General features: G+C 36.2%; 6 protein-coding genes across 6 annotated transcripts; 4 read left to right on the top strand and 2 right to left on the bottom strand.

Moving 5' to 3' along the window:
• Positions 1-12,767: 12,767 nt before the first annotated feature.
• Positions 12,768-14,155, bottom strand: LOC133785944 (uncharacterized). Its single transcript, XM_062225158.1, has 3 exons — positions 14,041-14,155; positions 13,351-13,859; positions 12,768-13,235 (listed from the first exon to the last, which is right to left on the bottom strand). Exons 1-3 carry the CDS (start codon positions 14,153-14,155, stop codon positions 12,768-12,770), a joined length of 1,092 nt encoding a protein of 363 aa, XP_062081142.1.
• Positions 14,156-23,564: 9,409 nt separating this feature from the next.
• LOC133783113 (peptidyl-prolyl cis-trans isomerase FKBP17-1, chloroplastic) lies at positions 23,565-26,236 on the top strand. The gene is made up of 5 exons (XM_062222651.1): positions 23,565-23,951; positions 24,272-24,394; positions 24,780-24,896; positions 25,600-25,771; positions 26,019-26,236. The coding sequence occupies exons 1-4, from the start codon at positions 23,625-23,627 to the stop codon at positions 25,720-25,722; spliced, it is 690 nt and encodes a 229-aa protein (XP_062078635.1). The 5' UTR covers positions 23,565-23,624; the 3' UTR covers positions 25,723-25,771; positions 26,019-26,236.
• A 130-nt stretch (positions 26,237-26,366) lies between these two features.
• LOC133783112 (uncharacterized) lies at positions 26,367-28,564 on the top strand. The gene has a single exon (XM_062222649.1). It carries the CDS (start codon positions 27,466-27,468, stop codon positions 28,474-28,476), a length of 1,011 nt encoding a protein of 336 aa, XP_062078633.1. The 5' UTR covers positions 26,367-27,465; the 3' UTR covers positions 28,477-28,564.
• Positions 28,565-33,517: 4,953 nt separating this feature from the next.
• On the bottom strand, positions 33,518-34,333 carry LOC133785943 (uncharacterized). The gene has a single exon (XM_062225157.1). The coding sequence runs from the start codon at positions 34,331-34,333 to the stop codon at positions 33,518-33,520; it is 816 nt and encodes a 271-aa protein (XP_062081141.1).
• An 8,205-nt stretch (positions 34,334-42,538) lies between these two features.
• Positions 42,539-46,935, top strand: LOC133783111 (mitochondrial outer membrane protein porin 4). The gene is made up of 7 exons (XM_062222648.1): positions 42,539-42,795; positions 43,296-43,374; positions 43,912-43,979; positions 44,693-44,803; positions 45,142-45,228; positions 45,662-45,870; positions 46,269-46,935. Exons 2-7 carry the CDS (start codon positions 43,326-43,328, stop codon positions 46,573-46,575), a joined length of 831 nt encoding a protein of 276 aa, XP_062078632.1. The 5' UTR covers positions 42,539-42,795; positions 43,296-43,325; the 3' UTR covers positions 46,576-46,935.
• A 553-nt stretch (positions 46,936-47,488) lies between these two features.
• Positions 47,489-51,474, top strand: LOC133783110 (protein YIP4b-like). The gene is made up of 3 exons (XM_062222647.1): positions 47,489-48,169; positions 50,680-50,754; positions 51,013-51,474. Exons 1-3 carry the CDS (start codon positions 47,666-47,668, stop codon positions 51,271-51,273), a joined length of 840 nt encoding a protein of 279 aa, XP_062078631.1. The 5' UTR covers positions 47,489-47,665; the 3' UTR covers positions 51,274-51,474.
• The last annotated feature ends 20,615 nt before the right edge of the window (positions 51,475-72,089 follow it).

The following is a 72,089-nucleotide window of genomic DNA, read 5'->3' as shown; positions in this document are numbered from 1 at the left end:
CTGATGTCCGGGAGCAGATTGCCCTGAAGCTGTCCAAGGTGATCTGCCAGGCGGCCCAGGACGAGAATAATTTATCCCTCAGTTGGGCGGAGAGGTTCCCCGACCCCCAGTCGGAGGAAGAAGAAATCGAGGCTCGCCACGCCGCAGCTTACCCCAATGAAAGGACTCCGGGAGCTGGTACCTCTGGGAAAGGTAAGACTAGCTTTCGATTGATCCACACCCCCAGCCTGTCTGAGGTTTCCCGGACTTCTCAGGTGGGGTTCGATCCCTGCTTCCTTAGGCTAGATCCGCGTAGGGTACCCTTTGAAAGATATTGCGATAGGGTAGATGAGCTCCTCGAGTGTTTGAGTGACGGTAGTCTGCCAGAAGGTGTCACCATGGTTGACCCTTCTTCCCTCAGCATGTCATTCCCGGACTTCAAGGAGTACGGGAGCTTCCTGGAGCAGGAAGCGGTGTCTTGTTTTGCTCGGGGAAGGCCATCCACGTTTCTCGTGCATGGTCGTCCCTTTCAAACTTTTCTCTTTACTTCTTATTCCCTGCTGGTGGATTTGTTTGTGCTTTTATGTTGTTACTTGTTTTATCCTCTGCTTATCTTTTTCCACATCGCTTGCTGGTTGGTTAACCTTGCTTCGTACATTTCTTGCAGAACATCCCGAAGCAAAGATTTTGGGGAGAGTTACCTCACTTATCAAGAAAGCCGCCACCAGTCAGGACCCGTCCAAGGGAAAAGGACGAAAGACCGGAGCTGGCAGGGGAGGTAAAGCTGCCACACCCAAGAAGACAAATGGCGAGGCGCAAGGGTCTTCGGTGGTGGAGAGGGCAATCGTGCCCGTGGTTGAGAAGCCTCCTGTCAAGGGGCCTTCCGAGAACACGGTGGTCTCGAGTAGTAGCAGTGATGGGGAAGGTCTTGTGTTCCCCGTGAAGACGACCAGGGTGAGCAAGCGTCCCGGAGGAGATGCTGAGGGCGACAAAAAGAAACGCCTTAGACATTCTTCTCCCGGTCGAAAGCAACAACAACAACAACAAAGACAATCACCACCGCCACAGCAGCAGCAGAAACAACAGCCACATCAGCAGCAACAACAAAGACAATCACCACCGCCTCAGCAGCAAAAACAACAGCAAGATCAGCAGCAACAACAAAGGCAATCACCACCGCCTCAGTAGCAAAAACAACAGCAACACCAGCAGCAACAACAAACCGGGGCGGTAGTGTCTTCTCTACCGTCCCTAATACCCCGTTTACCTCCTCCTCCAGTCCAAAGGGAGTCCACCCTTCCGGAGTCTCCTTCTTCTCCTTCTCTTCCACTTTCTCAACAAACAAGCCTTCCTCAGCCTGGCCTAAAGTTCCAATTCCCTCTGAAACCAACCCGTTTCCCCGCTGCCCTCCTGGAGGGTGTAAGACGGGCTGATAATTTTTTGAAGAGGCGGTTGGAGGCTGAGAAGGCTGTTACTCAGGGAAGGGCAGACAACCTGTCTGCCGTGAAGAGAGCTGAGCTGGAAGAAGGGGTGAGATCCCTTCACCCGGCTGGAGCGGTTCTGGATGGCCCAGCCTTGGAGAAGAGGCTGGTGCCTAGGCTCGGGCGTGCTTTGGCGCCGTTCGGGGCGGAGATGATGGAGGACATGGCCTTGAGTTTGTGCGAGCTCAATTATGAGAAATGGACCATCAGTAGCAGTAAGGACCCGCTGTTGCTGACACATGCCGTAAAGCAGCAACTTACTGGGGTGAGCTATCAGTTGCTGTGTTCTGGGGTCATTGGTCTTAGTACATTTGGTTCTGCTTAACTTATTCTGCTGTTTTTCCTTGCAGGCCTCTCTTATCGCGGAACGCTCGTTCCGAGAGGTGGGTGTGTTCTGGTTCAACTGGAGGAGAGCCAGGCGGGTCGCCAGGCCTTGGAGGCGGAGAAGCAGAAACTGACCCAACAGGTCGAGGGCATGAAGGGGGAGGCTATGGAGAAGAATAACCAGGCCCAGCGCACGGCCGAGGAAGAGGCGGACAAGAAATATCTTGCCAAATATAAAGAGTACCGGGCCAGCGCGGAGAATGAGTTCAAGCTGCGGTCGGACGACTTGAGGGCCAGAAACTCCAAGCTCCAGGAAGAGCTATCCCTGGTTAGGAAGGAGAAGGATACCTTGGATGCCCGCCTGCAATCGAAAAATGATCTTCTCCTTAAGCGGAACGAGGAATATGCCACTCTTCAAACAAGGCTGCACGAGGTGGAGCAATATCACATGAGGAGCAAGGATCTCGTGTCTATGCTGGAGTTGGGGCTCGCTGAGAAGGATAAACAGATTGGAGCCTTGCAATTCACTGTCAGGGGGCATGTGACCGAGAAGCAATCCGTGCTGAACCAAAATAAGATGCAGCGCAAGGAGATTGATTCTCTTAAGGGAGAGCGGGATGCATCCAAGGCCGAGCTGGAAAAACTGAGGGCTCAATTGGCTGTCGCGGAGGCAAAGCTGGCGGCCTCCGAGGCGGAGCGTTTGAAGGAGAAGGAGGATGCCGAGGTGGTGCTGAACAGGACGATTAATTTATCGCATGTGGTCCTTATGCATCAACTCTGGAAAATAAACCTGGAGGTAGTAGGCTATCTGGGAGAGGATGCCGACGCCATGAGGGAGAAGCTACTGGTGTGGGATCAAGGCCCAGAGGTGTACGTCCAAACTTACAACATTGACGAGCCTGCTGGCGCCCCTGAGGCAGAAGGCCTCGAAGGGGCGGGGACCTCTGATCCAGCCAATGATGCCGTTCCTCCTTCCAACGAGCCGACTCCGCCGTCCCCAGTTGAAACCGCTGTCCCCGAGGCCTCGGTCGTGGAAGCTGCAGCCACCCCCAATGCTTGAAGGGGTCTTATCTTTTGTATAAAATATTATTTACTGATTATTATTTTTCATTTGTATTTTCCTTTGGGGCGAAGCTCCCTGTACTCTTTTCTCATTGCAGACATATTTTCCATAATTATAGCATTTTTCTTTCCTTTTCTGCTGAGTTCTTTGTTTAACTTTGCGTTTATGGTAGGCTTTTATACGGTAGAAACTGCAGTAGGGGCGCCTGAGGTTTTGGTTCCAACGGCCAGGACCTATGCATTTCCAACTTGAAGCTCCAAAAGCTTATGTCTTTTCCCACGTAGTTTCTAGGTTACGGAGGTTTCTTGGTTCCAACGGCCAGACTCCTTTCACCGTATTTCAGCTTTCCTAAGGCAAATAGCCAATCTCGGGACTTGTAGTTATACTGTTCGCTGGGATTGCTAAGGTGACTCGTTCCATGGTGCCGGAACGGGCGTTCTTTTGGTGAGCGTCGCTAGACTTCGGGCTAGATCTTTGTGAAGCAAAACTAACTGTCGTTGCAGACCTTACGGTGGTTGACTTCAGGGACCTGGCATGAAGCCCTGCGAGGCAAGGTTCGTTGCGGTCGGGGAAATCGCCACGCCTACTATGCGCGATCCCAGAGCAAGGGCTTTGCGAAGCAAGGCCTGCTGTAATTGGGGGATCGATCATATCTGCTCCTGGAACTGAAGCTTGCGAAGCGAAGCTTGCAGTGGTCGAGGAGCTCGCCATGTATTATTTGTGAGACCCGGAGCTGAAGCCTGCGAGGCAAAGCTAACAACAGTCGCGAATCTTACCATCTTTCGCCTTGCGGGACCCGGAGCTTGCAAAGCAAAGCTTTCAGCGGTCGCGGGCCTTGCCATGCATTGCTTTATGAAACCTAGAGCTGAAGCTTGCGAAGCAAAGCTTTACAGCGGTCGCGGAGTATTCTGCGAAGGACTTGTCAGGGAGTTGGGGGTGTTTCGGCGTAGCTCTCTGAATGTGCCTCAACCCCCAGTCATGTTCATCGCTGGGCTACACAGGAGATAATTTTCATGATGCATAATGGCAGACATTTTCATGGCAATTTTCACATAACCACATAATGCACCTATGACACGTAATGCAAATATGTTCATGGCAACAAATCAACCTAAGCTTAACAATTTAAAATTTTCAAACACAATGCTAACACATAAGTGGTATTCTCTGTATGTTTTGTTCAAGGGGCGTATGGCTATGCCTTAGCCATGTATACCCCCCCAAGTGAGCGTGGGGTCCGGACGTCTCCGGACCGCGTGGTCAGTTGTTAAAACGCAGCTTGGAACAAAGGGATAAAAAATGCAGTAGAAGCGGAGTGAATCTCTCCATGTTTTATTAAATTAGCCTGTTAGGCATGCGTTTTACAGCTGGGAGGATTATCTCCATATTTTACATTTTGGCTACGTCCACCAAGGACTTTCGACTAGATAGTCCGGGGCCTACTGATAGTAACGGCGGAGGTGCTCCGCGTTCCAGGCGCGCGGGACTTTAGATCCGTCGAGTCTCTTTAAGTGATACGTCCCACGGCCCACTTTTTCTTGGACTTCATAGGGGCCTTCCCAGTTGGGTCCGAGGACTCCCACTCCCGGATCCTGCGTAGCAGGAAATACTCTCCGTAGGACAAGGTCTCCAACTTCGAATGTACGGCTCTTGACTCTTGTGTTGAAGTGTCGGGCTATCTTGCCTTGGTACATTTTGAGTTGGACCTGTGACTGCTCCCGGAGCTCTTCGATCATGTCCAGGGACTCCTAGAGAAGGGCGTGGTTCCGGGTAGGGTCGTAGGTGTCCTGCCTGTGAGAGGGGATCATAGTTTCTACTGGGATGACGGCCTCGCAACCGAAGGTCATGGAATAAGGTGTGTGCCCCGTCGAAGTTCTCTCTGTGGTGCGATAGGCCCAAAGTACTCGCGGAAGCTCTTCCGGCCAGTGAGCCTTGCATGCTTGGAGTTTTTTCTTCAACGTGGTCTTTAAGATTTTGTTCACTGCTTCCACTTGCCCATTGGCTTGAGGTCTGGCGACTGCGGAAAAGCTTTTGATGATTCCATGCGAAGCACAGAAGTCCGTGAAATGCTCACTGTCGAATTGCTTTCCGTTGTCGGACACAATTTTTCGTGGAAGCCCGAAACGACACACTATATTCTTGATGACAAAGTCCAGTGCTTTCTTAGACGTGACCGTGTTCATAGGTTCAGCTTCAGCCCATTTGGTGAAGTAGTCTACCGCGACTATGGCATACTTCACTCCACCCCTTCCAGTTGGAAGGGAACCTATTAGGTCAATGCTCCAAACGGCGAACGGCCAGGGGCTGGTCATTAAGGTAATTTCTGTAGGCGGCGCTCGCGGAACCTTGGCGTACCTCTGGCACTGCTCACATTTTCTGACATAATCCACACAATCCTTCTTCATGGTGGGCCAGAAGTATCCTTGACGAAGGATCTTTTTGGAGAGGCTCAGTCCGGAGGTATGGTCGCCACAGAAGCCTCCGTGAATCTCATGGATGATGGTGCTGATTTCGGTTACGGCAACACACCTAAGGAAGGGTATGGACAACCCCCTGCGGTAAAGCTTTCCATCCATAACCACGTATCGGGGAGCTTGATATTGGAGCTTTCTTGCGTCAGCTTTATCAGTGGGGAGCTCTCCGGTGGTGAGAAATCTGAGGATGGGTCCTATCCAGGAATGGGAATGGTCGATGATGGCATTTACCCTCTGTGTCTCAGTACTAGGTGCTTCTAAGTGCCCGATGGGCACTAGGCCATATTGTTCAATCTCCGGGTCTGTTGCAAGCTTGGCCAGTGTGTCCGCGAGTGAATTCTGGTCCCGGGGGACCTGGCGGATTCGGTAGCCTTTGAAATGCTGCAGGAGGCCGCGGGAGAGAGACACGTAGGCAGCCATTTTTTCGCCTTTCGTTTGGTATTCTCCGGATATTTGGTTTACCACGAGTAGGGAGTCGCTGTATACTTCGATTTTTTGGGCTCCGACTTCTCTGGCCAGTTGTAATCCAGCTAGCATGGCTTCGTGTTCTGCCTCGTTGTTGGATGCTGGGAACGCGAAATGGATGGCCCTCTGGAGCTGATGTCCTTGGGGAGAAATTAGGATAACCCCTGCTCCAGCTCCTTTTTCATTTGAGGCTCCGTCTACATAGACCTTCCATGTGGGAAGTTCCGGGACAGGATCTTCCTAGAGGTCATTCATTCCTGAACATTCCACAATAAAGTCCGCGAGAGCTTGGCCTTTTATGGAAACACGTGGCTGGTAGTGGATGTCAAACTGGCTCAGTTCCATGGCCCATTTAAGTAATCTGCCAGAAGACTCGGGCTTCTGCAAGACTTGCCGGAGAGGGTGGTTGGTGAGTACTCTGATGGTGTGCGCCTGGAAATAGGGCCTTAGCTTCCGCGAAGCGATTAGCAAGCAGAGGGAGAGTTTCTCGATCATTGTATATCTGGACTCGGCGTCCAGTAGCCTCTTGCTCACGTAATACACAGGGAGTTGGAAACGGCCGTCTTCCCGGACGAGAGCGGCACTTACGGCATGCTTTGTCACAGCTAAGTACAAGAACAACGCCTCTCCTTCGACAGGTTTGGACAGAATGGGAGCTCGAGTTAGATGTTCCTTGAGGTGTTGGAAGGCTGCTTCGCATTTGGGGGTCCACTCGAACTTCTTGTTACCTCGTAATACATTGAAGAAGGGGACACATTTGTCAGTGGCCTTAGATACGAAGCGGCTGAGAGCAGCTATCCTTCCCGTAACGCTTTGGACATCCTTATGCTTTTGGGGAGAAGGCATATCTATGAACGCCTTAATTTTCTCAGGGTTGGCCTCCACTCCGCGGGAGCTGACAATGAAACCGAGGAACTTCCCAGACGAGACCCCGAAAGTACATTTCTTAGGATTCAGTTTCATTCCGTACTTTCGGATCACGGCGAAAGCTTCCTCAAGGTCGTCACTGTGGTCCTCGGAGGTCTTGGATTTTACCAACATGTCATCTACATACACCTCCATGTTCCTCCCCAGCTGGTCCTTGAACATCCTGTTTACTAGGCGCTGGTATGTCGCCCCAGCATTCTTCAAACCGAAAGGAATGACCACGTAACAGTAGACACCCTTGTCCGTGAGGAAGCTGGTGTGTTCCTGGTCCGCGACATGCATCTTGATCTGGTTATACCCGGAGTATGCATCCATGAAGGACAAGAGTTCATACCCGGAAGTAGCGTCTACCATTTGATCGATTCGCGGAAGAGGGAAGCAGTCTTTTGGGCAGGCTTTGTTTAGGTCCGTGAAGTCAATACACATTCTCCAGGACCCATTGGGTTTCGGGACCAGAACCGGGTTGGCCAACCACACGGGATAGTGTGACTCCTGGAGAAAGCCTATGGACATCAGCTTGTCCACTTCAGCTTTGACTGCTTCGGCCCTCACTGGGTCTAACGGCCTCCTCTTTTGGCGAACTGGAGTTGCAGATGGGTCTATGTTGAGTGCGTGGCACGCAACATTAGGATTAATCCCCGTCATATCAGCGTGGCACCATGCCAGGATATCCTGATTATTCTTCACAGTGGCCACGATCTTTTCTTGAATGGCCGATGGAAGGTTTTTCCCCACCTGAATGACTTTGGTGGGATCTCCCGGGTTGAGGATCACCTCTTTGACTTCCTCCATCGGCTCTATCGCCCTCTCGACCCCCAATCTAGGGTCGAGTTCGTCAACATATGCCCCTTGGGCACCCCCAGTTTCTGGTAGATTCTCCGCCAAAGGAGCAGCAACAGTCGCCTCCTGGACCGTGTAGACGGATCGGACGGAGACGTTATAACAGCTTCGTGCACTTCGTTGGTCCCCTCTAAGGGTGCCGATACGCCCGTTGTCGCATGGAAACTTCAAGCATAAGTGGCGTATCGAGGTTACGGCCCCAAAATCGATTAGGACCAGTCGGCCTAGGATGGCGTTATACGCCGTGGGGCAGTCGACCACCACGAACGTGCAGTGCCTGAAGGCACAAGCATCACTGTCTCCTCTGAGGGTGACTGGAAGTTGAATTTTGCCTAAGGGCATGAGTGCATCCCCATTGAACCCCTGAAGCTGGATGGGGCATGGGGTCAGATCTGTCTCGGTTAATCCGATCGCGTGGAAGGCAGCTTTGAAGAGGATGTTTACGGAGCTTCCATTATCGACTAGGATTCGTGACACCTTCTTATTGGCGATCTGGGCTTCCACGACGAGGGGATCGTTGTGGGGGAAGTGCACATGTCGGGCGTCATCTTCCGTGAAGGTGATGGGAAGATCCATCATTCGGGGACGCTGAGCAGGTGACTGAACCAAGGCGCACATCTCCCCTGTGTGTTCTAACTCCCTCAAGTACCTTTTCTGGGAGTTGCGGGTGCTTCTGGCAAGGTGTGGTCCTCCGGAAATGGTGGCTACGTGTCCGTCAATGGATGGCGGAGCAAGGCCAGGCGGATATGGGTTTCCGGGTCCTGGAGCCAACATGGCAATGGGTGCCGGAGAGGTCGGAGCAGGAAGCGCTGGGAACTGAGATCCAGGAGCTTGGGGGTGACCGGCTCCAGGAGCGCTAGCGGTCCCCCTCTGTCCCGGAGAGAACGCAGCTCCGTGAACTACTCCCTGTCCGGGATAGATTATGGGTATCCTCACCCATTGACCGAGGTGTCCCGCTCTTGCCAGGGACTCGATCTCATCCTTCAGTTGAAGGTACTCGTTTGTGGTGTGCCCCACGTCTCCGTGGAACTCACACCTCTTATTGGAGTCTCGCGGACACCTTCCTCCGTGAGACACTTTTGGGGGCTTCCTGTAGTTGACCATATTACAGGTCGCTCGATAGACATTCTCTCGTGAGTCTATCAAACTGGTGTACTCCGTGAACTTGGGCTCATAGTCCTTCCGGGGTTTCTTTGAATGGTCCCCCCGGTTGGAGTTTCTTCCGCCTCGTTTATTCCGCGATTGGCTCAGATTTTGTTTTGGGCCTTCCGCTTGCGGTTGCGACGGGCCGGGAGAGATACTACATCCGGTTTGTACAGCTCCGTACCCAGAGAGATGGGTTTGACTCGGCGTCTGAGCAGACGCGGAAGGCCCATACACGCTTGGAGTGAACTGGGCTCCTAAAAATGTGAGGGCTGGTGCGGGAGCTTGCGAAGCAAAGCTCGGCGCAGTCACGGAGGGCGTCGGAGCTGGGGGAACTCCAAAGGCCTGTTGGTAGGCATCTTCAAGGTTGATGATTCCCTGAGCTTTCGACATGAATTCGGACAGAGTTTCTGCCCGTCTCCTTTGCATTTCCCCCCATAGCAGGGAACCGACGATAAGCCCCGATTGAAGGGCGATCAGCTTCATATCATCGCTGACCTTGGTCTTAGCAGCAGCTTCCATCATTCTTTGAATGAAAGCTTTCATTGGGCAGCTGCTTGATGTTGGTTAAGGAACCAACCTCCATGTCGTGGTCCCGGGCAGCAATGAACTGCCTCCTGAACGCGGACTGTAGCTCCTTCCAACTGTGGATGGATCCGGGAGCTAATCTTTTCCACCAGTCCTCCGCGGACTTGGTAAGGGTGAGTGAGAAGCACATGCATTTGGCATCCTCACTGACGCGCGCCACTTGCATCATCTTGTTGTATTTAGCTAGATGGGTGCACGGGTCTGTCCTCCCCTCATATAATTCTATATGAGGCATTTTGAAGTTCTCCGGGAGGGGCGTTTCCGCGATCCTCCGAATACATGGTTCCGGGTCTTCCTCCTCAGAGTCTGACAGGGCCCCACTTTGCTTCCGGACCAGCTTGGTCAAGGCAGTTATCTGTTCCTCGAGCCTCTTTGTATCACTCTCCGGGAGGTCACGTCCCCGGAGCTTGTCGTTGAGATGATTTCGCAGGTCATCTCCGCGAGGCCGGGCCTTTTCTCCTTTGGCCTTTTCATACTTAGCCTCCAACCTTCTTCTTAGGTCCACCGTGGACCAGCTATCCTCGGAGTGCGTGTCTGCAGCTCGACCGTCCTGGTTGACGGAATCACTGGGGCGGTTGTTCCTTCCCCTAGGCCTGGGTGCCTTAGCACCGGGTCCTTTAGGCACAGAGTGCCCCCTTGGGGCTGAAGGACGTCTGGGCTTAGGAGCGCCAGAGACCTTCTGCGCGCGGGGGGGGCAATTGGCCTGGTGATTCACGCCTTTAGGAGGTGCAGGGGCGTTAGTGCGCACAGGCTCCCCAACTTTTTCTTTGCCCTTGTTAGGGGCGGCTTTGGATGGTCCAGCAACGGCTGGATCCGGCATGGTGGCATCAGCACCACCTAAAACAGAGGCGTCCTCGTCCGAGTCGCCTAGATCTCCGAGCTTGCCTCGGAGGCGCTCCATCATGCGCTGCATTTTTTCGGAGACGCGCTTCTGCTCAGCAAGCTTGGCCTTAGTTGCCACCAGTTCCTCGGCTACTTGGACCAGCTCTGGATCCTTCTCGTAGTAGTAGCCGTCTTTGTAGTAACCGTCTCGGACATACTCTCCTTCGTTTTCTAAGTATGTCGTATCTTCAGTGCTGACTCGATCCTGGCGGGATGTCGGGTCTTCACCCTGGTAGTCCGAGTCTTGGGTACTTTCTCCTTCGGTCTGGGCTATCGAGGGTTCGTTTTGTACCGCGGATTTTCTCGTAGTCACCATCTGTTTAGTATGGAGTGAATACAAAAAATGTACACAGAAACAGAGCTGACTAACAACTCTCTACAGCTCTCAATGAAAGCACCAAAATGTTTACCGAGTTTTTCGGAAACGAATACAAACAAAATAATAAAAAGATAAGAACTGTAGAAGTGCATAAATATAAATAGACAAACAGGTTTTTTACGTGGCTCAGGCGTTAACAAGCCCTAGTCCACGAGTCGATGTTATTATACTTGTAGAGAATTACAGTGAAATGGCTGGTGTATAAGACCCTCACAATGTTTCTCTCGGGTTCTCTTGAAGAAGATGAAGCTAGAGAGATTTTTGGCAGAGTTCTTGCTCTCTAATCCCTTGACCCCCCTCCTATCGTAAAATGAGGAGGTCTTTATAGCTAGGGTTTTGGATTAGGGTTTTTCTCTGCCCCCCTAAGTCTTGATTACACCAGCCGTAAATAGGGAATACAATTACCGTAGTAGCATGGCTACAAGGCTCTACGTGGGTATAATTACATGAAAATATGGGGAATGCCAAAAGGCAGCTGTCTTTTCCAGGCTGTCAGCGGAACAGTAGGCGAAAAGGCACTTTTAGGCGTGCTGGGATGTGTGCGGCCTCGACCTGTCAGGCGGGATCTAGTGTCACGTGAATATCATTTCAACTATGCTTCTCCCGTGACTTGACCGCTTGGTCTTCTTCCGTGCGAGGCACGGAACTGTATCCGCGAAGGTAACCTGAAGTGCTTCTCCTGGAAGGACCTTCCCCGAAGGATGTACTTTCGAAAGTCCGGGAGAATTGACGAGCTTCAGGGTCGCGGTTGCTTGAAAGATTATGCTAGACACTACGCGGGAGAGGCGAAGCTTTTCTGTTCATCCGCGACCCCTGGTCACCCTTCGTGAAAGATAGTGATAATTATGCTTCCCCGAAGCTATCCATCTAAACGCTATCCGGGAATCTGGATAACACAATTGATTTTAACTTTGCCAAAGACTTGCCGTTTCAAGAGGATAAGTAAGTAACTGGTTTTTGTATATTGTTGTTTATTTTTCTATTTTGTTTGTTTTTAAATAATTTCATATGCTGTTTTTTATGTTTTTTTTTTGCAGTGATTGTGGAGTATTTGTTATCAAGTATGCTGATTTGTTTATCCATGGGAAGATTGATGACATCCCGAAGAACATGGCTGCCAAAATTGCTACCTATCGTGATTATCTTGCCATTAACTTGTATAGTCATGCAAAAAAGAAGCAGATTGGTGGGTATAAGACAGAAGATGATGCTTCATCAAAGAAATCAAAGAGGAGGAGGAATTATAAGTAGAGATGTTGGAGTTTTTTTTTTTAAGCTGTATTAACGACCATGTCTTTTTGTTTTTTCTTTGTTTAATAGTGAAGTTGTGATTTGTAACTGGATACTGTTTTAGTACTGGACTTATGTATGGTTTTTCATTTTTTTTTGGTCAATGTAAAGAATTGGTTTCAACTTTTGGCTTAATATAAAGTTTTTTTTAATGTATTTTATTTTAATGTGTATGTTTTTTTTTTTCAATAGAGTTGGTGTTTTTTTTTTTTAAAGTGTGAAGATATTGTTATGTACATGTTTTTTTTTCATATAGGTTTCGATTATTATTGTATGAAGATGGTGTAACCGGTTACTTCTGTATTAGATTGTAAAAGCTATATGTTTCAGGTAACTGGTTACTGTTTCTTTAGTTTTTAATTCTATTTTTTTAATTATTTTTTGATTTATTTATGTTTGTTGTGTTTTTTTTTTGTGTGTGAACGATTTTTGATTATATAACTAGGTTTTTTAGGTAGTTTGTTTTATTAATATATAGTTGTTTGTTAAATTTTCTTATAGTAACTGCTTTTTTTTTCTATTTTTATGTGTTGTAACCAGGTATTTGAATCTTCAGATTTTGAATATCTTGTGTTGGAACCTAGAAGTTGAGTATCAAGTTTATAATATTTATGTTTTTTTGTTTTTGTGAAAGATTTGTGGTTATATAATTAGGTTTTTAAATCGTTGGTTACATGTATATGTAGTTGTTTGTTAAATTTATTTATAGTATCTGTTTTTTTTTTCTTTCTATAATATGTGTTATAACCAGGTACTTGAGTCTTCAGATTTTGAATATCTTTGTGTTTGGAACCATGAAGTTGAGTATCAAGTTTATAAAATGTAAAATGTTTAAAAAGTTTGTACTTTTATTGAAGTAGAAAACATTAGGATACAATTTTATTACATCAAATTAAAATATTGAAATTGTAGTATATCTATTCTTTAGAAAATTATTTGTCTATTTTCTTTGACTTTGTTGAGTTTCGCAGCTTTGGGATTGGTTCATTCCTGCATGTTTTTCTATTATGCCCTTGCTGCGCGCATCTTCCACATTTTATTTGCACATTTGGTTCTCCTCTAGATCTGATTCTTTTCCTTCTAGGGCAGCCTGGTGGTTTTCTTGATTTTGGTGGTAGGACAATTATGTTTAAAGTCTTTGGCAGTGTCCATTCGCTTTCATTTGGCAATGGATGAACAGTTGAGTCATATGTTGCTTTCATAGTTGTAGTTTTGTAGTAATCAGCAACATAATCATATGTTTTCAGCCGTGTTTTGGCGAATACTGCTATTGCATGTGCACACGGTATTTCGTCTTGTTGGAATCTTTTGCATTCACATGTTTTCTCCATTAGGCTAACCAAAAAATTTCCTTTCTGCTCAACCACAACTTGGTACAGTATAGTGTTTACTGGGAAGACCTGTTTATTTTAGTAGAGGAATACATGTTAGAAACTGGATACTGTGATATTTTTGAGTAATTGATTACTAAAAGTTTTGGTAAATAATATTCAGTGCTCAATATATGTCAGGTACCTGAAATTTAATGGCACGAATAAAGTTTTCTCTAAGCACAGTTTCAGTATCTGTTGTTACTTGTGTGAATGTTCCGTTTGCTTCGTTACCATTTTTCCATACCCATTTTTGAACTAAACTTCGAAGGCCCTCCATCATTGTAGTGATTGGCAACGTTCTTGCAGCTTTCAATGCAGCATTTATTGATTCAGCTATATTTGATGTCATCATTGTATATCTTCTTGTTGGAGCATGGCATCTAAACCAAGTTGAATATCCATTTTTTTGTAAATACGGTCTTATGCGTGTGTCAATCTTGTCTATTTCATGCATGTAGTGCTCAAATGATTGTACCCTGTATGCCTTTGCTGCTTTGACAAAGTTTAGGTTTAGGTCCTCCCCATGGACACCAAAATTGACTTTGATGTTGTTTAACAGGTGGACTATGCATGCTCCATGGAAAACTTTTGGGTATACATCGTCTATAGCATTTTCTATGCTTTTATGCCTGTCTGAAATGATTGCCATACCTGTTTGCAAAATCACAATGGAGTAACTGGTTATTCTGTCTTATCTGAGTAACTAGTTTCATTAATTTATATTACTGTTATCTTTTTTTTACACTGTTTTCACTATTTTATTGCTAGATTATTATTAAACTGATAATTTTATGAGTTTAGTTTGTTTCAATAATAATATAAAGAAGAAAACAGTACCTTCTCTTTCTCCATGTCTCTTTTAGCTTTGTGAAAAACCATAACCACGATGAATCATTTTCAGAGTCTCCTATTCCAAAGGCTAATGGGAATATGTTGTTAGCTTCCATTGTTGAAGCAGTGAATAAAGTTCCCCCAAATGATGTCTTCAAGTAAGTTCCATCTATCACAATGACTGGCCTACAGTGTTTCCATCATTTGATGGAATTTGCAAATGCTAGGAACATATATTTGAAGTGATATGTATTGTCTGTAACCAAGTGTGTAATTGTACCTGGGTTCGAGACTTTTAGCATGTGAAGGTAGATGGGAAGTTTTTGGTATGAATCATCTTGGTTTCCCCTTCTCTTGCTCTCCAGGCTTTTTGGTACCCCATTGAAACACCAAAATCATCTAGCATGTCGTTGATTATGTCATGTGGTGTGTGTACTCTCTTTATTGACATGCATTTTGATTTTATTAGTTCCCCAATGACATTGCAATTAGCCTGCATGTGGTCTTCCATAATGATATCCAAGGAGCAGGTGTGAGTTTTTACATACTTTCTGATTTTAAATGTTTCTGTTTTCCTGAACTTTGAAGCTCTAAGTAACCAGTTACAATTGTCATCCACACAGGTTACCAGGTACTCTCTTGGTTAAGATCTTTTTGTCTTGAATTGGAAGTTGTGGATCATAGCATAATAACATAAAGCAGATTTCAAGAGCTTTTTGTCCTTATAAATCTGGCCTTCTTCAACTTTGAAAATTTTATGATCAGTTATAATTTTTGTTTCTTCTTTTCTTTTTCTTTTGTTTTCTTCTGTTCTCTCTATGATAAATTCTGCTACATCATCAACTATGTCTGTAATATTTGGGAAGGTTTGTACCTGGTTATTTCTCGTGTAGGTTGCTTCGTTATATTGTAATTCTGTAGCTGATTGCTCGTTGTTTAGTTGAAGAACTAGCTTTTCTAAATTTGTGTTATGTTTTTGTGTTTCTTCTTCATATGTAGTGCGTTGAACAGTTTCAGCTATTGTTTGATCAACAGTGGTGATGCATAGTGGTAGCTCAGTTACTTCACTTTGCTTCTTTTTCAGCTCAATGTAGAATAGAACTAAATTGTCAGTGAGTAATTTCATTGGTGGCATACCTAGTGATAACTGGTAACTCAGCTCAATATTTTGAATATTGCATTTTATCTCAGTTTTCACTAAATGAACCAAATTGTTTAGAGAACAATTTGTTGGTATTATCAGTCCAGTCATGGTGTAGTCATCGTACTGATATCTATCTGTCCATACACCTCCAAAACGAATCAATGTCATTATTGTCTCCATATCTGCAATATAGCACAACATAATTTTTAGTGATGTTTAAAATGTATTTGGTTATGTTAGTGAATGAATACTATTAATGTTGAAATTATTTTAGTAACTGGTTTCTTTTACTGAATCGAGAACTATTTCCAGGTTCCATAATTATTTATGCTGCATTAAATTATGTTTTTGTGTGTGTAACTGGTTACTTTAGTGAATGTGTTGTCTTTTTTTTTTTTTTTTTTTCAAATATGCAAAGTAAAAATTATATTGTGTAACTGGTTTCATAAACGTAAATCAGTTTCTATTTTTACATTTTTCATGATAATTTATTATGCAGAATGTTATTATTATTATTTTTCGTATGTAACTGGTTACTGTATTTATTTTGTTGTTATTTTTATATTATTTTGTAATATTTGAATTATGTAATGTTGAACTTTTTTTGCGATGTAACTGGTTTCATGTGTGTAATTAAAAAAGTTTTGAAACAAGTAGTTTGAGTCAAGAATTTTATGAGGAAGTAATTTGCAGATTCTTTGTGTAAATATTTTGCATGTCGTATATTTGAAAAAAGATTTGCTTACCTATTTGAGAAATCAGAGAAATTGATGGTTTTCTGCTTTTGCTGATGTGAACGAACGTAAAAACAGGGGATGTAATCGGAGAAGAAGATTTGTTTATTGGAGAAGAAGAAGAAGAAGTTCTGCCGGAGAAGAAGAAGAAGAAGATCTGAAATTGAATTGAATGTTGATGACTAGAGAAATATGATGTTAGTATCACGATATTTACGAAGAAGAGACGATGATGAGAGTAGCAGCCACCAATACTTGATCGGATTTTGATCGGAAAAAATGGTCGATGAATTGCTGTACGCGGACAAAAAATTTATTGATTGGGAGTGGGCGAAATCTTTTTCTTGATCGAAAATTATGGGAATCGGGTTTGTTAGTTTATGGGAATTCCATATTTATTTTTTTGTATTAACCGTGTATTACCATATTTGGCTTAATTATTTTTTTGTCCATATATATTTAAAGTTTATTTAAGATTCCCATATTTATGTTAACTTCTCTTACATAAAAGTGAATGCATGAATTTGACATTTATTTGGTTGTCTTGGTGTCTTTATTAGTGAAAACTAAAAAATGTCGATATAATTGTGTGTTTCCCCTAATTTACAATATGCCTCTTTTTCCCTCAATTTCTAAAGTGCTTCATTCCATTAATTTATATTGGATTATATTACTTGTATAATGTGTTTAATTTGATATATGATTAGAGAAAATAATACAAATATATTAGTCTAATATTCTAGTTAGCATACAATAATTTAGTCTCTTTAAGAAATTTAAGATAAATTTTATCATAGCATCTATCTTTATTGTTGGTGAAAGAAATTTTACAATTTTTCCATCCTTAATTTTTTTTTTCCAATCAATAATATATATATTGAGATATGCTTTTTTTTTTTGCCAAATATATTGAGATATGTTTAATTAGTAAAAATAATTCATATATGAGATAGCAACAAAAGATAGATTTGACACTTCAATATTTATTTTATGCTTTGTGTAGATAATTGAGCTATCTCACGGGAAACTCTTACTTTTGTTTGTATTTTGCAAGAGGTATGTCGTTTACCTTTGTTTTAATAGTATGCAAATGTTAGAGGAGTTTGAATATTTTAAATATTCATCCATAGTGAAGCAGGTTATGAGATCATTATTGTCTGCTGCGGTGATAACAGAATGTTGAGAACTTGTATGTCTTAGTGAAGTAGGATCTGAGAAATTTGTGTGCTGCGGCGAGATAAGGAAGAATAACATAGTGTTGTTTTATTTAGTTGAATTGATATTGGCAGATGGTTATTTGTAGACTTAATAAAAATAATAATAAAATGGTGTCTATAATTGTGCCAAAACAATTATATATTATGAGTATTTCAAATAGTAACATGTAGTATTTCAATCATGTATATATGTAATTTGTTTAAATATGAATGTATTGGTTATTATGTTACTTAAAACAAATCAAATAGTTGATATTGAATGGTTATAGTTGTTGTATAGTGCAGATGGATAAAACTTGGGTCCATCTTAACAGGTTAGTAAAAAAATATCTATAGTTTAGGATTTAAGTTTAAGTTTGAGTTTGAGGACTTCATTATTGAAATATGTTCTGACTATTGTATAGCTACAAAGGAATATGAGAATGGAGCTAGGGAGTTTGTAAAGACTGCAATAATTAATGTTGGTTTTCCGAAAAAGATTATTTGTCCTTGCAACAAATGCCAGAATTTAAGACATCAGCTTTCAGATGAAGTTGTTGAACACTTGGTAGTGTATGGTGATATCGCCCAATAAACTCCTAAGCGGTCGCAGTAGTAATCGGGCTATGTCGTATCCACAGAGAGGTAAAATACAAAATTAAAAGAAAGATTAGTAAATTAAAAATCATAAGCTTTGGAAAAATGTGAATTTGAAAAAGAATATAAACATTAAATGAATAAAATCGAGGAATTAGAATCAGAAAGAAAATATGGAAGGCATAAGTTTCATTTATGCAAACATATATATATTTTAATAAAATTGATTCCTTATACTCAACTATAATTCTACACCATTAATTATAGTTGGAAAATATATATATTAAAGCTCACCTTAAAATATGTTCTTTAATTAAATTATACTAACTTCTAATTTTAAAAACCTATCATATTATATACTTTAGAGCGACAAAATACCATTGGCAGAATGCAGTAAAAAGCATATAATATAACAAATATTCTAAATTAAATTAAAAACCTAAATTACATAAGAAGAGCATGACTAGACTTATGTAAAAGATAATAATAAATTTAGAACAAAAATTAGAAGAAAATAAATTTAATTGTAACAAATATATAGAAATGAAGAACAAAATAAAGAATCAATATATTAAGAATATAATGTAACACATGAACTCCACTCTAGCCTTTCCACAAGAAAATTTAGCCAAAAATAGGCATTGTTTTCACTCACAAAAAATGTAAAAGAAAAATAGGAAAAGTAAATGTTTTTCTCTCCAATACTCTCTACACTCTCCTTACACAATCTGATGAGATTTTACACCATTTGGTACTCTATTTATAGTGTAAATAGGACTCAAAATCGTGTAAAACCGTGTATAAAATAGTGGGAAAGTGGCTTAAAAAGCTGATGAAAATGGGAGACACGAACTGGTCGTGGTCGGGTGCTGGGGAGCATGGGCTGACGAGTGGGATGCGTGGCGGGCTATGGTTCGCTGCTGGGCTGGAGGCGTCAGTCACGGTCGGGCCGTGGGAGACAAAGCAGGCGCGTCAGGCTGGCGTGTCAGGTGCAGCTCGGCTCGCCTGGCGTCAGGCTGCTGTGTGGGACGCGTGTCACATGCTGGAGGAACGGCTTGGCTTAGGCGCGGCTGGGCTGGGCGAATGAGGATCTGCCACGTGGCAGCGTGAGAACAGCCATAGGCTGGGTTTGGGCTCCATTTTGGGCCTATTTCTCCTTCAAAAATGCCATTTTCTTCATAATTTATTCAATTTTAATTATTTCTTTTTCCTTTCTTTTTCTTTGTGTCAAAAATATATTTTATTTCCTGAAAATTAAACACAAATTAAATTAAAATTAATATTTTCAAATATAAAATATATGACAATAAATCCGTGAAAATATTAATTAAAACTTAATTAATTTTACACTTTAAGATTAATAAAATGATATTTTTGAGTACTAATCATATGGCATGGACAAATCTTATAAAACATGGTTCCATCATGGAGAAGATCTACATCAAAATAGCACGACAAATATTAGGTCTTCAAGATGTATTTCAAACTGCTAAAGTATATTCGACTAATGATGTTGAAGCATATTCGACTAATGTTGATGAAGATTTTAATAGGCTATTATTGGATGCAGAATCACCATTGTCTGAAGGTTGCTCAAAGTATACTAAACTTTCATCTATTGTTGACCTATATAATCTGAAAACAAAGCATTGATTCTCAGATGTTGGATTCACTGAGATGTTGGAGATGATCAAAGCTATGTTGCCAAAAGATAATCTACTTCTAACATTGTTGACGCCGTTTTTTGTCAACAGTGAAATAAGAGCACGAAAACAATAACTGGTTATGGCCAAAAGAAATATGATAACACAAATGAGATTTTTTACGTGGTTCAGCAGTTAACTCTGCCTAGTCCACGAGTCTTTGTTATTAACTTAAGATGATCTCTGAAAATTCTTCAAGAATGAATTCTCCAGAGTTTTCTCTCAAGATTATCAAAATTCGGTCATTTACAATGGTGCATAACCTCTCTATTTATAGAGGAGGTTTCAGAATACTATCCCACATATTTTGGGAAGTTATTCTTTAAATGCAAATAAATTTAATGGCATTAAAAGCCTGTAATCCTATATACAAGGAAGCGTCCCATGAAGATCAGGGGGCGTATAACTGCATAATAAATATCCCTTTATTATAGGGGATTTACAACAATCAATGCAGACCACGTCTCTCTAAAATGACTCACTGGAATATCCCAAGTTATCAATCTACATTGTCAGTGTTGTTCCCACCTGGGTCTCTTACTGACTTTCGAGCTGTGACATCTCCCGGAGATCACGCTACTTCGAGCTCATACTTATGTCAGGCTCGGAGCCCCTGATCCGAGGCCATATGAGAACAGACGTGCTTTGATATCTGTTTTTCGAGCTTATAATGGTTTCGAGGCTACCATCTTCGAAGTTGTCTTTGCTTTGCAGGCTCGGTGCCTAGGTTGCGGACACGTTCCAGATATTACGAGTCCATTCCTTACGAATCCAGCTTTCGAGATCACAATTCTTAAGGCTCAAAATCTGGATGTAACAAACATCTATGTATGCAGTTAACAAGTTTATGAAGAAGTATAATCTTAACTATAAGCATGTCCATGCTTATGTTAATGATTGTTGTTTGTTTACGAAAGAAAATATTGATGCCCAAGAATGTCCCAAGTGTAATTCTTCAAGAAGGAAACAAAATGAGCACACAAATGAGATTTTACTAGGCCAACCTACAAAGTTGTTGAGATATTTTCCCATTACACCAAGGCTTCAAAGGATGTTTAGATCCAAGGAGACATCTACATGTCTAAAGTGGCATTTTACTAATAAAAGCATAGATGGGAAGATGCGCCACCTAGTAGATTCAAAGGCTTGGGATGTAATTAAAGAGAGATTGCCAGATTTTTCACTTGAACCTAACAACCTTCGATTAGGACTTGTTGCTGATGGCATTAACCCTTATAAAAGTATGAGTTCTGTATACAGTTGTTGCCCAGTAATGCTCGTTGTATACAATTTACCTTTCTATCTATGCTGATTCCTGGACCAAAGCAAACTGGAAATGATATAGATGTTTATTTGGAGCCCTTAATAGATGAATTACTTGAACTATGGAACGACGTTTAAGCGTATAATGCTTCTACGAAGAAAATTTTCAATTTAAGGGCAATGTTGCTATGGACCATAAATGATTTTCCTGCTTATGGAAATCTGGTTGGATGTGTGACTAAAGGAAAATATACTTGTCCTATTTGTGGTGAGTATATAGATGTTGTTTGGTTGAAGCATAGTAAGAAGATGTCTTATTGCAATCATACCAGATTTCTACCAAAACAACATTGTTATCAAAGGAAGAAGTATACATCCAAGTTAAGTGAAAAAGCTTCAGAATGTCCAACTATATTGACTGGTATTGAAGTGGTCGAGCAAGTGAACAAATTGACTAATAGTTTTGGAAATGGTAGAAAGATGGGTCGCGATGAGGGAGAAAAAATGACCTATGACCTATAGTTATGGTCTATGACTTATGACTTATGATCTATGACTTATGACTTAGAGTATGATTGATGATTTATGACTTAGATTATGACTTAAGTTATGATATGATCTAGAGGTTTGTGTTTGTATGACTTTTGTGAATTTATGTTATGTTTGATTATATGACTAACTTTTGTATGTATTTTCCTTACTGGGCTTAGAAGCTCACTCCTTATGATGTTGTTATTTCAGGCAATTAAGGATAGAAATGTCGGTGGCGAGTGGGGACCTAAGAGCTTCGTGATGTATTCGTGTGGACCATATAGTCGAGGAAGATCAATCGGGCCTAATTTTATTAAAGAATAATTATTTTAAATTTTTATTTAAATGTTGCTCATATTTTTATGTTAAAGACAATTATTCTGTTTTTGTAAAACTATGGATCCATGTATTTATTTATTCTCAAGTTTTTATTTAATAAAAGAGCAATATTTACGATTATGATCCAACGCTGTGTTCTCGATAATCTATGAGAAATTAGTGCGTTGCACATACCTTCACCCTAGAATCAAGATATCATGATCTAAATATCCCGAGCCTCCAAGAACAATGACTATCTTCAAAACAACTAAAGTTTGAACTTTAATAAGCTTATGGTATTTTTCGGCTATATAAATGGTTATTTGGGCTTGGTATATTTATGCTAAGTGGAGGATTTATGATGGTGATGGCAATGAGATTAGGTTTCAAACTTAAAAGAAAAAGAAGAAGATTTCGAACACTACTAGTGTTCTTTGGATATTTTGGCTTTATGGAGATTATTGAACACAAATGATAGAACTTTTGAGAGTAATTTTTGAAAATGAAAGAGTGTTTGAAGCTTTGAGTGTGTGAAAAATGAAGAGCACAAATGTCTATTTATAGAGTTAGAGTCCCAACTTCTCTCCTAATTTTACTCCAACTACTCTCAAATTTGAAATTCAAATAAAATAGAATCCTAATCTCTAGAGAGAATATCTCTACATTATCTTATTAATATTTTGATTAAATAATTGAGGAATAATCTAACTATAAAACTATCTAGGAAAGAATCTCTCAACCTCTAACTACATTCTAGACACATTTATAGTAAAATCAACATAACTAGAGTTGTACGAGTCCGATTTAGACAATATTTGTATTGTTGGAAAGCTAATTCAAATACATACAACTTTATAGAAATACTAGTTTTCCAAAATCATAATATAACTGGGTCAAAACCAGGTTCAAAGTTACATCACCCTAAAGTTACGAAAATTTCATTTAATTATCTAATTCACAATAAAATTACAACCTAATCCACAACTATCTTAACCAACCATAAAATAAAATCATAATCTACAACCAACCATAACTAATAACCATAGAGATATAATAACAACTTAATCCACAAATATCTTAACCAACCATATCTAATAATTATAGAGATAAAATAACAACTTAATTTGCAAATATCTTAACCAACAATAACTAATAACAAATTCTACTTCTTTAGGATGATTTCTCTCAAATGACCATTTCAAATGATTTTTTTTTTAATTTTTGTATTTTTCGAGATCTACAAGATTAGACCATGTAAAATCTTAAAATTTGTATGTAGAACACACAATTTTGATGAGTCCTTCAATGGGTACTTCAATGGTGGTGTTAATGGGGGTATGTGCTTCAATCCAAATGAAGGTCATGGATAGAGATCCGAAATAAAAATGATAGAGAGAAACAAATTTTGAGTAAGAAAAAGAGCTTCAATGGTGAGGTAGTGGTGGTGATGTCGTCGTAGTAGAGAGAGGAATGGAGAGTGTGAGAGATATATAGATTGAGAGAGAAAGAGAAGAGTTAATGAGAGGGGCATTATAGTAAAAAAAAAAATTTAAATGCAAATTTTTAGGATGCCACCTAATTTTTTCATATTTTTGAATTAGTGTGTATTATCATGCATAAAGTATGAAATTTCCTATAAATAATGAGATAAGAAAGTAATGAAAAATTGAGGATAAAAAAAATGATGAAAGAATAAGTGATAAATGGAAAATAATGAGAGAATGTCATATAAAAGAAAAAAATATTTTTGAAAAATGAGAATAACATTTTATTGTTCTCAAAATTTTCTAACTTTTAGCTTTTTTTTTTAATAAAAAAAATTATTCATTCAAAATAATGTCAAAAACCCCTACTTTTAAAAAATATATTAAAATAACAAAGTAAAAAAATACTCACTTAAGCTCTCTCTTTTTTTTTTTTTTTTTTTTTTTTTGAAAAATACTCACTTAAGCTCTTAATAAACATTTTTCCTTAAATTCACTTTTATGCTAAAGAAAATAAAAAATTTCTATTATTTATAAATAAAAAAAGAAACCCCAAGAATTATTAATGTGGCCAGAAATGAGATAAGGAAAACTACTCAAATTCTCAAAAGAAAGATGATTCTCCAGTGCATCGCACCCCACCAATGCTTCCGTGTTCCACAAAGTCTCACCAATCGTTTCGTGACACGTATGTCGTCTTCCTCTGAGACCATTTCTGCAACTCCTCCTCCCCGTCCTCCATTATCATCCCCATCCACAACCAGAAGAGAAGCTTTATCTCTTTCCTTCATCTCTGCCACTTGTTCTTCCCTACTCTCTTTACTCACTCCAGCTTCTGCCTCGTCCGCCATATCGGACTTCTTCGAGCTCCCTAATTCAGGTGGCGTTAAGGCTTTGGATCTCCGTCTTGGCTCCGGAGAAGTTCCCTCCAATGGCGACCAGGTAATCTTTCGTCTCGTATTACTTATTACTCATTTTATAATCTGAGGCACTGCCATTAAAAACGGGTTTAACTTTAAGTATGATTGGAAGCTCGATTTCTAAATTTTCCATTTTTCTTTATAAATTTGGGTGAATGAGAAAAGCGTGTCTGCCTATGGAAATTTGACAGCTGATTATATCTTTCTATCTTTCTGTGTATATGCTTTCTTTCCATCTGAATTTTCGGCTTGGTATTTCGTCGAACAGTTTTGAATTTTGTCTTTGGTTATCATATAAAAGCTTCCCATCTGAAATTAGGAATGTGGACTTTGATTTTGAAGGTTGCAATTCATTACTATGGAAGATTGGCAGCTAAACAAGGATGGCGTTTTGATTCAACATATGAGCATAAAGATCAAAATGGTGAACCAAGTCCTTTTGTATTCGTCCTTGGATCTGGAAAAGTAAGTTCTTGAATCACTCAGTATCAATGTACATAACCACCGAATGGTGTATGCTGTTTCTTGTATAAGGAATGTGGAGGTTTCTGTATCTAGTAGCTATGTAGGAATTATCATCAATAGACTTTGTTGTGTCATTCTTGTGTTTTTTTGATAGTTTATTTTTTCAGTTCTGATAGAAGCAAAGTGGTTTCTCTAAACACACACACAATAGGGTTGATTGTTAACTTGAGAAAAAAGATTGAATAAGGCAAATAAGATAACAAATATAGTCATGGTTGTGCGTCTGATAACTACTTTTTTCCTTTAGATGTTGAATTGATTTTACTGTGTTGTTTGATCTTTGAAAGCAAATCTTTAATCTTCTATATCTCAAAATCATTTGTAGGTTATTTCAGGGATTGAAGAAGCTGTGAAATCAATGAAAGTAGGTGGCATTCGTAGGGTCATCATTCCACCATCTCAAGGATATCAAAGCACATCACAAGAACCTCTACCACCTAATGTACTTGTTTTTATATCCTTTTATTCCTTATATTATTAATCCTCAAATTTTAGCTAGTAGTATCTTTGAAACTATATCGTCTATCAGCAAAGTGGAAACTGAAAAATCACTTTCGGAAGTGGGGTTATCTCTCCCACTACTGGTTCTGGCCAGAAATGCTTTATTGTTTGGGTGGCTAGTAAGCTAAGATTCAATCTTATGTCCCATTTACCACAAGAAAAGTTGGCCAGATGGTCTCTTTGTGCTATTCTCTCTTCTCTTACCATGTTGAAAACAGCTTTAAAGATGTCAAGTCATGCTAGATTGCTACCTTATCATATACATGATAATATTGGAAAGCTAAGTGAGCATACGTGATAAACATGAACATAATTGTAGTACAATTTAAGAAGGGTGAAAGGCTGCAAGGAATACAACTGACATTGAAAAATCATTGTACTTTTCTAGTTCTTGTAGAAAAATTACTATATATAACATGAGGGGATTGTATATACACTTGTTTATACTGATCAGTGATCAACCCCCAATGTTTTCTGGTTAGCTTTCCTTCCTAAACTGTCTTTCCTAACAATTTTCCATCCAATGGAAAGTTATTAGATTGATTATCTCTGTGAATTGTCATTATGTGGACTCTAGAAAGATTATTTTCCATCATAATTTTCCTCCCACATCACCACTAATTAGCACAAAATTATTTTTCCAGTTTTTTGACAGGCAGAGATTGTTCACGACCATCTTCAATCCAACTCGTCTAGCCAATGGAGAAGGCTCTACTCTTGGGACTCTCTTATTCGACATTGAGTTGGTTAGCCTGAGGCATCAGTGAAAGATTTAATGAAACCGAGAACTATACCTTCCGTGTTGGATACGAACATGTAAGCTATGTAGCCATTGATACTCATTCGGAACCATTATTATCTACCAGGTGCAAAGTGAAGACTGATTTTTTCAAGAACTTTGAGACACTAAGATGATCTTGATATGAATATTTCTGAAATCACATGTAATAAAGATAGTGTGGTATGGGGGCAATGGCATATGCACAGTTCTAGCTTACTTAATAATCTGCGTATACTCATTCTATTTTGTTAGATTTTATTCATTGTTTTCTCTTTCTGACAGAACAAGAAGCTGTTTGCTTTCCCTGTTCCAAGAATCTGAAAGTAACAAAGAATGCAAAAATCATTGTTTCAGAATGAAGTTTCCTTGTATATATTGGTGTTCTCTGCTTTCATGTGAAGGTAATTATTCTGGATTTCATATTTGCTTTTTGTTACTTTCTCTTTAATTATGTATAGTACTATTATTATTTAATAAAGATTCTTTTTGTTGGGCTAAAATGAGATATAAAACTAGATCTCAAGGCAATTTTGAGCTAGAATTATGCCTGCTAAACCGGTGTTCCTTACACCATTGTCCTGTTACGCTAAGCAAATTCAACAATGACACCTGTTTTTCTTGGAAATCACCGATTTAAGAAATTTAAAGGGAAATTTCAGACTAGATCACCAAAACTTTTTTCTTTATTTATTTTAAGGATTTTGGACTATAAATGAAATGAGGGTCTTCTTCTTGGAAATACTATATGGTTATGATATCGCTGCACATGTTATTTGAGTGTGTTTCAAATGGCATTTGACAAATTAACAAGTAATGAGTTCATATTTACTAGTCTAAACTTTCCAAAAATGTAATAAGTCCAAGTTGGTGGGCTACCAAATTATAAAGATCACGATTAATTATTCTAAAGCCTTCTCAAGGTTATTATAGGACTAGGACATTTTGATCCCTGATAATAAAAATGTCTTATTTTACATTATTAAACTCTTATATGATTCTACTTTGCTATTAGCTATGGTATTGGACAATACAATTTACATGTTCCCTTTTAACAATTTTCATCGGTTTGTATTTACATGAATTGTTTTAAAAAAATTTCAAAGTTAAATTACAATCAATTATTACTCATCTTTTATTCACAATTATTAGACTAATGATCATTCTCTTTCAAAGTTGTTTTAGTACCAAATTTCTTTTCAAGTCATTAAAAGCACAATTAAAGAAAGCATATTTGAGGGTGTCAATGACATTGCTTTATAGTCAAGCACGGTGAACTATCAATTAAGTTATTACGAGTGCACCATGTTCATGCAAAATACCTAATTACGAAAAGTTGACCAATACCCACTTTAGCTAATGCTTAAGCAATATATATATATATACATATAATATTCAATAAAGTGATCAGCCTAAACTTTAGGCTCAAATCCACCCTCCCCCACTTCACAAACTTTTATACACGCTTCTTCATCTATATTGGTCCAATTTGCATAATACTAGCCTTATTTTGAGGGAAAATACTACACTAAACACTACCCAAAAAACCCCATTTGAGCAAGCTAGAAACTTGAGTGATCTTTTTCATTATAACTTTTCTTACAGAAAGAAAAGTCAAAATCTTAGTCCCAACTTCAAGTGCGTTGTATATAAGAAAGAAAGAATTTTTTTTCTCTATCTCAAACGCCAAAATCTCTCAAAGAAAGCATTTCTAATTTCTAAGCCTCTAAGAATGCAAAATCAAATGATACTAAAAACCAGCAAAACCACCGACCGGCGAGGCTTCATACTCTACTCCTTATTCTTCATTTGTTGTCTTTGTGCTTTGGCTTCCATCAATGAAGTTCGTTTCGATAAGTACCTCTTAAAACTTGGTCGTTGCCCTCAACAAAACGACACCAACCAATCTGTGTCGTTTAGTAACAACATCTCTTCTTCTTCTTCTTCTTCAACAACAACAACAAACGACAATGAAGACAACAACAACGACATCCGCATACTCATCGGCGTATTGACCCTACCGGACCAATACCAACGCCGCCACTTCCTCCGCCTAATCTACGGCACTCAGTCACAGCCCGCCGGGGCCAAAATCGACGTCAAGTTCGTGTTTTGCAACCTAACAAAAGAAGACCAAAAAGTCCTCGTAGCTCTGGAGATAATGAGATACGACGACATCATAATCCTGGACTGTAAAGAGAACATGAACAAAGGTAAGACCTACACTTACTTCTCTAGCTTACCAGAGATGTTAAACGACACAGACAAGCCTTACCCTCCTTATCACTACGCCATGAAAGCCGACGACGACACTTATTTTCGGCTGGAAAACTTAGTGGAGTCTGTGAGAGGTGCACCAAGAGAAGACTTGTACTATGGGTATGTGATCCCTTGTCCGAGTATGGACCCCTTTAGGCATTACATGTCTGGAATGGGATACATGGTTTCGTGGGACATAGTGGAATGGATTAGAGAATCCGAGATTCCAAGGAATCACTTGGAAGGACCTGAAGATAAGACGTTTGGAGATTGGATTAAAGAAGGTCATAGAGGTAAGAATAGAGTGAATGCTAAGTGGTCAATGTACAATTATCCAGAGCCAAGAACTGGGTGTACTCATGAGCTCTGGCCTAATACTATTGCTGTTCATTTGTTGAAGAACCAAGAAAAGTGGATTAGGACTCTTAATTATTTTAATGTCACTCGTCATTTAAAGCCTTCTAAGCTATATCATATACCTTAATTACATACATTATTTTGATTATTATTTTTTTCATTGTTATTACTGATGGGAACCATATTTATACAAAATTAATTGATTTTGGCCATTATTCATTGTTTTGCCAATTTGATCTCTCTCTCTCTCACTCATTCATAAGAAAAAAAATATGTTTTATATTCTTTTTTTGTTTAGGTCTATATCTTCAATTGTGTCATATTTTGTCAATAAATGAACCATTTGCAATCCATCTGTTTATTTGTGCGTTTTTTTTATCCGTTTTCTTCAAATTCATTATTATCTTTTTGGATCTGATTTTAGGAGGAGAAACAAATGAATTCCCCAAAAAAAAAAAATCTTAAGTTTGGATTCAAACAATTTTTTTCTATAAAAAATTGAAACTTATAGTACAATTTAGAACAATTATAAATATATCTTTTTTAAAAAAAAAAAAAAAAACTCTTACAAAATTTTGAGAAAATATTTTCTTCATTAAATTTTTTCTTAGTAAAATTTAAAATCCAAATATAGCCTTGTTTGGAGGGCTTTTTAATAAGCTAAACTGTTTTTTTTTTTTAAATATTAATATAGAGATACATATTAATATGGAGTTGACATAGTCTCCTTTGTGAGGAAGTATTAACAGAATTACTGTTTTTGTAATTATTCCCACTAAAAAAACTAGATATATGACTACAACAAAATGTAAACATTAGTTATTTACGTGGCCAATTACTTTATTTTTTTTTTAAATAAACACTAAGTGATTAAGTTATTTTTAGGCAGTTCAAATATTATTTTAGTTATTATTTAAAATTGTGTTTCTAAAAACTATCATTGTACATTCCAATAATTTTGGTGGAATTAAGAGGTTAAAAATACTTTAATACAATAACAAAAATGTATATGACAATCAAACCAATCATCGATTCTTCCCTGATTACCAACGACTACAAAGAATAAATATTTACTATGGCCACAAAAGATTCATTAAGTAGAACACGATTAAACATAATTATATAATAAATTATTAAGCTATAAGAAAAACACAACACATATATATGGTTCAAGTGTTCAACAATAATATTTGGTAGAAAGAGAATAATTATTTTAGAGTTTATTTCAAAATTTAATTTAGAATAGGATAAAAGTAACTGATTATGAATTGGTTAAGTGGGTTAACCCAAAAATAATTCATTTCTTTTATATACTAAGGCCGGTATATAAATATATTTCTATGCTACTAACGTGAGTAAAGTTAAAACAACGGTAGTATTAATATCATTTGTAGGTGCGGCTAACTAACCATGAGTTAATTGTATAATTTTTCAAAATAAAAAGAGTCCCTAACCAATTCAAAACAAAAATAAATAAAAATAGAATCATGTTCTTCTACAATCTAAGTTTTGCAAAACATATTCAAAAAAATTCTGACTTTATATATATTTTATATGTTATACATATTCTTTTTACTCATATTTTAGTATTCTTAAAAAAAGGTACATCTCAAATACGATAATTCAACATGGAAAATGACACAAAACTTAAATGTATGATCCAAATCTATCTATTTTGTATTGTTAGTCATGCTAATAAATAAATCTTATAATTTAAAATTAAATTATTTCGTGGAGACTCTACATTTTTAGAATTTTTCTTCAGATTAACATTGTTATCGATACTATCAATTATTAAAGTAGATCTTGATGACATTATTAATAACAGCATAGACATTAATTTTCAACTTATTATGTTTACAATTTAAATTTAAGGATATGACATGATTAATTATGTACACACACACCACTTTGATTTAATCACACTGTTCAAAAGACAAAAGCATAGAAGAAATTAATTAAGTAGAGAAATGCACGTGATCAAGATCTTTGAATTTTTATTATTAGGGAGGGAGCGTCGGTCGTCGGTCATTGAGTGTAAAATTGTACCTGTTTACATTTATCTTATTACTAACTTCCGAATAAATATTATTTATTTTTTACACTTAAGTAAACAAATCAAAAATAATTAAAAGCTACTCCTTACCTTAATTATTCTAGCTTATTTACTCTTTATTTCTTTACAATATTAATTTATAAGTTGTTTTATAATAAATTACTTTAACTATATTTTGAATTAACTCTATTTCAATTATTTAGTTGAGTTATTTTGTAATATTAGTAAAAATATTTATTTCATATAAAGAATTTATATCTAAAACCAAGTTAAGTGAGTATTATAACTATACATTTATTAAAGAGAATTTTTTTAAGTACACTTTTTTTGTTTTTTTACTTTTGTACAGTTTGTATTTTTTTCCTAAAAAATATAGTCAGATTTTCAAAAATAAAATTTTCAAAGTTTCATAATTACGAAAATATAGTTTTTAGAAAAAAAAAAAAAACTTAAAAACAATTCACTGTACCAACTAAACATCAACGTGAGTTTTTACCATAAAATTGAAATTGAAATGTTTGACCATAAAAACTTAATTTTTTTTAGCAAAAATTAGTATTTTATGTAATTTTCCCAATATTAAAACCGAGTTAGTAAATATAAAGAAGTAGAGTTATTTCAATATTGGTTTATATTTATGCGACTAAAGCGTTTTACACTATGTGAAAAGAAAACAACACAAGAAAGAGGTTAAATGGCAACTAAATTGGATATGAGGAAGGCTTATAATCGCATTGGTGACTTTAAGAGCAATTTTAAGAATGATGGAGTGGTGTGTGGAGGAAAGGAATTGGGTCCAATTGCGCCATCTCGGAGAATTATGGGTAAGGGTTGGATGCATGGTGCAAGTTTGCTAGGGGTGGATGGGGGATTCAACAGGCAAAAGAGGGTAGTAAATAAATATTTGGGACTAGTTCCAAGCACCATGGGAAGGAATAAGATAGCTCTTCATGGTTTTCTAAAGGAGATAGAGAGAGTTCGTAATAGAATTCAAAGCTAGGATGGTAAGAGATTTCAATTTGGCTTTATTGGGGAAAATATCAAAGGGTGGAGGTTGTTTGAGAGAGGAGATGGTTTAGTGAGAAAGATTTTCAAAGCAAATTAAATATATATTATTATCCTAAAGGCTCTTAATTATTTGAGTGCATTTTTAGGTAATAATCCAAATTTTATTAGGAGGGCTTAACAATTGGTGAAGGGTGTGACTAAGAGGACACTTGGCTTAAGAACAAGAATGGACAATTGACTTTGAGTTGGTATTGGCCGGCACAATGGGCTGTTGTTACACAGTTTGTTTGAAGTGCTTACTATCTTATTCAGGGACAAAAAGTCAACTGGAATTTGGATGACAATTCTGGCCTGAAACCACTACAAACTCTGTCTACTCTACACTCTAGTACTACTCTAACTTAACTCTAAACATGTTGTTGTTGGGTTGCCTTTTATTTTATGGACTGTTATCTCACACAATTTTACTTCTCACATTTTGCCCACTGGCTTAAAAATATATCTCTTCTATATAAAAAAATAAAAAATAAAAAATGTGTAGAGAACGAAATACTTACTTTTAACGGATTTTTATTTTTTTAAGGTTAACTTTTTAACGGAATATTCTTATAGTTAACAGAATATTCTTATATTTAATTTGTAAACAATACTTAAGCTTAAATAAAATAAAATAAATAATTAAAAAAAATGAAAACTTGATATTTTTTAGATATTTTATAATTATAATTATTTAAAAATAATAAATAATTAAACAAATTAAAATATGATATTTTTGAGATATTTTACCATGATAATTATTTTAAAATAATAAATAATTAAACAAATTAAAATAGCATATTTTTTTAGATATTTTACAATGATAATTATTTAAAAATAATAAAATCATATATTTTATAACTTAAATTTAATTTAATTAAATTTAAACTTAAACTAACTTATTAGAATAATATCATATTAAACATATAATATAATATAGTGTTAATTAATAACAAATTGTTTTTTTTTTAAATTAGCAAGAAACTTAAATTTAAAATCCACGTATAATATTTAATATTACATTAAACATATAATATATAATCTCTTGTTATCACTCCAAAAAAAAACTAAACAAATATAAACCTAAACTTAAACAAAAATAAATAAATTATTTAATTAAAACATGATGCTTATTTGAAATTTATATGACATTAATATAAATTTAATAAAAATAATTAATAAATTCTATAAATAAAACTAAAGAACGTGCTAGTATATGTATATATATAGAGGTAGCGATATAAAAAAAATAAGCACGCGTGCAACAAACTATTTGAACTGATATTTCAACATCAGTGTAGCCAATTTGTGTTTTCTACACCTCGATATTTTTTTTCCAATTTTTTTATATAATAATGTACATTGTAATCATTTAACATACCCTGCAAATTTTCAAAAAGGTTCAAACAGTTGATTTTTAAACGCGTATACAAAAAAAAAAGCTATTTGAACCGATAGTTACAATATACAACATCATATAAAAAAAATTTAGATTATATCTTTTCAAAAAGGTTCAAACAGTTTACAAAAAAAAAAACTATTTGAACCGTCATATAAAAAAAATTTAGATTATATCTATTAAGGTGCCGAAAATAAAATAAAAAATGCACCGTAATTGTCAAAAAAAAAAAAAAAATGTGTAATAGTCGCACCTATATATATTAATTATGAACTTGATCAATATTTGAAGTTAATACGATTCATGGCTCTATTCCTTCCATGACATTATTTATAGTCCTTTCTGAGAGAATTTTATACGAGACTCTATTATATACCGATTGATTATTCGACTGTTGTTTCTAATTGCTTCTTAGGGTACACTACTGTAGAGGCCTCCTAATCAATATTTTGAGATTTAATCACACTAAATTTAATTTAGTATACCACATCATTTAAAATATCATTTATTTATTTATAAGAAGGTTTTCATGACCCGACTACTAAAACATACTAAATTACTACTAAAGAAGAAACCACCAAATTAACAATATAAAACAAACTCATATCAGATCTCAGTTCAGACTAAGTAATACTAATAGTACTCGGTCCTATTCTCATTCTCAATTAACTAACGTGAATGAGGATCAAAAAGCTTTTTGGGAACGAGTTGGTTACACAAACCCAGATAAGTAAGATAGAGAACTCGATCTTTAGCCCCGGTGCGATGATTTCCGGTTTGTTTGCAGAAGTACTTGAGCTGGTCCAAGGTGCAACACCCAAGAAGCTGACCCAGAAGCAAGAAGAGCCAGTTGATCGCTATCTTCTTGGGCGCGATGACAGGTCTGACCGCATTCTCCTCCCGGCAGAAGCCGCACCTCGGCAGAACCGGGGAGACCCAACACCGCGGGGCCCGGTCTTTCAACTCACTCTTATTCTCGGCGATGAACGACTCCAGCTTCTCGTACTCCGATCTCAGGTTGAACCTCATCTCGAACTTACGGTCGCACCTCTTGCACTGGACGTCTCCCCATATCTCAACTATTCTATTCCATTCCAAGTACTCCATGCTGTGGACGGTGGCACGCTGCGTTGTGAACCATGGATATAGCTTTGGGACCGTCTTCTCCTTCTCCGTCCTCAGAGCCAAGTTGCGCCGCCCCCTCGACTGCCGGACATTATGTAATGGAGATGGGAGGGGTGATGATGCGGGAGGAAGAGCGTGGTGTGCCGCCGCGCGCTGATCATGGTGAAACTCCACCAACAAATCAGTCATCGGCGGCGGCGGCGGCGGCGGCGGCGGCGGCGTGAAGTTGGCAATGAGTGCAGTAGGGAGAGTTGTTCGGAACACATTCTGCGGTGGTGGGACGGTGGGAGAACGGAGTGAGAGAATGGTTAAATCGTCCCTCTCCCCAAAAATGTCGTCGGATTCGATCTGTATCTTCATCGAAACAAAGAAGGAAGAAATGTTTGTGTTTTCTTCTTATGTTTTCTTCAATGTGTGAACGATTGAAATTTTCCTAAGAGGTTATAAACCATCACTACTTAATCGGAGAGTTTGTTAAACCTTTTTTAAGTGGTGATTGTTTAAAAAAATTATAATATCAAGAACGATTAAGATAATGCTGATATATTTTTTTCAAAAAAACATTAGTCTCTTTTTGTAAATATTATGTACGTATGAATGATTTTATTTATAGAATTTATTAATTAATTTTATTAAATTTATTTTAATATTATATAAATTTTGAAATAAATATCTTATTTTAATTAAATAATTTATTAATTTTTATTTAAATTTATGTTTGTTCTAGTTTTTGAATTTGTAAGTGACAAAAAGAGATTATATATTATACATTTAATATAATATTAAATATTATACGTAGATTTTAAATTTAAGTTTATTGCTAGATTTAAAAAAAAAATTTGTTGCTAATTCAAAGTAGATTATATTATATGTTTAATATAGTATTATTCTAATAAGTGAGTTTAAGTTTAATTAAATTTTATTTAAGTTATACAACATATGATTTTATTATTTTTAAATAATTATTATTCTAAAATATCTAAAAAATATCATATTTTAATTTATTTAATTATTTATTATTTTAAAATAATTATCATTGTAAAATATATGAAAAATATCTTTTTTTAATTTATATAATTATTTATTATTTTTAAATAATTATTATTGTAAAATATCTCAAAAATATCCTATTTCAATTTTTTTAATTATTTATTTTATTTTATTTTAAGTGTTTACAAACTATAGTTAAATATAAGAATATTCTGTTAAATATAAAAATATTTCGTTAAAGTTAACATTAAAAAAATAAAAAACCATTAAAATAAAAAATTTCTGTTATCTACACACTTAGTATATAAAAGTAATTTTTACAAAAATTTATATGGTTATTTTTTTTTTTAGTCTTCAAATAGTTACATTTGTCAGTAATGATTTTTCTTCTATAAATTTTTCTGATTATTTTATAAATATTAATATCAACCTCCTATTGTTCATTCATTCTAAATGCTTTATTCTCCGAAGTTTTGTTTTTCGTTTTATTTTATTTTATTTTTCTCCCCTAAAAGTATGTATGCTTTCCTACAAATGTGCGAGTTATGAGATCGAAATATATTTGATTTTATACCTAACTTTATTCAAAATCATTTTCAAACTAAATGCAATATATTTTAAAATTAGAGTCTTGTGTCACTCTCTAATTGATTGTTTAGTTGTTTAGTAATATTCAATAATAATAATTAAATTGAATTATATGAGATCCGAAATTGAATTTTACCAATAACAATATGATACATGTTTGTGGTGTCAGATATTCTGGTATCTTTAGCAATTCTGTTAAAATTATAGATTTCTTGTTTTTAAAGAACAAACTCACCTTTTCATCTTTGCACTAAAGCATTTTTAAAATTCATAGACTATTTTATTTAATCATACTCCTGATCAGTTTTATTATACTACTAGAAACTATTTATTTATTCATTTTAAAGAAAAAAACTATTTAAATTATTTATTATAAGATTCAAAGCATAGAGAATATAGATACCACGTGTCATACTTGAGGGAAGATTAAGAACTTTTTTCTTCCTGGTATATATGGTCTACTCCCATTGGTATAGTACAAATGGTTTTATCAATCATATAAATATAAATAGTTGGCATATAAATATTTTTTCAATAGTTATGTCATATAAATATTTTCCTATTTTTCAAGTTCAAAGGCCTCTTCCCATTTTTTTTCTTAATTATTATTTTATTGCTATTTATATTTTGTATACCATCTCCTGTGGGAGGATATTTTATTTAGTGGACTCATTTATTACTTGTATTTTTGTAGGTGGCTGGAAAACATATGATGTTGCCTTCTTGATTGGCTTGGAAAATGTAGATTTTGGTGTTGGAGAGCATGACTATTGTTGAGTTGGCTTTATTTGTTTGTTCTTGGTTAGATTTTGGGGCTTTTGAGTTATATAACCATATGCTTAAGGAGATTTAACAATATAACCTCCTTACATTTGAGTAATATTTATTTTTTTATTTTTATAATTTTAACAATATAATTACCAAAATGACCTTACTCCTGAAAATCCTATATATATAATAGCTTTCCCTCCTTAGTCTTGTCATTTTCGCACTTCCTTCTTCTTCCTTTCCCCTTATTACAATTTTAATAATACAATGGACTCTATAATACAATTACTAAAGAATTGAAAAGAATGAAAATAACAAAATGATAGCCACTCCCACTGCCACGCCAAGGTGACCAAAAAATCTCTTTCAACATTTTCCTCTTTTTTGTTTTTTGTTCTGTTTTCTTTCCATTTTCGCAGTTGTTATATATGTGTACATGTGAATGAGTTGATTATATTGGGTTCCTTGGATTAAAATGACACTGAGTACCCATTTTTTGTATTAAACTTTTGTATAATCTATTACACTTTGCTATAATATTTATTTATTTTTATTAATTTTTTTTACAATCTTAATAATAATGCAAATCATATGTTTGTGAAAATGCCTCAATGAACTAATTTTATTAAATTAGATTGAGATTTTGAACTCATATACAATATGTGTTGTTGCTTATGGTTTGATATTTGAAATGAATACTTACATTGCATTGATTGATTGTACTACTTCATTATCTTTTTTATTTGTTAACAAAAAAAATATTGGATATGGTGTAAAGGGTACATTTCAGCTTAGTTTGATAATTGATATATTAACAACCTTGTTTTTATTGAAAATTTCAGTCATGGTACATAATCACTTTAAGTTAATTTTCTTAGACCCATATATTTAAATAGATCTTCTTATGATGTTCGAATAATGATATTTTTATGTAAATTTGCTTTCTAATAGCATTTTTAGGTGGATCGACTCTCCAATCATCCAAGCTCAACTCTTATACACTCTATTTCCTAGATTTCATGGCACGAACGAAAGTACCAAGCATTAGAGATCCACAACAACTGATTCAACGACGATTGATTATTCACGAATCTAGTCCGGAGTCGTCGTGCTCAAAATCGTTGGATTCTAGTGTGCCACTAACACATCCCGCAGACACAACAACGACTCAATTAGATAATGAGGTAAATGAAGTTAAATACATTTTTTTCTATCCTTGTACTTTTTTTAGAATAGATAATATATTTAATTGAAATCAATTGGCTATAAATTTAGAGCACTAAAGGCATGATTTGAAAAATATTGGTTTAAAATGTAGAACTCAACTAGAACAAGTAAATCTCAAGTGGTTATGGTCGAGATTTTAAAAAAACTCAATGAACTTTCAGTTTAGAGCTCAACTAGCATGAGTTGAGGTTTCCAAAGTCTAATTGATAGCATAGAGCTCGACTGGTGAGTAGAGCTCGACCATACATAGTTGAGATTTCCAAAGTCTAATTAAAATTGTAGCATAGAACTTGACTGATGTGAGTAGAGCTCGACCAAAGTGGTGATTTCCAAATTCTAATTGAAATTGTAGTATGGAGCTCGACTGGTGTGAGTCGAGCAACACCATACATAGTCAATATTTCCAAAGCCTAATTTAAATTGTACCATAAAGCTTGACTGGTGTGAGTAGAGCTCGACTGGAGTGAGTAAAGCTTGACTAATATGAGTAGAGCTCGACCATGCATAGTAGAGATTTCCAAAGTCTAATTAAAGTTGTAGTATAGAGCTTGACTAGTATGAGCAGAGCTCGACTAGTGTGAGTAGAACTCGGCCATACATAGTCGAGATTTCCAGGCTTGAGTAGAGCTCTACCAAACATGGTCGAGATTTTCAAAATCTAAATGAAATTTTAGTGTAAAGCTCAACTAGAGTGAGTAGAGCTCGACTGACATGTTTTTTACTCTATTGATTAAAAATTTATCTTTTTCTTATATTTAATTACTAGGTATATATTGAAGAAGAGTCAGTGACATGTTCTGAAGAACAATTAGAATCACATGTTGATGAACAATCAGAGTCTTCCCCTATGCCACGATAGAAAACACTTCTAGTAAGTTTCTTTTTGTAAAATATTTAAGTTTTTATGTTATTTAATATTGAGAAATATGATATTTAATTTATTTCAGATTGAAAAGATTCCTCGATTGAAGCCTATTTAGAGGAGAATGACACTTTGAGTGCAAGATAAGTGTAAAAAGTCAGATAGATAAGGTCACAAAACTTATCAATGATGTACTAAAGAATGACCAAACCAACTTACAATTGTTCAAGGAATCTTCGTTCGACCACTTTCTTGATCTTTCTAAGAACTATGAACATTCAAGTCAAGTGATGTGATTATTACTCATTTGAGAAGCAGACTGTGATAGAGATTCAAAGATGTGGTTTGTTGTTAATGGAGTACCAATCCGATGCATTTAAGGATAGACACTTTCTTGGAAAAGAAATAGTCAACATTGATGACGTGAAGGGCAAATTTACACAAATGTCCAACCCAAACCAAAATAATAGAGTTCGAAGGAATGTAAATGTAAGTAGTAAGGAAATATTAAAGATGGCATCTCTCTTATTTGTCTCTGCAGCCTTAATGCACAGGAAGAAAAGTTCTTCTAACATCGACTCATTACTATTGGGATTTGTTGATAATTTGGGCATGATCAACCAATACCTTTGGGGGACTCATTCTTATGAGTATGCATTAAAGCAACTCCGGAAGAGACTGAAAGGAAAAGCAAAATCGGTGCATGAGAAAGCAAAGACGATGTCCTCATTCACCTATTCAGGTTTCGTTCTTCTATAAGCGGTAAGAGAATTTCCCTAAGTAAAGTTGAAGAACATCCATTATTTTTTAATACCTTACAATTTTTCTTATTTGCATGTGTAGACATTAGTGTATGAATTTGTGCTGACAGTGACAAGAAAGTATGTAGAGCTTCGAGATGATATTGATGAATCAATAACGAGAATTTTTCGATGGAGAACTACTTGGAAGCGTAAGAAACTACCCTCTTATATAGTGATGTACTAGAAGCTCTAGGTGATTCTAAGGTTAGCATCTAATTTATTTTTTGTTATATAGTCTTCCTTTTAATAAACATATACATATATATTAATGTTTTTTGTATTCAGGATATAAAAAGTATCATTTCACCTACTGAACGGGAGAAGATAATGCCACACATGCAAGGATTCATCCGTATCCCTGAACCAAAGTCAAACCACATGATGGATATATTGACTGTTGTGTTAGAGTTTGGAGGTACAATTAATTTATAGTCTTCCTTTTAATATACATATACATATATATATTAATGTTTTTTGTATTCAGGATATAAAAAGTATCCTTTCACCTACTGAACGGGAGAAGATAATGCCACACATGCAAGGATTCATCCGTATCCCTGAACCAAAGTCAAACCACATGATGGATATATTGACTGTTGTGTTAGAGTTTGGAGGTACAATTAATTGGGTCGATGATACTGATGGGCATGCAACTTGTGACAATGTTTGTGTCACAATTGAAGGCCAAACTACAGAAGTTGGTAACAGACATCATGTCCAGTCTATGAGCGAAGCCACAAGAGATCATACTGATAGGCATGAGACTTGTGATCATGAATCTACTAACCGTTTGAGTACGATTCGAGGCCCCGGGAGCGAGGTTTTAGATCATGAACCTTTAATTATTGATTTTATTGATGGAGTTCCATATTTGGTTATGACTAGATGACCACTAAGGGATCAAATGATTAATCATTCTCAAGGGTTGTTTTTAATTTGTTTCTCGCTCGAACTAGAGGTAAGAAAACTGCACCCAGTATGTGATGCATGAGATACATGTGATTAGGGCATGCCATGAATATTGAATATGAGATTGATCAGAGGTTGAATCTCTGTAAATGTCCATGATCATAATTATGCTAGTGATTGTTAAGTAAGCATGTTGAATGCCCTACATTTGGATATTTGACATATGACATATGCCTGGTTGCATTGCTTACTTGTGTTTGGCACTGACCCATGAGTCAGAAATCGACACGAGTCGTATGGTATTGGCTTAAGAGTTAAGAACAGCATTGATGTGTTCAACACAAGCCGAAATGATTAGATCTAATCGACATAAGCATTGAATGAATCATCATGAACATTAATGCTTGACCGACCTCAAGTTTGATGAAAATTAAAAGCGCTTGTTTAGTCTAAAGGCTAGTTACTTAGAGCCAGGGCCAAAAGGCTCACGTGACTGCAACTAGGGCTGGCAATTCGTGTAAACGTGTCAGATTTGTGTCGACACGATTATGACATGACACGATTAAGGTAAACACGAACACGACACGATTATTAAACGTGTCAAAAATACGAACACGACACGATTATTAAACGGGTCAACACGACACGAACACGATTACACAATTATGACACGATTAAACATAACTATATGAAAAAAATCATTAAACTTATGCAAATTATTCGTGTTATCATGTCTGACACGATTATGACACGACACGATTAAGGTAAACACGATTATTAAACGTGTCAAAAACTCAAACATGAACACGACACAATTATTAAACGTGTTGTGTTCGTATTTACCTTAATCGTGTCGTGTCATCGTGCCGTGACCCAAATTGCCACCCCTAACTGCAACGTCACATGGCTATGGGTGCTGAGCCCAAGTTCGTGACTCACTCATCAGTCACTTATCTGATCAGGGTGTGGAGCCCAAAGTGTGACTCTTTAGTCACCTATTTGATTAGGGTGCAGAGCTCAAAGTGTGACTCACTAATCTGATTAGGTCTACAAGCCCCAGTATGATTACCAAAATCATAAAGTGTTATTTACTCATCTGATTAGGGTGCAGAGCTCAAGTGCGTGACTTAATTGTTACTTATTTGAGTCACTTAATTTAGATGGACACATTAGCCATCTATTCTCATTATCACTTGAAAGTCATCTATACAAAGGGCAGGGCCCACAATCATTATTTGGACTTATTTGCATGCATGAATGAGACTATTATTGCTAGGCATGCCTATTATGATTTAATAACATGTTATTACTGTTCATGAGCATATTGAGTTTTCTTGCTGAGCTTCGGCTCACGGGTGCTATGTGGTGCACGGAAAGACAAAAGTAAACTGGACCATGCTTGAGTTGGAGAGCTTAGGTGACGATACGTACATATGCGGCTGCTCGATCGCCACGCCCGAGGGTTTAAAGATGAACTAGGATTAAACTCTATTTTGCTGCTTAGGTCGGCTAGTTGTAAATATTTTATTGTAATTAACATTTAAATTATATTTTTGGGATCACAATGTATACAGTAAACGTTTTAGTAAAGCGTTGTATCTTAACAAAAAAATTTAACCCTAAACTGTTAATCATACTTAGTTACACAATTATGACCAAATGACTCGATTAGTGAGTTTATCACTATTTTAAAATGCACACTATAACAGTCCCTGGGTAGTAGGGCGTTACAATGAGGATGAAGGAGACACAAATGTTTTTTTTTTCTTTCTAATTTCGTTTTAGGAAAAGTTTTTATTAATATTAAGTTTGTTAGTTTAATTTTAGTATTTAATTTTTTATTTTATGTCTAATGTTTTAAATTAAATTTGATTATTTTTGTTAATTTTTAGAAAACTATTTTTGTTAATTTTTTCTTATTTAAAATAGTTTTTTAATTATTTTTTATATATTAGAAAAAAAAATCCATTAAAGGAATTAAATAAATAGAAAAATTAAAAAAACGAGGGCATTTTAGTCATATTAAAAAATTGTTTGACCAAAATCGGGTTCATGGTATCATATTGCTACATTTTACAAAATAAATGGTATGTTTTGTCATTTAACAAAACATAGGAACCAATCGAGTATTCAGACAAAACATGGGAGCCAAAATAATATTTTCCCTTAATTTTAAATAAAATTTTAGTTGACTGTTTGATGATTAAGACACATATCTTTTAAATAACAATTAAATTTTAAAAAAACCTAACACCTTATCTTTTTTTAATTTTTTTTTAAATAAGTGTAAAAATGTTATAAAAAAATAATTTTTGAAAAAATCCCTATAATAATAATAATAAATGCAAAGATTTATGAGGTAGGGAGCTAAATGCAAGTGACGGTACAAGTAGTAGCTATAGAAATAGAATAGGTTATGAATGTTTTTAATTTTCATTTTCATCCTTAATCCTTGGAACCTCTCTTCGTCTTCGTCTTCTTCAACAACCACAACAATCACTGGTCGTTACTTCTTCGCCATAACAAACCTATTCTTTCTTTCTCTACTCTACTCAAAAACCCCTTAACCCCTAACTCTTTCTCTCTCTCTGCCGCCGCCGCCGCCGCCGCCGCTTCAGCTGGGTCCTCCGCCCGACTCACTTCACCGGCTCTCTAACCTTCTTCGCTATCATCAGGTATGTATACATATATATATAGATATGTTTAGTGGAAATTTTAGAAATATAGTGCTGTTTAGCATTTTCTATATCAAAAACGATTGAACTTTGATTGTAGAATGGATCTTCAATTTGTGTGGATTGTGTTTGATTGACAAGAGGGATGGGTCTGCTGAATAGTGAGAACTATCTTTGAAGCGATCTTGTGAGATTGGCAGTCTGGCCATAGAGGGTTGATTATTGAGATTTTGTTGGCCATTAGTGTCCTCAGCTAATCGTTTGATTTCGAGTTGTGTTCTTAGTTGTACCTTGTAGAGAATTGGTTTTCTTCCATATGAACCTGATAATTTAGTTGTGTTACTATGGTCTTAGATGTTATATACTAACATACACACACACACACACACACACACACACACATATATATATATATGTAGTGTTCCCCTCTGTAGTATAGTTCTTTTGAGTTATTAGATATGTGTCATGAACTTACGAATTATATCACGAATTTGCTTCAGGGTGCAGTCTGTTTTTCATTCTGATTAATTATGGGAAGCAGTCCAGCACCATTTTCAGATATTGGGAAAAGAGCAAAAGGTAACCCTTATGTCTAAAGTTTATCATAAACTTATGTTACTGGTATACCTATTTTTCATCGCGGAGTAGAATCATTCATGTATTTATTTTTTAATTTCCTTGTAAGTCAAAATTGAATCTTACGAGTTGCTTTCATGATGCTTTTGTCTGCTGTATGTAGTATTCGGATTTATGACCTCAGAACAATAAGTTTAGTGTATTATTCCTTTGTAATACAGTGATTTAAAATGTTCGAGTTGAATGATCTGTGATAGTTTGATATGTAGACATATGAGGGCCAAAATGAGAATCTAATTTAGAAGGGGTGAAACTGTTGCCATTCTATGTTGTCAACCTTAATAATGCAAAGAAAAGTCTAAGAGAACTTCGAAAATTGAGGCATTTCATGTGTAGTCTTTTTTTTTTCTCAAGACCATGTTGATCCTTAGAAATCTCTACTTGTCACAACAATTGTGTGGTGTAGGTCTCCTAAGTTGTATGCACTCTTGTAGGAATTCACTTTTGAATTTTGATTGCTTGGTTTTTAACTGTGTGCAGACCTTTTGACCAAGGATTACAACTTTGATCAGAAGTTCTCTTTGTCAGTGATTGGATCATCAGGACTGGTATCAACTACCTTTTCTTCTTGAATTTTGCTCTTGGCATAACTATTAGTTTTCAAAGTATCATAAATGCATTGTTAGCCCAACTCTTTTAGGGCATTTGTTAAACTTGGTTTAGAGTTTAGAGTAGTGAGATTGAACATATTGCAGAAAAGAAATGTCATATGCATGTGAAATGATGACTCAGACTGTGGTGGGCGGGCCGTTCATTATTTCTACTCTTTGAACTGTAAGATTTACTAATAAACAAAGGGGGAAGAGTCATGGAATCAGTTTTTTCAAGAAAAATTTTATTCATTCCAACTCAAGTAACAATGCTAATGCTAAGACTATATATTTTAAATGTCATTTCAAAGTCAAAAATTTAGTTATTTCACCTGTTGCTGTTAAAATCAATGCCAACTCTGCCACTTAAATATTTATGTCGGGCCTCTTTTGGGACGCAGACATTTATTTTTTCAAAATGAAAAACAAAGAAAGCTGTAATATTAGATTCAAAACAGATACTATAGCAATTAGTTTCAATACAAGACCAGATTAACAGTAGTGACCACTGAGCCACAGCTATAAATACAATAGCAATGGACTGGAAAATAGTTTAAAAAATTTATAAATCCAAAGTAAAAGAAATTTGTATCTTTTTCTTTATACTCTCTCTCCCTCTCTCTGTTTCTTCGTGCTTAGTTATGTTTTTAATTTTTAATTATTCATTGTAGGGACTTACAGCTACAGGTTTGAAAAGGGATCAAATTTTCATTGGTGATCTAAATACCTTGTACAAGAGCGGAAACACTACTGTGGATGTGAAAATCGATACCTACTCTAATGTAAGAACACAAAATCTTTGGACAACTCTGGAAATACTACTGTGGATGTGAAAATTGATACCTGCTCTAATGTAAGAATAACAAATTTATCTTTGGACAACTCTTGCTTTTTCAAATGTCAAATCCATCTTTGGACAACTCTTGCTTTTTCAAATGTCCTTTATCTGTATAAACATTATCTTATTTCAGGAAGATTTGTTCTCATACTCCATATTATTAATGGTTTTCATTTACAAAACAAAAATGTTCACCTTATGCTTGGTATATTTGATGTCCATATATATATATATATATATCTGGTTATTGTATTTATTTTCCCAAGTTGACTCTTTTTACAGGTGATCACAAAAGTGACAGTGAGTGATGTCTTGCCAAATACCAAAACAGCAATCAGCTTCAAAATACCAGATAACAAATCTGGCAAGGTCAGTTTTTAAAACTTACTGATCTGCTTAAGAGTTAAGGTTACTTCAAAATTACTACTGGATTACTGCTCTCACCAAAGTTTGTTTTGTCATACTTGTCAAATCCTGTGTATCCTGTATTAATTTTGCATAAGAATTCACACACCCATCCCATCAGCTTTGTAACGTTAAGATGCTTTAAATCGAATAATATTTACTGTATTAATCACTTTAAGTGAAACATCTAGTGTTGAAGGGGATGTGTGGATCACAGAATTTGTGGCACCAAAGTTCACACATCAATCCTATGTCAGTTTTCTAACTTTTTTTTTTTAATATTTAAACCAATTAATGCCTCTTGTATCAATAAAGCATTGTAACAGTACTTTCGTTTGAGATGAGTGTATATGATTTTATGTATTTACATTGACTTTCATTCTGTGTACAACTGCAGCTAGATGTTCACTACCTACATCCACATGCTGCTATTGATTCCAGTATTGGTCTTAACCCAAACCCTCTTTTGGAGGTATCAGCTGCTATTGGATCGAAGGAGCTGAGTTTGGGTGGTGAAGTTGGATTTGATACTGCTTCTGCTTCATTCACCAAGTACAATGCTGGGATCAGTTTGAACAAGCCTGATTTTACTGCCTCTGTTTTATTGTAAGTACCCTACCCTATGTTGAAATTGATACTGAATTTGTATTGGTGGTGGAGGTGTAAGAAATGTAGACTGTACTATATACCATTGTGAAAATATATCCTTGAATCCTATTCCATGGAAAGCATAGCTGTTTTTTTTTTTGAAGATTATGTATGAAAAGTGTGACGATACTTCTAGTTCTAGTATGTAGAATCTACATTAACCTTCCAGAGTTGCTATAAGATAAAAAATTCTAGGGATGGTGAAATTCATTCAATTGTTTAAGCTTATTCCATAGACTAATTGTACTCAAAAGAAGGATCCAAGCCAATCTGTTATGAACATATTTCATAGCTTTATTTGTTATGTCCGAACTAGAATTGTTTTCGGTGTCTGATTGAATTTTACACGATTGCAGGACGGACAAAGGACAGGCACTGAAGGCATCATACATTCATTATGTCAACTCCACAAATGGAACAACAATTGCTGCCGAGCTGATCCATCGGTTTTCCTGCTATCAGAACAATTTCACAATAGGAAGCTCTCACGCAGTTGATCCTTTCACCGTGGTAAAAGCACGATTCTCGGACAGTGGGAAAGCCGCCATGCTATGTCAACATGAATGGAGACCGCGATCAATAATTACAGTCTCAGCTGAGTTTGATTCGAAGGCCAATAACGCATCCCCGAAGCTGGGTCTTGCTCTTGCTTTGAAGCCTTGATCTGGGAAACCTCCTTTTGATCCCATTTTGCAACATGTCATATTTTTTTTCATCCATAATTAAGAGCTTCACTTTGATTGATATAATGGGAAGCTGAGAAGTTGGTTAATCCATTGATAAAATGTTGTAAATGGTGGGGTAATTGGACCCATTTTTGGAAAGTTTTTTTTTTTTTTACAAAAAAATAGGACATTATTTTTGTTGCCAAACAACATTGATGATTTGGCATTTGAGATTAATATTTCATAGACAGGTTTTAGTTGAGTTTGATTTGTTTCTTTAAGTCACAAATCTAAAGAGAAAGTCTTTAGACAAATAAAAGTATGCATGGACCATGTGATAAGTTTTACTTTATGACAATCCACTCTTACTCTTTATGTGAAAGCAAAAAAAGAGTTTTAATTTGAAAAGTCATAAATTTCTTTATATTTTTTAATGGAAAACTAACTTAGGAATAACTAAATATTGAGAAATTAAAGAATGAAATTTAATTTGGTTTATTTTGAAATATTTGTACGAGTAACTTAGAATTATGTTATTTTTATATATATTAGTGTTTTAAAATGTTTTTTTTCTTGTTGTCATAACAATATAATTTTACAATCTGTTTCTATTTATTAGGCCATTGAAAATTTATTCTTTTTTAACAACTTTTTTTTTTTTAAAATGCAGTTCTATAAGCTCCTATTGTATATTTATGGATATACAAAGATTTTTTTTTATATATAAACTAATTTCCTAAAAGATATGAAGATAAATAAAGACATTTAAAGAACAGTATTAAGTATAATTATTGTATTAATAGTTTGTTAGTATAATTGGTTTATTTATTTATTTTTACATGGCGTCAATTTATTAAAGCTCAATATATAGTAGGCGTAGGCGAGTCTATCCAAACACAGGATCCACTAATCCCAACCCTGCTCGGAGTTCCCCTTATTGCCAAACCCAAACACGCACTTTCCTTCTTCCCTTTCTCTCCAAGTCCGCTCTTTCTCACTGATCATTTAGATCCAATCCGAGTTCGTGTCACTTTCCCGGGAAAATCACAGAACGAAAAAGGAAAAACACTTTCCCGGAAGGAGAAAAGATGTCGCACAGCGACACGGTACCGCTTCACCCATCGTCTCAATCCGACATCGACGAGATCGAGAATCTAATCAACGCCAGCGTCCAATCGAGTTCCGCCACCGTCCTCCCTGCCAGACCACCCAGCCCTCCTAGGGCTTCGATCCCGGTCTCTTCGTCCCCCTTCATACAATCCAATCTTCCGCCTACGCCAGCTCCTTCGTCTTCGACCAATAAGAAACCGCCAACTGTCCCCATCGCGCCTCCGCTTCCCACCTCGAGCAATGGGAACCCGAGCATTGCCTCTACCGGGTTCGGTTCGGGGCCTAACACGCTGACGGAGCCCGTTTGGGATACGGTGAAGAGGGATCTGTCGAGGATCGTGAGCAATTTGAAGTTGGTGGTGTTCCCGAACCCATTTCGTGAGGACCCCGGAAAGGCTTTGAGGGATTGGGATCTTTGGGGCCCTTTCTTCTTCATTGTGTTTCTGGGACTTACCCTTTCGTGGTCTGCATCGGTTAAGAAGGTGAGCTCTCATGAATTTGAGTTTTCCCCTTTTCATAATTGTAATTGGCCAAGGTTTTAAATCTGAACATTGAGATCATTTTAGGTGTTTGAATCTAATTTTTGTTGCAAAGATTAAAGGATTTGAATCATGGTGACGATAATCGTATTGGTTTAGAATTCAAAACTCTATTAAGAGATCCGTGAGAGTTAGGTTGAGTGGTCAGCGCACGATTTGCTCCCATTTACTTGCCTGTCTAAAAAATTTAGAGTTTCTTGCTTCCCGAAGGTTTTAGGGTTTAATGAGAAGACTAAAATAATGTGTGTTTTGTATATTTATGACTTGGGATGTGACATGGTGTGGAAGTTAATAGAACAATTGTTTGAGGTTGCTTGTACCGTATACATTTGTGTTTTTATTAATTCCCTTTTCCAGTTTCCTTTCAAATTAGTGAGTGATGGGTTCTTATAATTTAGGGAATTTGTAACGAGCTGAGTTCATTTAGGACACTTTTTTGAGCAGTTATGAATTGTAGTGTCAACTAGCCAAGGTAAATTTATCAGTTAATAAGAATTAATCCTCATGCAATTATGCGAAGTACGTGGGAGCTCATTAGGAGTTTTTTGTAGCATTATAGATTCAACCTTTGCCTTAAATGTAGAAACATTTTGTGATGAATTTGGAAGTTGGTGTGAATATACTAGAACTTTTTGCAAGTCTGAATTACTTTTTCATTGCTATAACTGTATTGCAAGTATTATAGATACTTGGGAATCAGTGAACTTAATGCATTTATTTTTATTTTTAAACTTTGTACAATGACAACATGGTAGGGCTTCAAACTCTGACCACACGGGTAGAATTTGGGTTGTAAAGGAGTTAACAGTTTGGTTTTGAACTGCTTAGTTATATGGTCATATTTTGAAGGTATAAAGTAGCTCATTATATGATTACAAATACTAAGGTTGGAATGAGTTGACAATTGTGACCTTATGAAATAATTTTTCTTGATAAAAAGATTTGGCACAAGAAAACATTGAACTTTAGCTGATGAAAGGACTAAGCTTTTGTTGAAGTTTGAGAATATTTGATAAGTTGGTTGGTGCACAGAGGGCCTTGTTTTCGTTACATGTTTTGTGCACTGTGCTTCATAAACAGTGGCATTTAGAAGAATCTATTGTCGCCATTCTTTTATCTCAAGGCTCCTAATTTATTGGAGGATGGTTGTAGTGTAGACTTTGCAAGAGACGAATTGCATGAGGGTTTATAGTTTTATAAAATTTGTAGGATACTGGTGTGCTATAGTACTGGTATGTTGTTCTAGTTTTCTTGTCCTTGCCTGAGTGAGTGATTTGGCTTTATATTTGGTTAAATAACTTAAAAAGCTCAGGTTATAAACAGCTTTTCAAATTATTATTTTATTTTTTTATTATATTTGTAGCCTTGCCTCAACCAACTCTGTTTTTTTCCCAATAGCTTGTAATTATCAACTTTGAGAAAATTATAGCTGCAATCCTCGTGATAGATGTAATATTATGGGGTTGCTATAAAAGCCTAATGTTTATTTATGGAATCCAAGATAACTATGCCATTCTTTTGAAGTAAAAGGAAAATTTTGTTTTCTTTAGTCGCTGAACAATCACTTTTCTAATAAGTCAAAATTACTTGAACACATTATTTTTAAATCCTGTAAAATAGGAGTGAGCTAATACTTTCAACTTTTGTTTCTTAAATGATGTGTCAAAGCTTGCGCGGTTGGATACTAATTGGTACAGTTTTTTTTTTTACTATAGATCTTGATTTTTCTAAACATGTTTATTTCATATTTTGAAAATTTAGATTAGATTCCTTTCATTTGGATTTTGGTTAGATGTACTTGGAGCTCTTGAAACTGTTGTTCATCTCAGTTTAAAATGATCTTATCCATTGGACAATGCCTAAAATCTGAAGCCAAGTCTTTCTCTGATGTTATGTGTCGTGTAAATTGTCTATGAGCATTTTCATCTAAATTTTATTAGTGGTAAAAACAATACTTATACAAGAAATCTTTTCTAGTCCTTCTAGATAAGCTTATAATGCTTATTGTATATCTGAGTTTCTCAGATTTCATGTTTCTCTTCGAGGTCAATATTCCCTATTGTTTGTTCTGAAGACTTGAGAAAATATTAGAATGGGTTTCAAACTTGTTTCTCTTTCAAAAGTGCAGTGCATGGGGTGTCACGTAAGATAGTTTTACCCCCACTAATTAATATAGGTGCATGACTATGGCTTCCTTGGCAAGTTTAAGGATCTGTTTTTTGAGTTTCCTTGCAATTTCTAAAATTGAACGATGTTATATGACTCAAAGAACACATTCTTTTTGGAGAGTAAGAATCGAAGATAAATTCACACTTAATTTGGTGCATCATGTGTTTCTACTTTGTTATGTTCAATTACTTATAAGTAGCACAAACTACTTCACAAATTTTTGTTGTTGAGTATCTTACTTAATCTATTAGCTCATACTGAATATCTTTGTACCCTTTTGCCAGTCTGAGGTATTCGCCGTTGCATTTGCTCTACTAGCTGCTGGTGCTGTAATTTTGACATTGAATGTACTGCTCCTGGTAATTGCCTCTCCTTATCTTTTTCTCCTATCCACATGCCTGTGTGGTTGATAGATAATTTTGTCATGTTGCATAAAACACACACTTCTTCATTTCACATGAAGAAATACTCCGACCAATTTATTGGCCTGGGTATCGGTTTCGATTTAGTCGGAGGGAATTGGGATATATACAAAGGTCAATGCCTACGGGATCAATAACTTTAAACCCTGCATTCATAATCGAAGGACTGACTTTTTAAACGTCTGATTATTCCAGGGCGGGCATATAATTTTCTTCCAGAGTCTGAGCCTGTTGGGTTACTGCTTGTTCCCTCTGGACGTGGGTGCCCTAATTTGCATGTTGAAGGACAATGTGATAGTGAAAGTGATTGTGGTATGTGTGACACTGGCATGGAGTTCCTGGGCGGCTTACCCTTTCATGAGCTCAGCAGTCAACCCAAGGAGAAAAGCCCTTGCACTATACCCAGTTTTTCTCATGTATGTATCTGTTGGCTTTCTTATCATTGCCATTGATTGATGCATTAATGCTTAAAAATCAGTACTAAAAAGGGATTTGGTTAAAGCCAAATTGAAACATAAAATGTTGTTACATAGAAATTTTTATGTGCTGAGTAATCTTCTCTTTCGTGTCAACTGTATTTTTTTGACTTTTTGATATGTTTGGGAGCTCAATTTGCCTAATAGAAGAATATACTAGTTTGTATCAAATTTTATTAAACTTCCTCTTCTTTTTTTTTTTTCAAGATAATTTTTTATTTCATTGTTTTTATTTAAGTCCGTATATTGATCCTACCATAAGGCGTGACCACTAATTTTAATCCTCTGGTCTGGTGAGAAAATTGTATAAAAATTTAAACTAATTGATATAACAGTATAAAAAAGTGTTGAAAGATTAAAATAAAATGTGGTGTATAATTGTAATTATAATTGACATTTTCATATATTTGTAATGCACAGTGTTATAGAAAAGCAGGTGAAATTAGTAATAGCAATAATTATTGTGGAAATTTTGGTGTTATAACCTTTTTAATTTAAGAACAGTTTGTTGGAATATCTACTAGAGAGAAATTGAGTGATGTCTCCAATTTTATGATGGAACTCAAACTACATAAAGATATAAATATATATATATATATATATATATATAATGAGGACAACTCTTCAGCTTCACTTTAAGTCCTACTGGTAGAGCTTGCTGTGTTTCTCAACCCGTGAACAGTTTTCAGCACGATTTTTTTTTATGACCGTGTATATTGTAGTTATTTAGAGCATTCTGCAAATTTTCAGAAAATTCCGAATAGTTTACAGTTCCGAAAACTAGTTTCAAACATGTTACTTTCTACGTGCGTAAATTTTCTAAAAATTTGCAGGATAAAATATATACGGTCATAAAAAAAAATCATGCCGAAAATTGTTCACGGGTTGTAAACACTGAGAGTCCTACTGGTAAGGCTTAAAGTGAAACCCCTATAAAAAAATTCTTCTATATATATATTTATATTTATACCAAAAGGGAATCCTCATGCGAAGTAACGTTACAAATTTATAGTATAAAATAAGAAGCCAATTTTGTAATGAATAAAGCATATATTTATGAGTAATGAATTGTGCACCCTAACATTATACACAGTGAAGTGACAGTTTAGCCTAACTAATCATATTTATTAAAATTGGATCTACTATTTTAAAAAGCAATGATACGTCACCGTATGTAATATTTGTGTGCATATATCATTACTCTATATTTATATATTATGAATGTGAGTTTCACAAAAATTGTTAGTTTAACTTTTTTTTATTTTTATTTTCTAACATCGTTAGTTTTAAAGTTATATAAATAAAATAAATATATTAAATAAAGTAATTAAATTATCTAAATAAAGTAAATAAATTGAAAAATAAAATAATAAGTAATAAATGAATCATAATAATTTCTCATCATATATTTTAAAATTTTATATTAAAGTATTTAAATTAGTCTATTAATTATGTTTTTAAAACTATAACCGAAAAATATTTATGTGCTTAAATTTATTTTATTAATTATTTATTTTGTCGTTTTACATATTTTATTTATCCAAACATATATGTAATAGTGAAGTAAGACATAAATATATATTTTTATTTTTTCATTTAGTTTTTAAATGAGAAATTACATATTTTAATTGCTCTAACTATTAATTAAATAATATATATTTATATATAATTTTTTGTTGGCTTTAAATTTTTTTAATTTAAATAAATTTTTAAATTCATATTTTTAATTTAGATTTTTTTTAATATTTTATTATATTAAAATTTGTAGATATTTTTTTCTAAAAGAAAATTAGAAAAAAAATGTATTTAATTTTTAAAACTAGAATGCACCATATCTTTATTCATAAAAAGTGTATATCTAATTTGTTTTATTTTTTTAATATGTTTATGTCATTCTTTTAATCTATACATTATTATTTATTTATTTAAAATTTATATGGCAACGAAAGAAACATAATAAAAATAAATTAATATTTTTTTTAAAAATAAAACTAAACAAATGTGCATTATACATTGCTTATACCTAATATAATTAAACTTGAGAGCAATTGGTTTAATATACTTAATTAAAGCTCCCTAAAAAATATAATCAATAAACATCTTTTAGTAATAATCATATACTTCATATAGGCATTAATTCAGCAACATTATTTATGGGTAAGAAAATCACCTACAACATTATAAATCCTTAGTGCCAAAAGAGAGAGAGAGAACCAATGCAAAAAGAGTAAAATGTTAGGTATCTCAATTTTATTATTTAAATAAAAAAAATTATGGCTCCAAAATTTAAATTAGGTTTTAGATTAAATTAGGTCTCATTGGAGTCTAGCCAAATATTGGAAAGACTAATCACATCTGAATGTTAAAAAACTTGTATGGTATTATTGTACCATCCACTGCAAATAAATATATATTATACTTTCCTAATCTTAGATTGGTGAGTTTTCATAAACACATTTTTTGCACATAAAATGGGCAAACATTTTTTTATTTATTTACTCAATTGAATCTGAACCTAATAAAATGTCTCAATTTTTTATCCCACTTTATTGTATTATAAAGTCAGTTTTATCAACTAGTAATGTCCAATTAATACTTTGTGGTAATTTTTTAGAATATTTTTTGTTAGTTTTTCTATAAACCAAAATATGTCAATTTTCTGATATATTTATCATTAAAATATGTCAATTTTAACTATGGTTTATGAATAAAAATACATGTAATTTATCATTGAGAGAGTAACTACACATTATGGTACACTAGTAAATCCTTGTGCAAAACTATAATTCTAAAATTGATTGTGACATAGATTCATTAATCAAACAAATTAAGTGCCTTTGTTAAAATTGTTATTATATATATATGTTTATTGATTTTTTATAATATCCTCAAGTGTTTATATGTTTATTTATTTTTTCTTGTATGGAATAAAATTATAAAAATAATGCTTAATTAGTAATTGGAACCAGCTACAAATTGTAGGTCAGCCATCTTCATTATATTTTTTTTATATGAGCATAATCACATTTGTTTTAGCTTGACTTTAACCTATATATGTTATTATAACCTAAAGGAGAGCAAACACCCAAAACACCACTTGTTCTAATCCATGTATGGATTAGGATATCAAACATTGTAACACTTTATATATATTTATACATATATATATGTGTGTATTTTATACACATCACTTGAGGCATGACTCATGAGAGACCATGACCAACATTGCCAAAATGGTGTCTCCTTTTGGTGCATTTGCTCTTGTTTAATTAGAGAAATCATCATCAAAATCAAATAACTTTTAATTTATTTGTTTAAATTATCATGTTAGTTCAATATTTAAAAACTAACAACTAACATAAAAAGGTTCAAATCAATCATAACATATAATGTGACAATTATAAAAAGACATCGTTTCCTTCCTAAACTAATGGTATTTATAACAAATTTTAAACTTGTAATATATTAAGATAAAATTTTGTCAATAATATTTTTATAAGACTAGTGTTGTTACAATAATTAATAATTTATGTACCAACTTTTATATGAGCTAGAAAAGAGCTAGCTCTAGCTGGACACTCCAGCCCTACACAGATTTCTATCCATGTTAGGTGATGTGCTATTGCTTGCTTTTAGCCTGTTTTACTCTATATGTGGCCCCTGCTAATTTTGTACCATGGGACACAAATCACAATTATATACAAGACAAAGATTAAAATAAATAAATAATAAATAATAATAATTAAATTACCATGTACAAAACTATGTATTTTATGAAATTTTGAATAAGAAATTCATAAAGTCCTAGGATTATATTTTCCTTTTTTGTTTTTTAACTTTAAAGAAATAAAATCTCTAGTTGAGTTATGTTAACATTGTCTCTTATGTGATTATGAATTATGGAAAGAAAAATTTATGTATGAATTATTAAAATAAACCTAATTATAAAAAATATATATTTATTTGTTATTTTCATTATAATATTGTTAGTATTAAATATTATATTTAATATTATAAAATCTGTGAGTAGTAGTGCCTAGTACTTAACACTACTGCAATATACCTAGAGCAATGCTAATTTTTTAATCGAATTGGTTTTACCAAAGCTGTTCTGAGACACAATGTGTGCTAGTCCAAACCTAAAATATATATAATAGTGTGGAATTTTAATTAAAAAAGTTCCATAAATACAAAATATACACATTTAAATTAGTTATGTTTGAATAAAAATTGACCCAAGTGTACAATTTGAGCCTAAAAAATATCATTGTCTATTTTCAATAAAAAATACAACTAAGTAAAGGCTAGCTCTGTACAGTTCTACTAGTTCACACATAGTCGATCAGATGTATATATATTGAGGGAAATTCTCTTATATGGACTTCACTTTAAGTCCTATCGGTAGAGTTCTCAGTGTTTACAACTCGTAAATAGTTTTCGACGCGATTTTTTTTATGACCGTGTATATTGTAGTCATTTAGAGCATCCTGCAAATTTTCAGAAAATTCCGAATAGTTTACAGTACCGAAAACTATGTTCTAACATGTTGTTGCACACGTGACTAATTTTTTTTATGCGCGTGGAAAACAATATGTTTGAACCTAGTTTTCGGTACTGTAAACTATTCGAAATTTTCTGAAAATTTGCAGGATGCTCTAAATAGCTACAATATACACGGTCATAAAAAAAATCGCACCGAAAACTGTTCGTGAGTCGAGAAACACTGAGAGCCCTACCGGTAGGACTTAAAGTGAAGCTCTATAGAAGAATTGTCCTCTATATATATATATGCCTGTGGTTTCTTTTCTTACAAAGAATAAAAACTTATAAGAAATAAAATAATACAGAAGATATATTCATAACTAGATATAAAAGAAGATCTAGAGGGTATATAATGAACTTAATTTTCGACACTGTACATTAATTAGAATTTTATGAAAATTTACAATATTCTCTACGTAACTATAAAATATACAATCATAAAAAAATTGAGTCAAAAACTGTTCACAGATAGATAATACTATAAAAATCCTACCAGTGGACTATTTTTGAACACCTTTAGGAGATTCTCTATGTGTATAAATCTATATATATATATGTGTGTTGTATATAGTATATTTACTATACATATATATAGTATATAGGATATAGTAGGCCAATTAAGCAGCAGTAGCAGGAGAAGATAGCACTGTTACTTATGCATGAGGATCCATGTTGCATTGGCATGGCAGTACTATTGCTCCGTTGATCCTCACTATGACTATATATTATTCCACTCTCTGCAACTGCATGCTTGCATGCATGTTTCACTTCAAATCATCAACAGAGACTACCATATTTTCATCTACAATATCTATGCAATGTTCCCACCTTTTCAATACCGTATGTACATGCATGCATAATACTATATAGTGTCATTTCATCATAGTATGTTTTGATACATTATATATTGGAAAATTCTTTGCCTCTACTGATGCCATTTCTGTTTTCAGCATGGGAATTATAACCAAAATATTTTTATGTAACGGTGTATATTGTAGATATAATGAGTATCTTACTAATTTTTAAGAAATTTTGAATAATTTTTTGTGCTGAAAAAAATTTCAAAATAATTTATCGTGTATATTGTAGGTTTCAAAACAACTTGTTTTCGTGTTTTCGGTACAATGATACATTACAATCCAATTTTTTTTAAATGTCGATGTATATTGTAGTTATTTTAGAAACTCCTACAAATTTTTGGGAAATTCTAGATAATTTACAGTGCCGAAAATTAATAAACATGTTGTTTAGAAACTTGTTTTATACGCGCGTGAAACAAATTATTTTGAAGCTTATTTTCGATACCGTAAATTATTCGAAATTTCCCAAAAATTGGTGGAAGATACTAAATAACTATGATGTTGTTTGGTAACACTTAAAACATTATTGTTTTATTTAATTAATTAAAAAATTGACAATTAAACATAAAATAATGTTTAGTAACTCTATTTTTATTTATTATTTTTAAAAATTTTAATTAAAATTTATTGAATTTTGAAAATAGAATTTTTTCACTTTCAAATTTTTTTTAAATCGTTTTCGACTTTTCGTTTCTTTTTTTCTTATCTTCTTCAAATCAACACCTCATTTTATATTGTTAAACAAAAAAAAAAGGGTTATCAAACACATTTATTATTTTTTGTTTTTAAAAACAAAAATAGTTACCAAACATTTTTTTATTTCTTAAAAATAAAAATAATATTTCTATTTTTGTGTTTGAAAAATTTAAAAACAAAATTTTTACCAAACATAACCTATAATGTACACTGTCATATAAATTTTTTTGATTAAAATTTGTCTACGTGCCAAAAATAAAGACACCCCTACCATTGAAGTCAAAATGCATACCCAACTATAGTCGTCACCTCTCTCTATATATATATAGAAAAATTTATATAAGGGCATCACTTTTGCCCTTACTTGTACAAGCGTTCCTGTTTTTACTATGTAAAGAATTTATAAATCAATTTTTTTTTATATCATGGTGTACATTGTAGTTATAGCAAGTATCCCACCAATTTTTAAGTCAAATAATTTACAATACCGAAATTAGGGTTCAAACATTCAATTGCATGTGTACTTTTTTTTATACGGGTATAAAAAACTTTTTGAACCCTAATTTAAAAAAATATAAATTATTCAAAATTTCTCAAAAATTAGTAAGATGATGCTATAACTACTGTTATTTAAATTCCTTTATAAAACTGCTTTATCTAAAATCACTTATACAGCTCAGCAAGATTACAACAGAAATTTAACCAGTCATTCAAGATCTAATTTCAAACAGAATAACAGTTACAACAGATTGCCAATATATTCAGAAGATCAAGTATTATAAATAAGGTGAAGAAGCTTATCAAATGAATCAATCAAGAGCCTCCTTCAAGATCTGAGTTTAAGCTCCAAGAATCCTCAAGTGTTCCCCTCGTGAGGTGTTTTTGTACAGAAAAAGAAATGAGAGATAGTCAGTAAGAAAGCTAAGAAAAGAGAAAATAAACAGAGAGAGAAGGATAGATTGAGGCTTACCAGTCAACCTTTGTGACTCGGAACCTCCATTGTTGTACTCAAAATCATGCATGCTGAATGAAAAGACTGAGCTAATCCCCTGAGGCGAGCTCGACGAGGAAGTAGCCATTTTTTGGGCGAACCTCGAAAACTCTCTGTGTTTCTTCCTTTCACTCTCCTATTTTCTGTTGTTTTTCCTTTTGTTGATGTTCATCTCTCAGATTCCTTTTTCTGGTTTATGCCCTAACTGAGTTTGATGCAGGGAGAGTTTTTCTCTTCTCTTGAAGGCAGATCGCCTTTTTTCTGATAAAAAGAGAAAGATTCATTAGGTTTACATTCAGTTTTGTCTACTGTTTTGTGTAGACACGTGGGTCTTTGTGGTTCACATATTTGTCTTTATTAAAGGTCCTTTTTGACCTTGGTTTGATAATCTGTTTAGTGAGCTGGTGTAGGTTAAAGTGGTAAAAATCCTACAACTACAATGTACATTGTCATATTAAAAAAAATTAAATTATAATTTCTTCACATTTCAAAAACAGAGACATTGATATTAGTATAGGCAAAAATGATACCCCTACATTAGAATCACCCCACTTATGTAGATAAATTGCCTAATACTAGATGGTTATATTAATATTTATTAATGTGCATGTGTTTTGTCAACCATGCGATCAATGATAAATGAGTAATTTTGTTAACAAGAAAACATAAATTTATTTAAATTCAAAAAAGAAAATATAAATTTTATATCACTTCATTCGGGTTTCAATCAGAACTTTGCAAAGATGCTTGCTCGCGAGTATTGTGGAAGTCCCAGTAGTAGGTCACGTGTACGCTAGCAAGGATTCAAGACTCAATCAGCCAAGAAAGTGCTCGTGTAAGACGGTGCTTAATGGAATCACTTGTGTGAGACTATAAGATGCAGAGTTAAGGGCTTTTTAAATTTATGATGATTCTCATAGATATTTTAAATAAAATTATTCATTTATTGGCGAATAAATTATTGAATAAAACAACTAGATTTGATGAATGCATAATTTTAGAAACTAATATTTGTGTTTTACCTAAAAACTGGGGTGATGACACGACAAGGACTTTGGAAACTGACAACTAAACGACAATGTAATTTACAAGGGGCCTAGTTGACGCTCGACGAGTTAATAGAGGATTGCTAGAGGGTTCATCATACAATTGGTTCATACTTAGTCAAAGGCCTCACTCAACCAGATCGCCATCAGGCTGGTTGATACATATTCGACCAGAGCTGGTCGCGTGCCGTGGGAAAGACGCTAAAAGTTAGTTGGCGTAGATATTTACCAAGATATTTCTTATTTCAAATGTAAAATGTATTATTTATCTTTTTTATTATAACTTGTTGAGCAAGTCATGTAAGGCACGCGACCCAATTATGTAAATTCCTAAGCCTATAAATAGAGGACTTAGTGAATCATTATTTTCTAAGTTTTCATTGGCATACTTTTATACACAGAGCATTGTATACTCTCCAGCTTACGAAACTTAGTTGACTTTGGCTCATCTGATTGTGGGTTTGAAATTTTTCTAACATAATAAAGTATAAGTGGACGTAGGTCATTACCAATATTTGGGGTCGAACCACTATAAATCTTTTGTGTCATTTCTACTATTTTAGTTCAGTTCTCATTTTAATATTGTTTAAAGTAGTTAAAGTAGTCATTTAGGGGCAGCAAAACCCCAGCCCTCATGTGCTCGTGGCTCCAGGCGGCGAGCTTGACCTTCCGATCAGGATTGCCATCTCCTGGAGCGTAGCAACTCCTTTCGTTGGAGGTTTCAGGTCGGCACATCAGTTGGCTAGATAGCTTCAGATCGTGGAAGGCCAGCAGCTCGAAAATGTGGATGGTGGAAGTGACTGAGCTCGTAGTGCTCAACCTCAAAAAAATCCTCCATTGAGGTAGGGATCGAAAGGGCTTGGGAGGTGGTTGGTTGTTTCAGAATATTCTCCATTAGAGTGAACGAAAGCTCTCCCAGAGGATAGGCTATGGTAACTCTACAGTTGGGGTCTAATGAAATATGCCGGATCTCGGGGTCTGGGACAGGATAGGCCGCAACTCGAAGCTCCTTCTTTTTTCTCTCTTTGACCTCGTCGATCTGATGTCAGAAATGAGCTCATATATCTTCTTGCTTGCACCATTCCTTGTGCTTGCGAATCAGTTGCTGATTTCGTGTGAAAGGCGATTCAGGCCCGGGAGTTGATGGGTGGTAAGGGATGGCAAGCTCGGGCCCCCACCGATTCTTTGAAGACTGCGACATCTAACAAGAAAGAAAAAGGATAGAGCCCATAATTTTAAAGAGTGGAAAAAATTATCTTGAAAACTCGACTTTGCAAGCTCGAGATAACGAGATTGCCTCAATCGAGCCTGAAGGTTCGAAAGAGCGAGGTTAATCCAAATGACCACCCTGAACTATTGTAAAGTTCGAGGCATCGAGAGTGCACCCACGCGAGAGTAGGGTGGTTATTATTAGTTTACAAAAATCCTTGATTTCCACGGAAAAAGTTCGTAGTTACCCGAAAAGGCGATATTTTTGGGATTTGTGCAATAAAACCCTATTTCTTAAGCTACACGAAACCCATGACCAAAATACCCCATTAACTAGAAAACTCCATTTTTACATGTTTCTACCAAAAAAATTTGTGGTCTAAACCATGATTCTAATCACACCAAATCTACCCAAATCCAAACTTGCCTAATGCAAGGGTGAAGCCTTAAAAATCTGGTAAAAACCAGAAGGCTATTATCAGGAACAAATGAAACGTGTAAAAAAAAGGCAGGAAAATATATACAATGATCAGAAAGCTTACACAAATTTGTTCACGGGAACGAGGAGATCATCGACTGGAGAATGGGAAGTAGGAATGATCCCACGAAGCTGAAGGTACTGGAATTTCTTTGCTTCTTTGGATTTGAGAACATGCAAAGAAAACCTCGGTTTTTACTTTTTTCTCTTTGGTTCGTGCTTTCTGAGGGGTGAAAATAAGAGTGATTGTAATGCCCCGAATTCTTCAAAGTGTTTTAAATGGCGGGAATAGTAGGCCGGGAGGGCCATACTTGTTTAATTGTGCCATTAAATGAATATATGCATGTTTATGTGAATTATATTATAATATGATGTTAAATGCATGCATGTGAGTCCACATTTTAATTACAGGGGTGTGATGATAATTTGGCCTGTGGAGGGCATAATTGTATATTTGGATGCATGCTTGTGATTAAATGTGAGGCCACATTATAATGTGGATTTGTTCGAGTTATTCGGCATGAGACGATCTTAGAATATAAATTAGCGGTTTGGTCATAACAGGTTTAAGCTCGGGGCTCGGGGTGAGTCTCAGGGTGATTTTAATGATTAGAGTGTTACCAGGAATTAAAGGGTAACGGGATATGATTTATTGGTGTTTGAGAATAGTGAGAATTGGAGAGCATTAATTATGATTAACGAGATAGGCTGGAAAGGACAAATATGCCCTTGGGAGCTTTAGAAACCCTTAATTGACCTAGGGGTATAATGGTCTTTTTACCCCTAGGATAGATATAAACTCTTTAGGCTGTGAAGAAGAGCAAAAACAGAGCAAGTTAGTAAAGCTTACCCGTACCTTCTCCTTCCTTCATTTCCTTTGTGATTTTTGAGCTCTTGTTGAGGATTCTAGCTTGGGAAGTAGACCTTGGGAGTTTGGGAGAGTGTTCCACCATTGAAGAGAATCATAAACTGAGTTTGAGGTAAGTTTCCAGCCACTAGTTTCCTGGTTTACTCTGTTTTGGCTTTAGTTTTCAGCTTGTGATTTCTTTGTGGAAAGTTGGAATTAATGAAAGTTTTGGTTGGGGTTTAACTTGGATTTTGATGAGGGAGTGTTGTAGATGAAGTTTAGGGGTTGAATTGGATGTTTGGGTGATGTTTGGGATTGTTTTGGAAGGTTGGTTTCAAGGAAAAACGCAGGGGAGGAAATCTGGTTTTTTGCTTAATTGCAGAAAAGAGTCGCAGCACGGCTAGGGTGAGTCGCGGCCCACGCTGGGTGCTGAGGAAGAGCCGCCTCTGTCTGAGGGGCGGGCCGCGGCATGGCTAGGGAGGGCCGCGACCCTTAGAGGCATTTTTGGCCAAAAATGAGTTTTTGGCTTGGGGATTCAAGCCTTAGGCCTCGGGATCGATCCTACTACCCGGTTTAGTAGGATTCGATGTCTCGGAGGCTAGGTTTTTGTTTGGGGACCCTTTATTATTCATTTTATTGATGGAATCCCATAATTGGTTATGACCAGGTAACCGCTAAAAGACCAAAAGGTTGATCGTTCTCAAGGGTCGTTTTTATATTAATTCTCGCTCAAACCCGAGGTAAGAAAACTGCACCCTGTGTATATATGACATGCGTGATTGCTATTGAGGCATGTTGATTGGTAAATGTGGATATGGATTTCCTATTAAATGCTAGTGAATGTTGTTTACTTGTTTATGTACTGACTAGTCAGGGACACTGACCTAAAGAGTAAAAAATGGGATAGCGTCATGAACGCCAAGCCAAATGAAGATTAGATCTAATCGATATCAGCGTTGAATGGCTCTAAGGCATTAACGCTGGACCGACCCTAAGGTTGATGAACTTATAAGCGCTTGTCTAGTCTAAGACTAGTTACTAGAGCCAGGGCTTAAGGCCCCGGTGACTGCTTGTCACATGGCTAGGGAACGTTGTTCCAGGGTTATGACTCTAAGGTCATGAGGAAGGTTATGTTGGTGACTAGTCACCATGCACCTATCCTGTTCGAACTAGTAAAAGTTCACTTATTTGTTAAGCCTCGGTGGCCCTATCGTCACAAGGCTAAAGGGAGTTGTACCCAATTTAGTGACTTTTGCGACTGTCACCTATTTGTTTGGACTAATAATCCTGAATGATTATTATGATCATTATTGATATTATATCATGCTTTATTGTGTTTTCTTGCTGGGCCTTGGCTCATGGGTGCTGTGTGGTGCAGGTAAAGGAAAAGAAAAGCTCACCCAGCCTTGAGTGGAGAGCTTAGGTGGTGATGTGTACATGTGCGGCCGCTTGACCACCACGGCCAAGGAGTTCTCAGAGGGACTAGGGGGTTTAACCTATCTTTGCCGCTTAGGTCGGCAGGTTTGTAATTTTGAAACTGTAATGAACTCTTTGAGTTGTAAATAACTTGTAAATGTTTTTATGGGCTCATGGACAGTTTTATGTATACAATAAAATATATCCTTTCCTTTTTATTTATTTTCCACCTTAACCTGTTAATGACACTTAGAACACGTTTTTAACCAACAGACTCGGGTAGCGGGTCAAATTTCTGGTTCACCGTAACTATTCTGGGGTAACCAGGGCATTACAGTGATGAAGACGAAGAAGGTATATATATAAGCCCTAGTGGGGATATCAAAGGCCGAGAGGATCTGGGCCATTGGTTTGTAATAAAAGATTATCCAAAGGATCACATTCAATTATGGAAACTGGCGGCAAAAAGGTCCTATGAAAGAACATGTGCAGAATAGGGGTGGGTACTTGAGTACACTCAGTGTAACGCCCTGGTTACTCCAAGACTGTTACTATGAACTTTGAACCATGCTTAACTAGCTAATCGAGTTCTTTGGTTATAAACGTGCATCTAGATGTTATTAATAGGTTAAGGTGAAAAATCGATCAAAAATAAAGGATAAATTTTATTTAAAACATAAAACTGTTAATGGGCCCATAAAAACGTTTACAAGTTATTTACAATCCAAAATGGTCATTACAGTGTAAAATTTACAACCCGCCGACCTAAGCGGCAAAAATAGGATTAACCCCCTAGTTACCCTGAGAAACTCATTGGTCGTGGTGGTCAAGCGGCTGCAAATGTACACATAATCACCTAAGCTCTCCACTCAAGGCTGGTGAGCTTTTCTTTCCCTTTACCTGTACCACATAGCACCCATGAGCCAAAGCCCAGCAAGAAAACTCATTACTACATGTATATAATATCAAATGACGATCATGGTAATCATCCAGGACTTATAGCCCTAAACAAATGAGTGACTGATGTTGTAAGTCACTAATGTGGGTTCTGCACCCTTCACAAATGAGTGACTGAGTCACTAGCTTAAACTAGATGAGTAACTGATGAGCGAGTCACTAAGGTGAACCAAATGAGTGACCATGGAGTCACTAGTGTGGGTTCTGTACCCTTAGCAATGTGACAATGTAGTCACCTGGACCTTCTGTGTAATGCCCCGGAATCCCTAATGCGGTTTAATGGCTGGATAAGTAGGCCGAGAGGGTCATAACTGTTTAATTAGGTCATTAATTGATAATATGCATGTTTATGTGAATTATATTATAACATGATGTTATATGCATGCATGTGGGTCCACATTTTATTATTAGGTTGTTTTGGTAATCTGGCCCGTTGAAGGCATATTTGTGTATTTTGGTGCATATTGTGAGTTATGGATGAGATCCCATTATTATGGGGACATATTCGAGCTATTCGGCATGAGACGATCTTATATTTCAAATTAGCGGTTTTGTCATAACATGGTCATTTATTGGGATATTGAATAATGAGTATGTTATTTGATGATAAATTGGGAGTTATTGAAATCAGGAGGAAATTCTGGAAGTTTTGACTATAATTATAACGACCCAAATTCGCTAATAAGGCTTAAGGGCCTTGATTAGTGTGCCTGGAGGGCATAATGGGGATTATGTGTGGTTTTAATGATTAAGATGCATGATTATGATTTAAAGCATGTTATGTGATTACTTGAGTATTTGAGATGCGTGACTATGTGTATTAGTATGCATATAGGCCCTGATTAGGTTAGAAGGGCATAATCGTAATTTGGCCATTATGGGCATAACTGCTTTGATATATGTGATAATTGTCGAGACCACATTATTATGTGGATATGTCTGCGATCTATGACTCGAGACGATCCTGGTGAGCAAGGTAGCGAGAAAGTCATGGCGGGGATTTATACCCGGCTCGGGGTGAGCTTAGGGGTATAAATGGGAATTTAGTGGATAAACTGGAGTCTATTTTGACATTGAGGAATACTATTGGTGATTAATTAGGTGTCGGGAATTAAGCGGGAAACATTAGAGACACTCGAGGGATTAGCGGGAATTGGGTAAAATGACTAAAATGCCCTTAAGTGGACTAAAGGATTGGAATTAATAGGGAGGGCATAATGGTCATTTGGCTTTTAAGGATGGGTATTACTGAGGTTTTATGTTAGTGGGATTTGTAGAACATTACAGAAGGTTGAAAAAGAAAGAAAAGGAAAGGAAAAGAAAGGAGAGAAAAGAGAGAGAATTCTCTAGGTCGGTTTGTGCTTCCTTCACTTGTTTCTTGAGGATTTCTGGAGTAAAGCTCAGAGGAGATCTGGGATTAACTAGGCATCAAGGATCCTAACCTAAGACTGAGGAATTAGCAGAGGTTTAGCAAGGGTTCATCAACACTTGAGGTAAGACTTAGAATTCTTCAGTTTCAGTTTCTGGTTTTTGAGTTGTGGTGCTTAAGTTGAATTGGGTGGAACCTTAGGGAATTCAGACTCAAGGATGAGGAGGAGCAAGCCAAAGGAGTCTAGAGGCAGCTTGTGGTCGAAATTCTATCAAAGGTATAAGGTCTAAACTCTAAACTTTGATGTTCAGCTGGTTTTTATTGAATTTTAGAGCTTAGAAGTGGCTATGGTGAATTCTGAGTTTGTGGATGCATGTGCTTGGGTTTAAGATGTTTGGGGTGCTTGGGATGAGTGGAGTGTGGTCATGAGGTTGTTTTTGAGTTTGGGTAAGAGTTGGAAGAGGTTTGGTTGAGGTTGGTTCGAGAAAATCGCAAAAGGGAAATTTTGGTGCTGGGCTGTCTGTGACTAGCGCTACAGCGCTAGCCTTTGGGCGCTGTAGCGCTAGGCCATAATGCTGAGGGGAATTTGGCTTTTGCTTGTAGCGCTGTAGCGCCCTCCCAAGAGCGCTGTAGCGCTACCCTGCTTCCTGAAGGGGATTTTGAGGTTGTTTGCAAGGGTTTTTGACCTAGGGTTTGGGGTTTGATTCCACCACCTTGTTTGGTGGAACTAGGACCTCCCGGGGGGCTCGGGATTGGCCCCGGGGTTAGGTTTTGAACTTGGGGATTTATAATGACCTTGGCTATGATTGTGATTAGGTGAGCGCTAGGGCTCGAGGGGGATCGTGCTCAAGAAATCGAGGGATCAAAGCTATTGAATTGAATGGTAAGAAAACTGCACCCGGTTGTATGATTGTGATGGGACTAAGTGCTCCCTATAATGGTATCGTGTCAATGTTGGTATTACGCCATGGGACATGTAGATGCGGCTTAAGAGTGCCGTACATGATATTAGCGCACATGGCGCAGATTGGCCACTGGTAGCCAAGAACAGCGGGATAACAGAGGGAGCAGCCTGAGGGCGCTAGCCCTGGTTATCATTTGTGGATTTTACATGTTATGAATTGATATGCCTAGTATGTGGAATATTTGATTATTCTGATTGAGTATATGGCTGAAGTTATGTAATGCAATGTAAGATATTGACTTGATTGCTAAATACTTATGCTCTGTTGTTGTTGTGCTTTCTTGCTGGGCCTTGGCTCACGGGTGCTACGTGGTGCAGGTAAAGGCAAGGGCAAGCTGAACCAAGCCTGAGGTGGAGAGCTCCGAAGTGAAATGTACATAACCAGCTGTTTGATCACCATGGTCGAGGAGTGGACTAGGACAGGGATTACCTAACTACTTATTTTGCCTTAGTATGGCTGGTGGTTGTATCTGGGTCTTATAACTTTTGTAAACGATCTTTAAACTTGTATTTTTTGGGATCCCGTGTAAACACATAATGTTCTTGAATGAAAATGTGGCTTTTGAGACCAAAACGCTTTTAACCCTAGTTCCTTTGTAGCTTCTGTAACACGATTTTAATTAAACGACTTGATTAGCATGTTTGGCATTTTATAAACACACAGTGTAACGGTCTTGGCTATCCAGGGCGTTACAATAATGTCCCCGGGGGTGTTTTCGGGACCTCGAGCATTAGGTTTTATTTGAGGTTACTTAAGCTTGAAGTAGCTTGTCAGATAGAATCGTACGTTAGAAAAAACACTTTCTCTCTTCCCGTTAGTTCATTTTACCGTTCAAAGCATTTTCAAAGAAATCTTGAGTTCTAGGGGCCGGAATCAAGCGAGGATTGAGGCATAGCGATCCTAGGAAAGATTAAAAGCTTCTTGACTGAAGGATTTGATGAGAAACAACACAATCAAAGGTAATCTAAGTTTTAAGTTTTGAGTTTTGAGTTTTTAGAGTTTCTAAGCTTCAAATTGGATTTTGTGAATCGTTGAGTTTTTGGTTCGTTTGAGCCTCGGGATTTGATAGTTTTGGACCATTGGGAAGTTTGGGAACTTTGATTTTTGGATTTGGAAGTGTTTAGGTATGTTTTGGGGAGGTTTGGGATGAAGGAAATCAGGTTTATGGCTGGTTCTGGGTGGGGTGCCACAGCCCTGTTCTTGGGCATCGCGGCCCTAGCTCGAAGAAGCAGGTGGAGGCATTTTGGCCTTGTTGGGCACCGCGGCCCTGGGTATGGGGCACCACGGCCCTTGCTCTTGTTGTGGCTGGGGGCCGCGGCTCAAGGTGCTAGGGCTGCGGCTTTTGGGTAGTTTTGAGCCCGTTTGAGTGTTTTGACCTCGGGAACTTGGTTTTAGGCCTCGCGATTGTTCCTACTACCCGGATTAGTAGGGATTGATGTCCCGGAGGCTAGATCTTGGTTTGGGAACCTTCATTATTCATTTTATTGATGGTGTCCCATATTTGGTTATGACTAGGTGACCGCTAAAGGTCTAAAAGTCAGATCGTTCTTAGAGGTCGTTCTTTTATTCATTCTCGCTCGAATTAGAGTTAAGAAAACTGCACCCCATATGAGACATGCATGATTGTTGTTGAGGCATGTTGGTTGATAAATGTGGACATTGATTGCATATTAAATGCTTAGCAGAGCTTGCTTACTTGTGTATGGCACTGGTCGCATATTACTGACCTGTTAGTCAGAAATGGCATAAACGTCCTGAACGCAGGGCCGATAAAAGATTAGATCTAATCGATATCAGCGTTGGATGACTCTGGGAGCAATGATGCTGGACTGACCCTAAGGTCGATGAAACTTATAAGTGCTTGACTAGTCTATGACTACTTACTCAAAGCCAGGGCCTAAGGCGTAGGTGACTGCTTGTCACATGGCTAGGGAGCGGAATCCCATGGTTATAACCCTATGGTCATAAGGTGGGTTATGTTGATGACTGGTCATCATGCACCTATCCTGTTTAAGCTAGTGAAAGGTTCACTTATTTGTAAAGCCCCGGTGACCCTAACGTCACATGGCTAGAGGGAACGGAACCCACCTTAGTGACTTTTGTGACTGTCACTCATCTGTTTTTGACTGAAAGTCTTGAATAATTATTATGATCATTGTTGATATTATATTCATGCTATATTGTGTTTTCTTGCAAGGCTTTGGCCCATGGGTGCTATGTGGTGCAGGTAAAGGGAAAGAAAAGCTCACCCAGCCTTGAGTGGAGAGCTTAGGTGGTGATGTGTACATATTCGGCCGCTTGACCACCACGGCCAAGGAGTTCTCAGAGGAACTAGAGGGTTTACCCTATTTTTGCCGCTTAGGTCGGCGGGGTGTAAATTTATATAGTAATAACTATTTTGAGTTGTAAATAACTTGTAAATGTTATTATGGGCCCATGAACAGTTTTATGTTCTAAATAAAATATATCGTTTCTTTTTTATTGGTTTTCCACTTTAGCATGTTAATAACACTTAGAATCACGTTTTTAACCATAGGACTCGGGTAGCGAGTTAAATTTTCGATTCACCGTTCACCAAAACTGTTCTAGGGTAACCAAGGTGTTACTTTCTGGCCCTGGCTCTGAATGACAAGTCATGGAACTAGACAAGCGCTTTTAGTTTTCATTGAACTTGTGGTCGATCCGGCATTAATGCTCATGATGACTCATTCAATACTGATGTTGATTAGATCTAATCTTTTCGGCTCTACGTTCATGACGCTTATGCCGCTTTTGACTCGTAGGTTAATAACATACGACCAGTGCTCAATGCTACTTTCGAACTTGACTAGTAATTCACAGCTTCACAGTCAGTTCAGACACCATTGCCGATTTTGACTAATAAATCAGTGCCATTCACAAGTAAGCAAGATTTTTTAAGCATTTGATATGCAATCTATAACGCCCTGCTAATTACGTTCCGTCACCAAGTGTGTTTGTAACGACCCAAATTCGCTAATAAGGCTTAAGGGCCTTGATTAGTGTGCCGGGAAGGCATAAATGGGATTAGAATCAGTATTATTGATTTACATGTGTGAGTATGTGATTAATGATAATTAAATGATAATTGATGATATTATGTGATAATATGAAATATATTTATATATGTGTGATATATATGAGAACCACATTATTATGTAGGTAAGCTTGCACAACGGGACTTAAGATATGGCTTTGAACAAGTCGGGGTGTATTTTAGATATCGAGTGGTGAATTGGACTATCGGGTCATGAAAATAAATATATGGAGATATATTTGAGGTTAGGATGTCTAGGCGGGAATATTAGGGGATTTTACCGTTTTGGCCTCAGGGACGGTTCTGGCACCCCGAGCTTTGGGGAATTAACTTAGTGGATAAGACAAACATTAGGAAGCCTCTAGGAAAACATAAACCGACTAAATTCTTTACTCAGCTGTTTTATCACTCTCACTCTTAAGGAAAACAAATGAACTGAGCTTGAAACATTCAAGGGAAAAACATAAGGAAAATTGGGGGATTGGAGCTGAAGAATTGCTGGAACTTAGGAGGAATTCAGGGGTGATTTTGAGGCTTAGCTCAGTGAACAATCCAGGATTAAATCAAGACTAAGGTAAGGGTTAATTCATGTGTTTTTTTTTCTGAAGTTTAACCTTGTTTATCAACTGGGTATTGAGGTGTTGTCCAATTGATGATTAGGGTGGAATTGAGCTGGGGAAATCCTTGTAATCAGCTGGGTTTTGGCTAGAGGAAGGGTTCAACCAAGAAGGTAAGCTTTGTTTCATGAATTGGTGATTTGAGTTTGAGTTTTGACTGGTTATAACAGGGTGTTTGTGTTATTAGAGTTTCATGGATTGGAAGTGAATCTTCTATGGTTTAGTGAGCTGAGTTTCTGTTGAAATTGTGTAGCATGAGTTGAGGTTATGTTGGGAGTTGAAGTCGAAAGCTTAGGGATGGTTTTGGCTGAGGTTTTAAGCTCTAAAATGATGGGTTTTCTGGGCACGAAGGGAAGGGCCACGACTCTGTTCTAGAGCGTTGCGGCCCTAGGATGAAAAAAGGCCAAGGATGCTCGGCCATGGGAGGGCGCCGCGGCACCCAAAGCAAGGGCCGCGGCGCATGTCTTTGTCCAGGATGGGTTTGGTTCTGTTTTGAGGCTAGGGTCGCGACTAAGCTTCAAGAGCCGCTGCCCTTGGTTGTGCAATTGAACCTTTGAGGGTTTTAGGCATGGGAATGTGGTCTAGTGCTCTCCGAATTGGTTCCACCACCGTGCTTGGTGGAATTCGGATTCCCGGGAGTTAGTTTTGTAACCGGAAACTTATATTTGAGTATTAACGGGACCCTATGCTCTGGTTGTGACTAGGTGATAAAGGCTTAGGCTCGGGAACGGATCGTGCTTGAGGGGCGTGGCTCATAATCGATAATCGCACAGACTAAAGGTAAGAAAACTGCACCTGGTTGAATATATGTGACGAGACTAAGGGCTCCCTATTGTAATTGCTTGAAATGATGGTATTATGCCATGCAAGCTATTTAGTGAACCAGCGGCCTAAGGGTGCCAAGGGTTACACTAGCGCACAGGGCGCGACTCGGCCACTGGTAGCCGAGGACAGCTTATTATGCACTTAGCTCGGTTTAAGCAGGCCGGAGTCAGTGGGTTAAACAGAGGGTGCGGTCTAAGTCATCGGCCCTGAATATTATGTGAAATGAGTGATATAAATGATTGAATGCATCCTGAATCTGAGTATATGTGCTGAATATATATTGTGAGTTATTTAATGAGAGTTCATGCTTGTTGTATTTACTGTCTGGTATCATTGATTGTGTTGTATATAATGTTTTCTTGCTGGGCCTTGGCTCACGGGTGCTACGTGGTGCAGGTAAAGGCAAGGGTAAGCTCGATCAGCCCTGATTGGAGAGCTCTACAGAGTGAATGTACATGGCAGGCCGCTCAGCCGCCACGGTTGAAGAGATTACAGAGACAAGAGGACCAAAACCTTGTATTTTGCCTTAGTATGGCTAATGTTTACTTTTAACTGATGAGTTCTGCAAACCAACTTTTAAACATTGATCTTTTGGGGATCCCTTCTGTAAACTGTTTATAACTTATAAAATGTATCTTTTGAGGCCAAAATGTATTTTAACCCTAGAACACTGAAGCTAATGACACGTTTTTAAATTAATGACTTGATTAGCAAGTCTTGCACTTTATAAGTACACAGTGTAGCAGTCTTGGCTATCCAGGGCGTTATAGTGTTTTGAACCAGTGCTGGACTTGCTAAACAAGTCATTTGGACTAAACATGTGATTAATCCACTAAAGGTTTGGGTAATAAAAATTTTGGTTAACTTATGAACCTTTTCATTAAGTTAAAACATATGTTCTTTACATGGGATCCCAAAAACAT

The sequence above is a fragment of the Humulus lupulus genome, chromosome 6 (genome assembly GCF_963169125.1).
Source record: "Humulus lupulus chromosome 6, drHumLupu1.1, whole genome shotgun sequence".
Classification (NCBI taxonomy): Eukaryota; Viridiplantae; Streptophyta; class Magnoliopsida; order Rosales; family Cannabaceae; genus Humulus; species Humulus lupulus.
Note: the sequence above shows the minus strand (reverse complement) of the source record. Positions and strands in the feature narration are given on the sequence as shown.

Coding starts and splice junctions, on each gene's coding strand:
- LOC133785944 (XM_062225158.1), bottom strand. CDS start 14,155: ATGGAAGCTAACAACATATTCCCATTAGCCTTTGGAATAGGAGACTCT. Junction 13,860..14,040: donor ATGGAGAAAGAGAAGGTACT/GTTTTCTTCTTT, acceptor TTTTGCAAACAG/GTATGGCAATCATTTCAGAC. Junction 13,236..13,350: donor TTCGTGCCATTAAATTTCAG/GTACCTGACATA, acceptor TAAAATAAACAG/GTCTTCCCAGTAAACACTAT.
- LOC133783113 (XM_062222651.1), top strand. CDS start 23,625: ATGATTCTCCAGTGCATCGCACCCCACCAATGCTTCCGTGTTCCACAA. Junction 23,952..24,271: donor TTCCCTCCAATGGCGACCAG/GTAATCTTTCGT, acceptor TTGATTTTGAAG/GTTGCAATTCATTACTATGG. Junction 24,395..24,779: donor TCGTCCTTGGATCTGGAAAA/GTAAGTTCTTGA, acceptor AATCATTTGTAG/GTTATTTCAGGGATTGAAGA.
- LOC133783112 (XM_062222649.1), top strand. CDS start 27,466: ATGCAAAATCAAATGATACTAAAAACCAGCAAAACCACCGACCGGCGA.
- LOC133785943 (XM_062225157.1), bottom strand. CDS start 34,333: ATGAAGATACAGATCGAATCCGACGACATTTTTGGGGAGAGGGACGAT.
- LOC133783111 (XM_062222648.1), top strand. CDS start 43,326: ATGGGAAGCAGTCCAGCACCATTTTCAGATATTGGGAAAAGAGCAAAA. Junction 43,980..44,692: donor TGATTGGATCATCAGGACTG/GTATCAACTACC, acceptor TATTCATTGTAG/GGACTTACAGCTACAGGTTT. Junction 45,871..46,268: donor TTTACTGCCTCTGTTTTATT/GTAAGTACCCTA, acceptor ACACGATTGCAG/GACGGACAAAGGACAGGCAC.
- LOC133783110 (XM_062222647.1), top strand. CDS start 47,666: ATGTCGCACAGCGACACGGTACCGCTTCACCCATCGTCTCAATCCGAC. Junction 48,170..50,679: donor GGTCTGCATCGGTTAAGAAG/GTGAGCTCTCAT, acceptor CCCTTTTGCCAG/TCTGAGGTATTCGCCGTTGC. Junction 50,755..51,012: donor CATTGAATGTACTGCTCCTG/GTAATTGCCTCT, acceptor TGATTATTCCAG/GGCGGGCATATAATTTTCTT.